This window comes from Halichoerus grypus, chromosome 6 (genome assembly GCF_964656455.1).
Source record: "Halichoerus grypus chromosome 6, mHalGry1.hap1.1, whole genome shotgun sequence".
NCBI classification, from domain to species: Eukaryota; Metazoa; Chordata; class Mammalia; order Carnivora; family Phocidae; genus Halichoerus; species Halichoerus grypus.
The window spans coordinates 166,664,305-166,726,284 of NC_135717.1; the positions used below are offsets into that span (position 1 = coordinate 166,664,305).

At 44.8% G+C, this 61,980-nt stretch overlaps 1 protein-coding gene across 4 annotated transcripts; it reads left to right on the forward strand.

Moving 5' to 3' along the window:
- The first annotated feature begins 29,770 nt into the window (after window positions 1–29,770).
- On the forward strand, window positions 29,771–60,744 carry HMGXB4 (HMG-box containing 4). Of its 4 annotated transcripts, XM_036100207.2 has the most exons (12): window positions 34,398–34,496; window positions 34,849–34,953; window positions 35,149–35,297; window positions 35,543–35,621; window positions 35,729–35,843; window positions 36,393–37,348; window positions 49,681–49,762; window positions 50,747–50,811; window positions 51,807–51,912; window positions 52,570–52,739; window positions 57,987–58,109; window positions 58,598–60,744. In XM_036100207.2, the coding sequence occupies exons 6-12, from the start codon at window positions 36,461–36,463 to the stop codon at window positions 58,640–58,642; spliced, it is 1,479 nt and encodes a 492-aa protein (XP_035956100.1). In that variant the 5' UTR covers window positions 34,398–34,496; window positions 34,849–34,953; window positions 35,149–35,297; window positions 35,543–35,621; window positions 35,729–35,843; window positions 36,393–36,460; the 3' UTR covers window positions 58,643–60,744. The 4 variants fall into 4 exon arrangements, with proteins under 4 accessions (XP_035956101.1, XP_035956102.1, XP_035956099.1 ...); XM_036100208.2 differs by lacking the exons at window positions 34,398–34,496; window positions 34,849–34,953 and adding an exon at window positions 29,771–29,876; XM_036100206.2 differs by lacking the exons at window positions 34,849–34,953; window positions 35,729–35,843 and adding an exon at window positions 29,782–29,876.
- The last annotated feature ends 1,236 nt before the right edge of the window (window positions 60,745–61,980 follow it).

Genomic DNA, 61,980 nt, shown 5'->3' on the forward strand with positions numbered 1-61,980 from the left:
TTTTTTAGGATACAGCTTATGGTTGCCCATGCTCCTAGCCTAACTCTTCCCATGTGCTTCACTTCTGAAATTAGAGTGTGCCTTGCCTCCAAGAGAGATTCCTAACTACATTCCACTTATGACAACGGTATCCCTTGTTACTAGCATTGTTCCCTGTAACTGTTTTGGGAAGGGATCCCTGCCTACCGACCCCAGGCTCTCCACTGAGAGCCCCAGTCTAAAATTTTGCAGTCTTGTCAGAAGAGAAAGTATGATCCTGTATGCCTGTAGATCACAGATAAATTTTGGAATTAGAAAGGCATGGGTTTGAATCCTGAATCTACTATTTAACTTAAAGTAAACTGCAAACTCTCTAAGTCCTACCTGTAAGATGAAAGCAAGAAACCTCCAATGCAGGATTTTTAGGAGTATTTCATAGATCACAGAATAAAAAGCCATTGGCCCAAGATAGGTGTTCAATAAATGTTAGTTCTACTTCCATGCCCCTCCATAGATGGCTGTGTCAAATCTGCAGACAAACCTCCATGATCCTGATATCATCAGTCAGTGATCACTTCCCTAAATTTGTTAGGATGCTCCAACCTACAGGTAATAAAAGCCCTGACTGAAAGTGGCTTAGATGATAAGGAATTTATTATCTCCCATAACAAGAAATCCAAAAAAGTCCAAGAATGGTCAATTCAATGGTTCAATACCACCTTCAAGACCCCAGGTGCTTTGCTTGCTTTCTATTCTGCTTTCTTTAGCATGCCTTATAGGCCCAAGAAGGCTGCAGCACTTCCAGGAATCACACAACACATTCAGAGAAAAAAGGAGTTTCCTACCATGGTTTTTTGTCTGTTTTTTTTGTTTTTAGCTTTCCAGAACAACAAATAACCAACTTGCTCTCAGTCCCCTGGGCCAAGATTGGACCATACACCCATGACTGAGCTGTTCACTGGTCAGGCCAATCATGATCCCCTCCCTGGGGCTGAGAAACGGCCCAGCATCTAAAAAAGCACATAGTTTCTCTGAGCAAGGAAACAAGGTAGGGGAAATTTTGGCTGATCAATCAGCAGTGTCTTCCACACATCTGCTTCCCAGGGTGGGCCTTCACACCACAGCCTAACTAAAGCACCACCCAAACCAATGGCCACATTCTCAATATCCACCTGTAGCACTCGTTCTCAAATTCACGTGCATCTTGGGATTGCTTGGTGAAATTTTTTTAAATACTGATGCCCACTCTCCATCCTAGAGATTCTGAACCTGGGGATTATTTAAATCTCCTGAGATGAGTTGATGTCTGGGAACCATTTATCTATACCAGCAGTTCTCAACCTTTAAGGTATATCAGAACTATCCCCAGAGTTTCTGATTCAGGACATCTGGGGCGGGGCCTGAGGGTTTGCATTTCTAACAAGTTCGCAGGGGATGCTGATGGTGCTGATCCGGGAACCACAGTTGGAAACCACTGGTCTAGATGAGTGCTTTTTAAACTTCAATGTACATATGACTCACTTGGAGAATCTCGTTAAAATGTAGATGCAGATCCAGGGGCCCAGGAGTTGTATTTCCAAAAAGATCCCAGATGAGGCTTATAGCCCAAACTACACAGCACAGTCTAGAGCAGAGCTTAGCAAACCAGGGCCTGTAGGCCAAATCCAGGCCACTGCAGGTGTGTTTTTGTAAATAAAGTTTTATTAGAACATCACCTCACTCATTTATTTACACATAGTCTATGGCTGTTTTTGCAGCATCAGAGTTGAGTGGTTGCAATAGAGACCACATGCCTGCAAACCCAAAATATTTACTATCTGGCACTTTACCAAAAAAGTTTGGAGACTCTGGCTTAGAATGACCACTGGTTTTCAAATTTGGCTATACGTTGGGATCATCTGGAGTCTTAAAAGCTGCTGATTCTACTCCTAGAGATTTTAATGTAACTGGTATGGGGTTCAGCCTGGGCATGCAGATTTTTCTAAACTTGCCAAATGGTTCCACTGGGCATTTGAGAATTGCTGGTCTCCTGGACATCCTCCCAGCCCCTGCAGCTGCGCCAGACCTTCCATCCAGCACACCCTCTACTTTAGCAGGGCTCTGCTTCCAGGCTTCTGGTTTATCAGCTGCTCTAGTTAAACAAGACAGTCCAGGAGGTCCTGAGCCCTGCCCCTCCCCAGGGGAGCATTCTGGAGGAGTTTCCACTCATTTGGATATGTAAGGTTTGATGCCCTCATTCACAATACATAAATGGACATTCCCATCCCTTCCCAGCTAAACCTCATCCAGACTGAACTTGCTAAAAAGTCCATCCTGCCCCCCATCCCATTGAGAGAGTCACCACTGTCTCTGAACCATGGCATGAAGCCACATACCAGATGAGCTCCTGAAAAACTGTGAATTGTCCTTCTTGGAAAGAAGGAAAAGAATTACTGGCAACAGGAAGAGGGTTGTCAGGCCTCTGCTTCCAAGTGCAGTGCATAGGCCCTTGGCAACGGACCCCAATTAAAGTCCCCAGGAGTCCCCAGGTAAAACACTTGCAGAGTCCTTTAGAAAACCTCAAACCCTGGCTTCAGAAGAATTTTTATTTATTTATTTATTTTATTTAAATTCCATTAGCCAACATATAGGACATCATCAGTTTCAGATGTAGTGTTCAATAATTTATCAGGTGTGTATAACACCTAGTGCTTAAAAAGTCATATAGGTGCTGCTGGCAAATCAAAAATTAAAAACAGTTCCTTCATGTCAGTACACATTTGTCCAGATCCATCAAACACCAGGAGTGAACCCTAATGTAAACTATGAACTTTGGGTGGGTATGGTGTGTCAGGGTCGGTGCATCCGTTGTCACAAATGTACCTCCCTGGTCGGGGGGATGCTGATAATGGGGGAGGTTGAGTGGGGGGCAGGGGATGTATGGGAAATTTCTCCGTTCTGGGACCAGCATCTCCCGAGGGCATGCTCTTCTCAGGGCAGTGATGGAGCACAGGAAGCCAAGCCACAGTGTGCAAGCACATTTGAAGTCTCTGCCCACTTCACGTCTCCTACCTCCTACCTCCTACCTCCTACCTTCCCCTAAAACTACTCTCATAAATAAATAGTCCCACCACTTCTGCACTTATTCTTGAGCTTGGGGACTTGAAGAGGTATTGGGTGGATTTATACTATTTTATCTCAAGAACCCCATTCCCCTTACTCTGGAGTCATAACCACCTTCAGGAGGATGTTTCAACTCTACCAACCATGGGAGTTGCCACCTTCCTCAGCCTCTGCACTCCTGGCCACCGGTGATGGGCTCAGGAAGAAGCCCTGATTCCATTTGGGCCAGTTCCCTGGGAATCGGGGCAGAGAAAATGAACCTCAGTCCCTCTCTTGTGGGGAATGTGAGCTATGTGAGGAGAGGAGTGTCAGCACATTTCCCAGTATGGGGACAAAGCCAGCCTGAAAGAATGAAGCCAACATCCAAATAAAGCAAAGGTGGGATGGGGAGAGAGTCTTTGCAACATTCGAGACCCCATTCCTATTGTCCCTGAAACATAGCTGTGCCCCTCTTCATGATCATTTGAGCCAAAACATCCCCTTTTGCTTGAAGTTGTTGTTGTTGTTTAAGATTTCATTTATTTCTTTGAGAGAGAGAGAGAGCAAGGGACAGTGAGCAGGAGCAGGGTGAGGGGGAGAGGAAGAGGGAGAAACAGGCTCTCCCTGATCAGAGAGCCTGATGTGGGGCTCGATCCTGGGACTCCAGGATCATGACCTGAGCCGAAGGCAGACACTTAACCCACTGAGCCACCCAGGTGCCCCTGAAGTCGTTTGAATTTGGTTTCTATTACATGCAACTGGTTACTGTAAGGAAACCCCACCAGGCAAAGCATCTTGGTGAGGGGCTGCAGTGAACTGGGGTCCCTCAGGTGGACCCAAGGTGCAGCACCCCTTGGATGGGGCTCCGAGCAAAGAAAATAAGGGGTGCAAAGTCCTCTTGATACCATAGGAAGGAGGAAAGGACATGTATTAGCTATGTTTCTACAGCCATAAAGCTGCATAATTAACTCCAATACTCAGAATCTTAAAACAAGCACTTAGTCTTTGTATTCCAGGCATTCTCCCGAGGTGGGTTGGATTATTCTCCATTCTTCACTCCCTTTCTGTAATAGAAATGCATGCCCTTTGCCATGTGATTCTCCAGCACCTCCCAGTAGATTTCTTAGATTTCCCCACTCCATTGATGTTGGGCTTGATCACATGACTTGCCTTAGCCAGAGGGACCGGAGGAGACATGAAGTGAGCAGAGACTTCAAATGTGCTTGCACAGTGTGGCTTGGCTTCCTGTGCTCCATCACTGCCCTGGGAAGAGCATGCCCTCAGGAGATGCTGGTCCCAGAACGGAGTTATGTGGAGCAGCCCTGAACCCGGAGCCAAGCCTGGCCAAGAAGCCCAGCAGAACCACAGCTCTCACAGGACCAAACGCTTGGTGCTGCATGCCTGCGAGCCTGGAGATACTTGTTACCCAGCATCATTTCAGCAGACACCTGACGGGCAGATGGAGTAACCGAGGTAGGACGTACTTTCTACAGTACAAGCCTTCTGCTAGGCACTTAGCATTACTCCTCGCAACCCAATGAGGTAGACATGATTATCTCCATTTTATAGACTGGGCAATGGAAGCTCACAGAACTTATTTTCCTAATTTAACAGTACAGATAATGACAGCAGTTTGACAGAGTCTGACATGTATTGACTCAGTAGATTGTGATGCTCGGTTCTCAACAATGCATGGGCATTTTTTTTCACTTGAGTTCGGAAAACAAACAGATATGTGCTCCAAAGGGGCCCAGCCCTGATGGTTGGATTCCTATGATCATCAGATCCATCAGGATACAAGAGACGGGAGCCCAGTGATGGCTGGTGCTGTCAGCCAAAGGAGAGAAAGTTCCGTCTAGCTCCTGCCAGGCTGAGGGAAGAGGCCCGGTGTGCAGGTTCAATGTGTGGAAAGGTCATACATGCCCCCCACTGGTGTGCGGTGTTGCTCTGGCCTGTCCAGGTGTTGTTCCTTCCTTCTCCCCTGTGAGTAAAACATCAATTTTTTTTTCAGGTGACAAAGTACCCAGCTCAAGAGAGGAACCATAACTGATAGGTCCAAACTAGTCATGCAGTCTTATTTCCCTTTGCCAGGCACTAAGTCCCTGTATGGGCAATCAACCCAGTTCTGGAAATTAGGATGTTGGGGAGGGTCTACCAGGTGCTTCTAGGAAAGCTATGTCTCCTTAATAAGTGAGGGACACCCTCTCCCTTACTACCTGATCAGTGGCAGGCAGGATGGGATGCTCAAAGCTGGTGCAACCATAATTCAGTCATGATAGGGGACATTGCCCAACACACTGAGAATGACAGAGCAGGAAGACAGAAAGATCTGGGTCCATGACCACAGCAGTGAGTTGTTGAAACAGCCCTGTAACTCCCTAATTTCGTGTTACACAAACAATTAATCTCCTTATACTTTCAGCCACCGGTAGTTCGGCTTTCTATTATTAGCAACCGATGCATCTGTGTTAGTTATCTATTGCTGCATAAAATTAGCACAAACTTAACCATTTAAAACAAGACACATTTATTATCTCAGTTTCTGGAGGCCAGGAACCCAGGCACAGCACAGCTGGGTCTTCTGCTTCAGGATCTCTTGAGAGGCTGTGGTCAAGGTATCTACTGGGCCTGGGGTCTTGTCTGAAAGGACTCTGGTTGTGACACATTTGGAGTCCTTGCTGGCTATTGGCTGTAAGCTGCCCTCAGTTCCCTGCCAATGGGGCTGCTCCATGGGACAGCTCAGAGCCCAGCAGCTGCTGTATCAAAACCAGTGAGAGGGAGTCCTTCAGCACAATGGAAGTCAGAATCTTCCAGAATGTATTCCCAAAGGTGATGTCCCTTCACCTTTACCTATTCCATTGGTTAGATGCAGTCACAGGTCCCACCCACTCACATGGAAGGAATTATACATGGGCATGTGTGCCAGGAGGTGGGGATTATTACAGCAAGCCCAATAGCCTACCCACCAACGCCCTTATTGATAATATCTATCGAGCAAATTCTTCACATTAAAATCCTCCTACCCACTTTGCCTGGATCCTGGATCAAATAACCCACCTCCTAAAAAATACTTTCGAGGCACTTGGAAAGTTTTTAACATAAACCATATATTAGATGAAATGATGAAAATCATGTTAATTTTGTTAAGTGTGCTAATGGCATTGTGATTGTATAAGAAAAAGACTGTTTTTTAGAAATACATAATACAGTATAGTATGTTGGGATGAAATGCCATGATGTCTGAAGTTTGCTTTCAAACATTTCGGCCAGGAAAAAAGGAAAAAAAGATAGAGCAAACATGCAAAAACATGGTAATTGTTGAATCTGAGTGATGAATATATGAGAATTCATTGCAGTATATCTCAACTTTCAAGCATGTTCAAATTTTTTAATGATTTTTTAAAATCTGGCTAGCCTTTTATGATCTCCTTAAAACCAAGAACTACAAGAAACATAGAGGATTGAGTGAAAGTGTGTTCAGACATGAGTGGCTCCAAGCTGATGATGGGGTTGTCCTCAAAGGTCCCTGCCTCCTTCTCCAGTGTGCTGCTCTCCTACCCACACGCCCTAGCCCTGCCATCCAAAACCATGCCTGGCTCCCCAAACACATGGTGCTACTCTGCCCCCTCCAAGTGTTTGCATTGTCTGCACCTTTACCTGGAGATTTCTTCCAACACCTTCCTCAATGCCATCTATCTGGTCCACCTCCAAAACTCAGCTCAAGTGTCAGTTCTTCAAGGAGGAGTTTCCTGACCCCATCTGCTAAGTAGAATGGACCCTCCATCTCTGGAGCTCCCATTGTGCCTTATACAGATGATTATTATAGAATGTATCATAATATATTATAATTATTTATCTTCAGGTCTGATTCCCCCACCAGACTGAGCTTCTTGAGAAAGAGGTTTCTCATTCTTCCCAGATTCCATAGTGATTAACACAGGGCTTGGCACATGGTAAGTGCTAAATAAATGTTTGTTGAATAAATAAATGAATGGTTGAATGAATAGATAAATAAGTGAAAATATCTAGCACATAGCAACAATATCTAGACACCCAATTTCAACGTATTGATCAGATAGTGATGAGTCCCATAAAAGCTTCAGCTTAGTGATTTCCACAACCCAGACAAGCCCTCCCCAGACAGCTGAGTCTCCTTTGGTCTAAATATGGGGAGTGCTGCAAATCCCAATACAGAAAAGACTCTAGGACACTGATATTAAGACAAAGCACCAAGCGCAATTCCCTTGTGTGGCTCAGCAACAAGCACCAAGAAACACTTCCTAAAGAGATGCTGCAGAAATTGTCTTAGACTTGGTCTGAGGGTAGCTTTGTTGACAACTGCCATTCTGTGCAGGCAGAACTCAGAGCCTTCATGATAGGAAGGCAGATTTGGGCTCAATATCAAGAATTTTCTTTAAAAGTTAGAGTTGTCCAGTAGTGGGAAAGCCTGCTTCACAGACTCAGGAGTTCCCCATTCACCCAAAAGTCAACAATTATTTATCGAGCACCAACTGTTCCAGGTGGTTGGGTTGCTACAGTAAACAATATAGAAAGGTAACCATCTCTTTGACACAATATGCTGGATAAGCCAAGGTAAAACCAGGTGATTCCAAAAGTACTACAGAAGGGGATCCCCCCAACCTAGACCCCTAGACATTGGACCAGATGATCTCTAAAGTCCCTTCCAAATATAAGATCTGTTTTTCTTGTCCTAATGATCCTTTAGAAGTTATCAATTTCATGTAGGACACGTGGTTTCTAGGAATCTTCTAGGGAGGGCACAGATGATCCTAGATGTCCATGATCAAAGAATGTAAACTTAATCATATCTCAACAAAGCAGACAGGGAAAGGAATGCAAATTTGAGGAAGCAAGATCCGTGGGTGTCTGGTCTGCTGTTGTATTCAGATAGCTTGGCACATACGGGACTCAATACAAATTTGAATAAATGAGTAATTGAAGTGGATGGCAGGGGACAAAAACAAGAGGGATGTTGCAGCTGGGTGGATGGGGGAGAGGGATGCTGTGTATGTGAGGGACATGAAGAGTACAAAAAATAAGGGTAAAGGAGTTCCAGAAAGTCTCGCTGCGCCTTTTAATGTCCATTCCCTTTGTCATTTTCACAGGGGGATTGCAATAAAAAAGTAATCACCTTTTCAGTTATTTTGGATTCTGGACTTATAATTCTTTGCATGAGATTCATGTTGAGACTAGACACAAGGTGGCCTATGAGTTATACAAGTTGTGATTTTTTTTAACATTGTAGGAGACCCTAACTTTAGTCCATTGGCAATGACACACCAATCTTGCCAAGATGATTATTCCATAGAATTAGCTTGCCATATTGCAAACCTGAGCTGCTGAAGGGCATTCCTGAGGTTCATTGATCTACAATCAGTGTGTTGTCTGGTCCTTTTAGCTTGTCCAATGTGTGCTTCATTCATGCCACTGCTGAGGAAGGAGGCCAGATGCACTGACAAGAAAGGACCAATGAGAAGGTCTGTTGCGTAGTTTTGATTGGTCAATGACAGGTGCAGCATCTCACAATGCCAAAGTCCCTGTCACTCTTGCGGTGTGGGTTGTCCGAAGCAGCAGGAGTGGATGTCTCAGACAGATGTGCCACCAGAGTTAGAACCACTGCACACACCTGAGCACTGACTTCTCCTGTGGGTCAATGAGCCAGTGGATTGGACGACCTCTCTACTGGTGGGCACCAAAACGTTCTTGCCTTTTCCTTGCCTCTCCCTGCTGTCATGAGCCGTATCCTGCTCCATCACTGCACTAAATACCATAGTTTTCAATACTTTCTGTCTCTCCAACACAGAGTATTACCTGAATTAATCCATATAAAAGTCCCCAGAGTTAGACAAATATTATTGACCAAATATTACCGATCCCATGGTCACACAGCTAGTAAGTAGGGAAACAGGAGCCTTAGATCGTATTCCGATCACTCTGTTATGGACTGGTTGCTTGTGTCCCTCCAAAATTCATATGTTGAAGCCTTAAATCCCAATGTGACTATATTTGGAGATGGGGCCTTGGGGGAGGTAATTAAGATTAAATGAGGTCATAAGGGTAGGGCCTTCATCCAGTAGGACTAGTGTCCTTGTAAGAGGAAGAGACACAAGAGATCTCTGTCTCTGTCTCTCTCTCTGCACCCACACAAAGAAAAGGCCATGTGAGGACACAGAGAGGAAGTGGCCATCTGCAGGCCAGGAAGAGAGCTCTCACCAGCAACCGAATCAGCCGGAATCCTGGTCATGGACTTCTAGCTTCCAGAACTGTGAGAAAATAAATGTCTGTTGGTGAAGCCACCAGTCTGTGGTACTTTGTTCTGGAAGCCTGAGCAGACTCATACAAACCCCAGCACCTTCCCCTCACTCAGTCCCTTCCCTGGCTTACATGTGCCAGCAACATCAAATCTCTGGAGATGTATCACCTCCTCCATCAAAACCTTCCTGACCCGGGGCACTTGGGTGGCTCAGTTGGTTAAGTGTCTGTCTTTGGCTCAGGTCATGATCTGAGGGTCCTGGGATCGAGCCCCAGTCTGCTTCTCCCTCTGCCTCTGCCCCTCCCCCCCACTCATGCACGCTCTCTCTTTCTCTCTCTCTCAAATAAATAAATAAATCTTAAAAAAAAAAAAAAACTTCCCGACCTTCCTTCCGTGGAGCCCTGTACAGATAGATGTCAGTAACCATGATAGCAACAACCATTTACTGAGCATATCCTACAATCAGGTACCATGCTATGCATCTATCACTTACTCCTCCCATCCACTCTTAGGGAGGCAAGATTTCTAGCTCCATCTTACAGATGAAGAACCTGACATCGGGCATCTTGCCCGAGTAAGTGGCAGGGCCCAGATTCAAATCTTTGCAGTCTGACTCCAGAGCCCTCGACTTTGCCCATTCTCACAGCAGCTAATATTTTACCACCTAACCTGTCTGTCCCTCTGTCTCCCCCCAGCTCTGTCTCTGCGTCTCTTCACCTCCAATGCCTGGTGCACCTTGGGTCTCACAAAGTCTTGGGGAATGAATGAACAAACGAATGAATGAATGAATACCTCTACATCACACTGGTAGCCGCCTGTCAATGATGGGAAAATCTGCAGTCCCCTGGACTGTGCTTATTAACAACGCATCTCAGTGTGGGATAATGAAAGGGACAGCGTGTGCCGTCTGTCCACACAGCCTCCCTGTTTGTATGCATGCACGTCTGAGTGAACAGATAACTCACACTGAGATTTACTTAAAAGGCATTTAACTCAGCTCACACGTCTGCCGACCAAGCCTATTACTTGCAGAAATCTATTCCATGCATTACCATTTTGATTTCCAGCGCACAAAGACAGTGGTGGGTTGGTAGGATATTTTTTTTCCTCTTGCCAGTTGAGTTACTGTCTGCTTTTGTGGAATAAATTGCTATAAATTGAGTTACCAGCACTCTAAAATGGGGAAATATATTCTCAATGCTATATGGGCAGCTGACAACATTATGGAAATACACAAAGAGTGTGTCCAAGTTTACCCGAATGGTGGCGAGCTGTGATGGATGGTGGGAGGATGGCGGGATGATGGGGTGGCCTCAGGCACAGACACTCTGCTGCCTGCCATCCCTCCCCAGGCAAGTGGAGCAGCCTCTCAAAGGGGAGTTTTATCGATGAGACTCCAGGAAGATTAAAGCCACAAGGATAAACAAGGGGGCCGATCGCAAGAAAAACAGGCTTGGGAAACAAAATAAAACCAGCCAGGAAGGATGGTACTGGGGACACTGTCAGTGCCCCACCCACCCACATTCCCTCGGAGGCTCTTCCCAGTCCTGTGCGCACCTCGCAGCTTCTCAGTGCTTTGCTTCTAAAGGCTGCACCTGCAAACTCTCTTTGGAAGCCTGCCTTTTTTTTAACTTTTTTAATTTTATTATGTTATGTTAGTCACCATAAAATACATCATTAGTTCTTGATGTGGTGATCCACGATCCACTGTTTTCGTATAACACCCAGTGCTCCATGCAGTACGTGCCCTCCTTAATACCCATCACTGGGCTAACCAATCCCCCCTCCCCCTTCCCCTCTAAAACCCTGTTTGTTTCTGAGTCCATAGTCTCTCATGGTTCATCTCTCCCTCCGATTTCCCCCACCTTCATTTTTCCCTTCCTTCTCCTAACGTCCTCCATGCTATTCCTTATGTTCCACAAATAAGTGAAACCATAGGATAATTGACTTTCTCTGCTTAACTTATTTCACTTAGCATAATCTCCTCCATTCCCATCCATGTTGTTGTAAAAGTTGGGTATTCATCCTTTCTGATGGCTGAGTAATACTCCATTGTAAAAATGGCTACTGGAGCGGCTTTGCAGCTTTGCAGCCCCCTGGGGGCAGCTCCTAGCCAGTGACGGTCTAGCATGAGACTATGAAAGCCCAGCGACCTTGCTCAGAGTGGGGACAGGCTCTGAGGTCTAACACACATTCCCGAGCATCCCACGAGGAGTCAGGCTGACGCTGGAGCCTCACCTAAAGTCGAGAGTTTGCTTGGCTTCTTTCCCGTCCTTGTCCTCCTCCCCCAATTCGCTTACAGGTGTTTCCTGGGAGCACCAACTTAATAAAGCATTTGGACACGAATGTTCATCTCAGGGTCCGCCTCCGGGAAGGACACAGGGTTTACCATCAGGAGACCTCCACCAACTGAGACGGTCTGTGTGAGTGGGCTGTGGGAAGTCCAGGAGCCGACCAGACAGCAAGTATCCAGGGAAATAGGATGGGAGCTGAGGACAGCAGGAGGGTCTCCAGAAGATCCACGCAGTGTCCGGCAGAGCAAGTCAGCTCCGATCTGCCAGACCCAAGTTGAGGAAGCCGTATGATGACAATACCAGACAAATAAGAACTTTCCTGACCCCTTTTCCTCTTTCCCCTCACATCCTCCTTACCCAGCGTTCCACATCCCCAGAAGGATCAGAAATAGCAGCTCTCAGTGGAAAAGAGAGGACTATCCCCCTTCTCAAAGCCAGCGCCCTGTCTGCATTGGCCCCCGCTGGAGAGGGGAGGGAGGCAGACTAGTTGGCAAGACACCAAAATCCCGACTAATAGATTGGACATTCCGATTTCCGAACCTAGGTTCTGTTTTGCCCCTTAAAGTGACCATAGAACTTTCTCTTCCCTCAGCTGACCAGTAGAACCACGGGGACCACCTGAGTTTCCATCCAGGGCCAGGGAGGAGACAGCTCTCCTCGAGCCAGGATTAGAGGGGTGGGGGGTGGGGGAGGGATGGAGACCACAAAAAAGTGGCTTTGGGGATTATACCTCACAAGTCCTGGGTGTTCAACAGACAAGTTACACACCTAATACAATCTGCCATTAGCACTGCTTGCCCCTGCCAGCCTCTACTTCGAGGCTGGAAAGTGAAACGCTCACCTGCCCAGCCTCCCTTGTGAAATCATGTGACACTGTCCTGGCCAAAGAGAGGCAGACCCTATAGAGGCCTTCTTCCCCACTAAAAAGACAAAGGTTCTCAACTGGGAGTGATGGCCCGGAACGTGGAAACGATGCTCAGAGAATGGCAGCTATTTTGTGACCATGAGGTCTGAGGATGGTGGAGCTAGAGTCCCTGCTCTGTCCCACCTCTGGCCCCTTGCCCTTTTAAGCCACCGCAGCACAGCTGTCTGGTCCTCGTTCTTGCCAATACGGATGAGGAGGGCTGACCTAGAGAGGCTGTGGAGGGACAGGGGAGAATGTGGGGACACTTAGGAGGTAGAACTGATAAGACTTGGTGTCTGATTAGATATGAAAGGAGGGAATCAGGGATGAAGAGTGTCTTTCCCAAAATAAGGAATAGTGGAGTCGGAACTGGGGCCCCTGGGGGGCTCAGTCGGTTGAGCATCTGACTCTTGGTTTCAGCTCAGGTCATGATCCCCGGGGTGGTGGGATCAAGCCCCGAGTCAGGCTCTGTGCTCAATGCAGAGTCTGCTTAAGATTCTCTCTCTCTCCTTCTCCCTCTGCCCCTTCCCCCCACCTTGCCCCAGCCAACTGCAGGAAAGCCTCTGACAAAGATCAGGGCTCTGTCTCAGCTTGGGTTCCCCCAGAAAGAGCCTTTAAGGCAAGGATTCAAGGACGAGAGGTGTATTTGTGAGATAACCCCAGAAAATAGCAGCAGGGGTGTTAAAAGTGAAAGGAGGGAGGCAGGGACTAGGGTGTGGTCATTGGGCAAGTGGCCCCATGAGCAGCGGGAGGTCCGCCCTGCTGTGGGGTGCTGGGAGCCAGCAGGAACGGCAGCCCCAGAGCCACCCCCTGAAGGGGCAAGGGAACCACCAACACTCATCAGTCATGAGATAGCGGCTGCTGCTGGGGGCTGATTCTCCCCACTTCCTGCAGCCATGCCTGCTGAGGGGCCCCTGGAAAGCTCCGGGGCAAAGAGAGCCAGGGGCTGCCCGAGAAGGCAGCTGGTGAGCACTTTAGCAGAGTCAAGAAATGCAGGGCACCCCAGCCTCTACTCTCAGCTGCCTGAGAGGATGGAAACCGAGTCTGTGTCAAAGCCACAGACTTTTCGACCTCCCCTCTAGGTCTAACCAAGGAGGGAAAAGCCGAAGTGGAGAGAGCGTGGAGGGGCAAGATGCTGGGAGCCCCACAGCCAGCAAAGGGGGTGAGGGTGGTCAGAGGACAACGAGCACATCTGAGTGGGGTCCTCTGAGGAACCCGCACGGGGGCCCCTTTGCTCTCAACCTTCCCCACCCCCCTCCCAGAGCAGGTCCCTGGGGCGGCAGATCCGGCTGAACTGGACAGAGAGGAGAGCATTAAGTGGCACATGGAACTGAGGTTCTCAGCAGCAAATAATCAAAGAGCTTTAGGACCTGCCTGTGGTGCTATCAGGGGAAGGGGGTGGGTCACATTATGTCCCCACCTGGTTGACAAGGTCGGTACATCCATATGACGACGAGTGACTGAGGACCAGACACAGAGCCAGGGGCTTCTCACAGGTAAGCTCATGTACTCCTCCTTGCCACCTTTCAAGGAAGATATCACTGTCCCCACAGCACAGCCGAGAGCCGTGAGGCCTAGAGAAGTAACACAGTTGGCTCGGGGTCATATAGCTAATATGTGGCAGGGTCTAAACTCAAACCCAGGCGGCTCTGTCCGACTTGCAGATTAATTTTGGATGCCTTGGTCATCGACTGGTAGGTGGATAGACAAATTATGGTACACACATACAAGGGAATACTACTCAACAATAAAAATACATATACTGATATATCAGAACACGGGTGAATCTCAAAAACATGGTAAGTGAAAATAAACCACTCACAAAAGACTACATTCTATCGAATTCCATTTACACACACTCTATAAAAGGCAAAACACGGTGATAGAGAGCAGATCCATGGTGGCCAGGGCCCCAGAGATGAGGGAGGCAAGAGGGCACGAGGAAATTGGGGGGGAGGGGGGATGATAGAAGTGTTCTGTATCATTACTGAATGCATTTGTCCAAACTTAAAATTGCCCACTTGAAATAGTCAAACACATTGTATATAAATTATACCCCGATAAAGCTGATAAAATGTTGGACCACCTTGAGTTGAATGCAGTGGAATATGATGGTGAAGATGGGTCTGGAGCCCAGAGGAAGCACCTGGGCTGCAGAGAGATGTGGGGGTCATCAGGATGTCCATGATAGACACCCAGAGAGTGGAGGAGGTTACCTAGGAAGAGTGGACAGGGTGAGGAGGGCCATAGAGGGAGGGTGCAACCCTGCAGAGCCTCAAGAGGTAGGGACAAGCTCAAGAAGGAGATTGAGAAGAACTATCAGAGCAGGGGAAGGGAAATCAGGAATGGTGTCCAAGAAGTGAGCAGACAGCCATTGTATAAGTCTTGACTTCTCCCTGGCTGCGGTGGCCCTGGCAGCCAGGGTTGCAGACTAGAAGGAAGAAAAAGCCAGTGGAGGAAGCGAGGAGGATCAGGTAGGGAGGGAGCAGAGTCCTCCCTGGTGTTTCATAGTAGAGGAAAGTTCGACTCACCTCCTCCCTCTCCCCCTGCCCACTGTGTTCACCCAGTGTTATCCCTGATTCCTCAGACACAGAAACCCAGAACACTCCACCCCATGAGGACTCAAGACCTCCCCCGAAGCTGTTAGCAGAACCAAGGAGACTCTGGCCATGCTAAGGCATGGGCTGGAAGGGAGGGCAGAAACAGAAGGGGGAAATCAAAGGAAAGGTGGCAGAGCGGCAGGAGAAGAGAGGACACAGAGAGAATCTAGAGTAAATATCTGGCTAGAAGGAGTCTTAGAGGTGAATTCTATCCAACATCGCCCTACCTGTAAACCTGAGCAACTGAGACCATGCAGATCTGTCCGTGCAGCTCAAGAGCATCAAGCGTCCAGCCTCCCAACCCTGAGCTACTAAAGTATTTGCATGAACCAGGAGAACACAGATTTAGAGAACCTGAAGCTTATTCAGAGAGCCCTCTCATGGAAACACGGCCCGTTGTGAATGCAAAATTGGGTGCAAAAGTAGAAGGGGTCTGTGCAGGGGAGGGACCCTGAAGCTTCAGCTTTACTGGCTTGTAGAGCAATTCCTCCTCTGACCACAGCGAAGGTCCAGGGGAAAGCATTTCTAAACTGGGCCAGCAGCACCCTCTGGTGGACACATGGAGGAAAGCCTCAAGGAGCCCAGAACCTGTCTGACACCGCACCTGCCCAGCACAAAGCCAGGCGGGTCAATTTGGCCGTCAGCTTCCTCCACGTTGCTCATCAGCCTGTAGCCCCCCCTCTAACCCCAGAGCTGTGTCATCATCCTCAGAGGCTCAGAGATCAGCATCTGGATATACACTTACTTGTACTTCGATTTGAAGCAAGGAACTACCCTTCTGAGCTTCGGTTTCTTTTCCCATAACTAAGATGTATCTAAATAAGATTGTCGGGGCGCCTGGGCGGCTCAGTCGTTAAGCATCTGCCTTCGGCTCAGGTCATGGTCCCAGGGTCCTGAGATCAAGCCCCGCATCAGGCTCCCTGCTCCGCGGGGAGCCTGCTTCTCCCTCCCCCACTCCCCCTGCTTGTGTTCCCTCTCTCGCTGTGTCTCTCTCTGTCAAATAAATAAATAAAATCTAAATAAATAAGTAAATAAATAAATAAATAAGATTGTCTACTTCGGAGGGTGGTTCTAAGAATTCAATAAGATGATTCACATGTAAGTGCTGCCTGATACAAAGGGCATTTTGATCTGTAAATTATGTTTTAAGGAAAATGTACTGACATGGGCATACTTTTCTGCCTCTCAACCAACACTTCTGAAGAAATCGCCTGTACTATGCACCCAAGAAAACCCACCCAAGGCCCCAGTGACACTGCACAGGGTAGAGAGGGTGTGTGTCCACCTCATGCATCACTCTGCAGACCCCAGAAGGGGGGGTGACTCTTCTCCAGAGGTCCCCCGCCCCCCAGCATGTCCCTGTCTCCCAGGCCATCACAAGCTTTAGAAAAAACCCACCACGTGGGGCACCTGGGTGGCTCAGTCGGTTAAGCAGTTAAGCGGCCTGCCTTCAGCTCGGGTCATGATCCCGGGGTCCGGGATCGAGCCCCGTGTCAGGCTCCCTGCTCAGGGGGGAGCCTGATTCTCCTTCCCCTCCGCCGCTCCCCACTGCTTGTGCTCTCTCTCTCTCTCTCTCTATGTCAAATAAATAAAATCCTTATTTAAAAAAAAAAAAGCACCACGTGAACAGAAGCCTGGAAGTCCCCTACACAATGCAAGATGGATGGGGCTAAGGGAGCATTTTCTTTTTTGACAAATTTTGACATAATTTCAGATGGAGAAAAAAAGTTGCAAGAATGTAGCACAAAGAATTCTCACGTGCTCTTCCCTCAAATTCCCTACACGTGCACTTGTATCACACAGTCCTTCTCCGTCTCTCCGTCCCTCCCTCTTGATAGATGGGTGTCTGTGCTGTCTCCAAACCATCTGGAGAAAGTTGCAGGCGTCATACTCCTTTGCCCCCAAGTCTTCAGGGCGTGTTTCTCAGCAAGGACATTCTCTTACACAACCACAGCCCAATTGTCAAAATCAGGCAATTAACATAAAAGCAATACTATCATCTACTGCAGGAACCTCATTCAGAAGTCACCCACTGTCCCAATAATGTCACTCATGCAAAAGAAAATCCAGGATCATGATTGTGCTCAGTTGTTACGTCTTTTTAGTCTGTTAACCTACAACAGTTCTTCAGTGTGTGTGTGTGTGTGTGTGTGTGTGTGTGTGTGTATGCACATATCCATACGTGCATGCTTCATGACATTTTTTAAGTATTTTCTAAAGCAGATTTAGGTTTACAACAAAACTGAGAAGGAGGTTTCCCTCATAACCCCTGGCACGGACATTTTTTAACAATACAGGCCAGTCATATTGTGGAATGTCCTTCGTTTTGAGTTTGTCTGATGTTTGCTCACAATTAGATTCGGGTTAAGCATCTTCGGTAAGAACATCAAAAATTTATCGTGCCATCAATTTATCATGTGACCTTGGATATATCACTTAACCTTTCCAAATGTCACTCTCCTCATCTGAGAAACCAACAGGATGAGACCAGCAGCCAGGTACCAAAAGGAGTTCTTATGGGAATAAGATGTGTATCTCGAACTACCAAGTGGACTAACTGGTATCTATGAACGTGATCTTCAGTTTCCTGGTTAGCGGGGGAATGGGCAGATACGTACACCATGCTGATTTCTCTTATGCTGGACTTGACCAGGAAATTGCAGCTTTGAGAATGTTTTGGAAGACTGAAATTCAAGAGGTATTTAAGGTTATTTCAGGTCTGGGTGAGAGGGGCAACATTGTTTCTATCACCTAGGATCAACCTTGATCGGCCGTCTCATGGATAAGAGGAATGGAGCAGAGGGAGAGAGATGGAAGCCCCCAAATCAGGCAGAACAGACCTCAGGAAGCCAAGGGTAGGAAAAATACAGAAATCCACTCAACCACTTTGGAAAGCAACTTGACAATCTCTGGCAAAGGTAAATATATGTCCTAGGATATAGCATTTCCATTCCCGGGAGTCTCCTCAAGGAAATTCTCACACAATTGCACAAGGGACTTGAACAAGATTATTGTGCTACTGCTTCTAATAATCATTTAAATGGATACGATGTAAATGCCAATAGTAACAACAATGAATCAATCAAATCTGGCACACTGCAAAAACAGAATAGTATACAGCTGCAAAAATTAATTACCTGGACGTACCTGCACCAACGTAGACTGAGAGCAAAGATAATTGTGTGTGTGTGCGTTTTATAGCTTGATCTCTGATCGAGGTATTTTATGCCTTCTTTTCTTTTTCCTGATCATTCCAACTAGGGATTCATCAACTGTATTGGTCTTCTCAAAGGACAACCTGTTTAAAATAAGCCCTTTGTTAATTTTATTTTTTATTAACATATAATGTATTATTTGTTTCAGGGGTACAGGTCTGTGATTCGTCAGTCTTACACAATTCACACCGCTCACCATAGCACATACCCTCCCCAGTGTCCATCACCCAGCCACCCCATCCCTCCCACCCCCCACCACTCCAGCAACCCTCAGTTTGTTTCCTGAGATTAAGAGTCTCTTATGGTTTGTCTCCTCTCTGGTTTCATCTTGTTTCATTTTTCCCTCCCTTCCCCTCTGATCCTCTGCCTTGTTTCTCAAATTCCACATATCAGTGAGATCATATGATAATTGTCTTTCTCTGATTGACTTATTTCACCTAGCATAATACCCTCTAGTTCCATCCATGTATTGCAAATGACAAGATTTCATTTTTTATGGTTGCATAATATTCCTGTGTGTGTGTGTGTGTGTGTGTGTGTGTGTGTGTATACACATATATATATGTATATGTATATATATATACCACATCTTCTTTATCCATTCATCTGTTGATGGACATCTAGTTTCTTTCCATAGTTTGGCTATTGTAGACATTGTTGCTATAAACATTGGGGTGCACATTCCCCTTCGGATCACTACATTTATATCTTTGGGGTAAATACCCAGTAGTGAATTGCTGGGTCATAGGGTAGCTCTATTTTCAACTCTTTGAGGAACCTCCATACTGTTTTCCAGAGTGGCTGCACCAGCTTGCATTCCCACCAACAGGGTAGGAGGGTTCCCCTTTCTCTGCATCCTCGCCAACACCTGTCGTTTCCTGACTTGTTAATTTTAGCCATTCTGACTGGTGTGAGGCGGTATCTCATTGAGGTTTTGATTTGTATTTCCCTGATGCCGAGTGATGTTGAGTACTTTTTCATATGTCTGTTGACCATTTGGGTGTCTTCTTTGCAGAAATGTCTGTTCATGTCTTCTGCCCATAAAATAAGCCTTTTATTTGGAATAATTTTTGACTTAGACAACTTGCACAGACAGAAGCAAAAGTTCTCATACACCACTCACATTGTTTTGGTTTTCCCTAATGTTATTATTTCACATGACTGTTGTAAATCCGTGAAGTCCAAGAAACCCATGTTGGTACGTTACTGTGAACTAAACTGTAGACTTTGGGATTTACCAATTTTCTATCACTGACCTTTTCTGTTCCAAGGTCCAGGCCAGGATGCCACTTTGCATTGAGTTGTATTAATCTCCTCTGATCTGTGACAGTTTATCAGTCTTCTTGTTTCTCATGACCTTGACAATCTTGAGGAGCATGTCCCTCAATTTAGGGTATATCTGTGTATTTTCTCATGATTAGGCCAAGATTGTGGGTTTGGGGAAGAATGCCACAAAGGTGAAATGTCCTTCTTAGCTCATGGTATTTGAGAAGCCTCCTGCCCCCAACTCCCCCCAACTCCCCACCCCACCCGACCCCCCAACCAAATGCCAAGTTCCCAGACATCAGCCAAGGGCCAAACTCATTCGTAGACTTTTCTAGGGATAGTAGCCTTGGGCCCACAGAGGTAAGCCCTGTGTGCACATAATGTTTTTTTTCCTATGGATGCTTTTTTTTTAAGATTTTATTTATTTATTTGAGAGAGGGAGACAGCATGAGCGGGAAGAGTGACAGAGGCAGAGGGAGAAGCAGGCTCCCCGCTGAGCAGGGAGCCCGATACAGGACTTGATCCCAGGACCCTGAGATCATGATCTGAGCCACAGTCAGACGCTTAACCAACTGAGCTACCCAGGTGCCCCTCTATGGATGCTTTTAAGGTTTTTCCTCTATCCCTGGTTTTAAGCAAGTAGATTATGATGTGCACTGGTGTCATTTTCTTTATGTTTGTGAGTTTGGAAATTCAGAAAATTTTCTCTCATTATTTTTTCTAATATATATATATAATAAAATACATATTTTTTTAATCCACTCTCTCCTCTTTCAGAGACTCAAATCGCACTTCTATTAAGCTTACAGTTTTCCCACAGTTCACTGATACTCTTCGTTTTGGGGCGTCTTTTTTCTCCGTGCTTCATTTTGGATTGTTCATCTCATTCTATCTTCAAAGTTCATTCACCTTCCCTTCTTGAGTGTCTAATTGGTCATCAACCCCATCTCTCACGTTTTTCATCCCAGATGTTATAGATTTCACTTCTAGAAATTCTGAGTCTTTTTTTTTTTTTTTTACATTTTTGACACCTTTATGTCAGTATAACTGACATGTTTTAAACTGCACACATTTAAAGTGTGATATTTGGGGCACCCTCTCCCACTCCCCCTGCTTGTGTTTCTTCTCTCGCTATCTCACTCTCTGTCAAATAAATAAATAAAAATCTTTAAAAAAATAAAATAAAATAAAGTGTGATATTTGATGGTGTTTTGACATAGGTAAACACCAGTGAAACAATCACCACCGTCGAGAGAATGAAATACTACCCATTGTGTTGGTGGACCACAGTGGAATCAAACTAGAAATCAAGAACAGAAAGATAACAGAAGAATGTCCACATGCTTGAAAACTCAGCAACACACTTCTAAAGAATCCTTTAGTTAAAGAGGAAGTTTCAAAGAAATGCACAAAAGCACTGAACTGAATGCAAATACGATATACCAAAATTCACAGGACAGCAGCTAAGCAGGGCTAAGAAGGACACTGACAGCAGTAAATGTATACATCAGAAAGAAAGATATGTCTAAAATCGGTCCTTGAAGCTTCCGCCTCAAGGACCTAGAAAAAGAAGAGAAATTCAAACCCAAAGGCAGCAGAAAGAAGGAAACGATAAAGAGCAGAAATCAGTGAAATTGAAAACAGAAAAACAATGGAGGAAATCAGTGAAACAAAGATCAATAAAACTGACACAGGGAGAGAGAAAACACAAATTGCCAGGATCAGGAATGAAACGGGGTATCACTACAGACCCTGCAGACACCAAAAGAAGGAGAAAATATTAAGAACAACTCTACATACGTTTGCAAGTTTGACTCTTTCTTTTATTTGACAGATTAAAAAATTACATATATTTAAGGTATACAACATGATGTTTTGATATATGTATACATTGTGAAACAATGAACACAATCAAACTAATTAACATCCATCACCTCCCATAGTCATTGTGTATGTGTGTCTGTGTGTGTTCCTATACTTGAGATCTACTCTCTCAGCAAATTTCAAGTACACCATACACTGTTACTAACTACGTCATCATTCCTTACACTAGGTCTCCAGAACTTAGCCATCTTTTAACTGGAGATTTGTACCCTTTGATCAATATCCCTCCTTTTTCCTTGCCCCACCTCTAGCCTCTGCGAACCACACTCTACTATTACTATAAGTTTGAGGAGTTTGGGTTTGGGGGAGAGAGGACTGGTTTTTTGGTTTAGTGGGGTTTTTTTTTTTTTTTTTGGTTCCACATATAAATCTTTCTGGCTTATTTCACTTCACATAATGTCCTGATATATATATCTATATACACGTTTCGTTTATCTATTCATCTGTCAACAGACACTACGGTTGTTTCCATATCTTGGCTATAGTGAATAATACTGCAGTGGACATGAAAATGCATGTATCTCTTTGAGATGGTGACTGTGACTTGATTTCTTTTGGGTATATACCCAGAAGTGGGATTTCTGGATCATATGGTAGTTCTATTTTTAATTTTTTGAGGAACCTCCACATTGTTTTCCACAGTGGCTGTACCAGTTTATATTCGCACCAACAGTGCACAGGGGTTTCTTCTCCACATCCTCCCAACACTGGTTATCTTTTGACTTTCTGATGATAGCCATCTCTAACGGGTGTAAGGTGATCTCTCGTGGTTTTGATTCGCATTTCCCTGGTAATTAGTGACACCGCACATGTTTTCATGCTTCTGTTGGCCATCCGTGGGTCTTCTTTGGAAAAACATCTATCGAGGTCCTTTGCCCATTTTTTTTATAATTTTTTTTTAAAGATTTTTTATTTATTTATTTGAGAGAATGAGATAGAGAGAGCATGAGATGGGGGAGGGTCAGAGGGAGAAGCAGACTCCCTGCTGAGCAGGGAGCCCGATGTGGGACTCGATCCCAGGACTCCAGGATCATGACCTGAGCCGAAGGCAGTCGCTTAACCAACTGAGCCACCCAGGCGCCCCCCTTTGCCCATTTTTTAATTGGGTTATCTGTTCTTATGCTATTGACCTGAATGAATTCTTTATATATTTCAGACATTAAACCCTTACCCAATATATGATTTGCAGGGGTACCTGGGTGGCTCAGTCAGTTAAGTGTCAGACTCTTGATTTCGGCACAGGTCATGATCTTAGGGTTGTGAGCCCAGACCCCACATTGGGCTCTGTGCTGGGTGTGGAGCCTGTTTAAGATTCTTTTCCTCATCCTCTGCCCTTCACCCCCCAAAATATATATGTGTGTGTTTATGATTTCTGATTATTTTCTCCCATTCCATAGGGTACCTTTCCATTTTGTTAACTGTTTGCTCTGCTGTGCAGAAACTTTTTAGTTTGGAGTCCTACTTGTTTATTTTTGCTTTTGTTGCCTTTGCTTGTAGTGTCATATACCCAAAAATCCTTGCCAAGACCAATGTCAAGGAGCTCTCCCCCTGTATTTTCCTCTGGCAGTTTTATAGCTTCAAGTCTTCCAGTTAAGACTTTAATGTATTTTGAGTTGATTTTTGTATAAGATAAAGGAAGGATACGTTGTTTAGGTCCTGAAATCTACATTCTTCTCCCCACCTTTCAGTGTCTTCTTAATTTGTTTGTTTTGTTTTGTTTTGCTTTAAGATTTTATTTATTCATTTGAGAGGGAGACAGAGAGAGCAGGAGCAGGGGGAGGGGCAGAGGGAAAGGGAGAAGCAGACCCCCAGCTGAGCACAGAGCCTGACCGCAGGGCTTGATCCCAGGACCCCAAGATCATGACCTGAACCAAAGGCAGATACCCAACCTATTGAGCCACCCAGGTGCCCCTGTTTTGGGGAATTTTATTTACTTAGTGGGAGGATCTGCCCAGAACCTGGTGACTTCCTGGACCCCTTTTATACCTTTCATGTCTCTGCTTAACATGCTTAATCTTTGTTCTCTCCTCTTGAACATATGGAATATAGTTATAATTACTGTTTTAATGTCCTTGTCTACTAATTCTATCATTTGTGTCTCTTATGGGTCTGTTTATATTGATTGATTTTTCTCCTTGTTATGGGTCATAGTTCATTGCTTGTTTGCATGCCTGGTGATTTTTACTGACTGCCGGAGATTGTGAATTTTAGCGTGGCATGCACTGGATATTTTGTATTCCTATAGATAGTCCCGGGGTTTGCTCTGTAATACAATTAAGTTACTTGAAAACAGTTTGATCCTCCTAAGGTTTGTTTTTAAGTTTTGTTAGGTGGGATCAGAGCAGCCTTTATTCTGGGCTACCTTTCCCCCACAACTGAGTGCTCTGCAAGACATCCCATGAATTACAACGTTTTTCCACTCTGGTTGATGAGAACCTGAACCATTCCCAGCCCTGCATGAACTATAGGAATCGCTCTCTCTAATCCTTTTGAGTTCTTTCCCTGGCTTTAGGTAGTTTCTTCACATACATGCACTGATGCGTCCTCAGCAGAAGACTCAAGGGGGGCTCCCTATGGTGCTCCGGAGCTCTTTCTGGACCGGGCTCTCCTCATTCATACTCCGCCCGAGAATCCGTCACCCTGACCTCTCCAAACTCCCAGTTCCATCTCCACAACTCAGGGAGACCACAGGTGCCATCTGGGTTACCCTTCCCTACGCTGAAGTCTGGACACTTCAGGCGGTAAACCGAGGCAATCATAGGACTCACTTTGTTTGTCCCCCCACATCTCAGGGACTGCTGTCCCGCGCTGCCTGATATTCAAGGTCTGAAAACCCTTGTCTCTTATATTTTGGTCTGAATCTTTTTGTCGATTGTTTCGGGCAGCAAGAGAAATTTGGTCCCTGTCATTCCAATTTGGCTAGAAGCAAAGTCTCCCAAATGTGGTATGTTGAGTGAAAAACACAAATTGCTACCCAGATGGTTCTATACCACTTAGCTTTGTGAAACAATGATGGTATAGTGCGATACAACGTAACACCATATATTATTCGTGCATAACAGTAACTAACACATACAGCACCTTCCAGGTACCAGGCACTGCTGTGTAAGGGCTTCACTTTCCTTATTTCCATTTTGAGAAGATAGACATTAGGGCCCAGAGCTCTCTAGAACTTGCTCAAGATCACACAGCTAGAAAGTAACGGGGTTAGACTTTAACCTAATAAGTCTGGCTCCTGAATTAATGCCCTGAACCATTAATTAGGCTACTCTCACTTCCCATGCATATACGTGATCAGAACATGGACAAGAAGGACACACACCAATTTCAATTCTTCTGAGAAAAGAGGGAAAGGAGTGAGCTATTGGTACTGGAGGCGGAGATGCGATTCAAACTGTATTCATGTTTTCTTTCCTAAAAAATTTTTAAATTAAATAAAATTTAGAACAAGCCAATATAAGTAGAATAGGGGCACCTGGATGGTGGTCGGTTAAGCATCTGCCTTCCACTCAAGTCATGGTCTCGGGGTCCTGGGATCGAGCCCCATGGTGTGAATCCCTGCTCAGTGGGGAGTCTGCTTCTCCCTCCCCCTTGCTCTTTCGCTCTGGCTCTCTCTCTCTCAAATAAATAAATAAAATCTTTAAAAATTTATATATATATATATATATATATATAATGTTAACATTTGTTTCATCCAGGAGGTGCATACATGAATATTTGTACTTTGAACTTATAAGTTTAAAATTATTTTCCTGCGGGGGTTGGGGGGGGGAGGAAAGAAGAAACAGAGGGTCACTGCCATCAGCTAGAAATGTGCAGTGGGGGAGAGAGACAGCCAGGTGGGGTGCTGGTCCTTGCCCTTTCAGATGAAGTACAAACTCTCTGGGTGGCCCCAACCTCCCTCAGCATTCCCACTGCTGACCCCACTGCTTGTCATTCTGAGGATATGATACGGCCCTGAGCCTCCCTGCCTCCTTTTACCCGGTTTCTTCCACCAGGAATGCCTTCCCACCCTATCCCACCAACCATACCCCACAGACACGGACCAGCTCAAGGGGTCCCTCTTTCTTGAAGCCTAGGGACTAGGGAGCCCAGAGGGGCTCCAAAGGACAGGGAAGCCCCCAGCCAGCACACACCAAGGGGGAGGGGGGAATCCCTGGTTCGCACAGTAAAGCATGGAAGGGGCAGGAGACAGCCTGATCTAGCCCCAGGAAAGCTCAAGCTGTGGATTATGATTACCAGGCTGGAGTCACATGGCCATCCCTGAGGTCTGCACACTGACGTCTGGGGCAGAAGATGAGCGAGGGTGTGGGCAAACCAAACCCAATGCTGCCATACCTTCTGTAAGTCTCCCAAGCAGCTTTCACCTCTCTTGCCCAGAGTCCCAGGAAAAATGGTCTGTCCCACTCTTCACTCAACAACATTTAATCAAAAGGATTCACTGAACACCTACCATGTGGTTGGAGGGACAAAGATCCTACACTTGAGGAACAGGGAAAGGACGTATGTCAAAGGATGACCGCAGTGCAGGGTGGGAAGTGCATGTAATCAGGTGCGTGGGAACACAGAGCATGATTGGAGAGGGGGCATCCAGGCTATGTCTTGAAGAATACATAGGAGCTTTCTGGGCGCCGAGATGGCAAAAGCAGTGGAGTGGGGGAGACACATTACACATAAGGACATGTGTGCACAATGGCATGGGTGCACGACAGGGCACCACATGCTTAGGGAATCGGGAGAAGGTCAGTGTGGCTGGGGCAGGTATCAAGGGATGAGCCGAATCAAGGCTGCACACAAGATCGGGGCTACTCAGAAGCAGGAACAGAGCATCATTGCCTCATCACAGAGGATTTTTTTTCAAGGTTTTATTTATTTATTTGACAGAGAGAGAGAGCATGAGCAGAGGCAGTGGCAGGCAGAGGGAGAGGGAGAAGCAGGCTCCCCACTGAGCAGGGAGCAAGACGCGGGACTCGATCCCAGGACCCTGGGATCATGACCTGAGCTGAAGGCAGACGCCTAACAACTGAGCCACCCAGGTGTCCCTCATCACAGAGGATTTACTATTTGTTGTCCCAGAAGAGATTCCTGTATCCTTTTGTGGATCAACTCTCACCCGGTTCCAACTTAATGGTTCTGCTGGGAATGGTCCATCACAACACGGAATGACCAGTGACCCCAAGCCAACCAGTCGTTCCTCCCTGAGATTCCTTCCCATGGAGCAGGTGTGGGGAAGCCCTCTTCCCTCTCTGGTCAGGAGATTGTAAGCACAGAAGCCTGGGCTACCTGCGGCCATGACTCCAGGCCCATGAGGACGGCCAACTTAAGAGAACAGAGCTAGGAGGGAGGGATCCGAATCCCTGGACCCGGAGGCCTAGACAGCCAGCTTCTCTCCGACTCTTAATGTTTTTTCACATGAGCCATAAACTTCCTGTTGCTTATGGTAGTTTTAATTCGGTCCCACCACTCCCAGCCAAAAGGGCCTTGTCACGTGCATATCCATTGGGCCTGACACAACAAAGCTGCTCCAAACACAGGGGCAGAGGGCAAAGCACAGGAGAACAATCCGAAGAAGAAAACGTCCAAATCAAGCACAACTTGATGGCCACCTGTTACTACCATGTGCTGGGCAGCTTACTGGGGTCCAGCGGGCCAGAGACCAGCCCCAGGCCCAGGGAGCACCCAATCTTCACACATCTCAGATGCCATCACAGGACAAGATGTTCTTACTCACAAAGCCCACCGTGACCAGGCCCCTCCCCACCTGGGGCTACCAAGCCATCCTCCTTTCTCCCTTTGCAAGTTGCAGAAACAAAAGAACCAGGGCAGGATACTCAGTCGAGAATATTTTTCCATCAAGGCTCAGAAGAAGGCCTTGCATCCATTCCAGAAGGCTTTGGCCTCCCAGCCCCCGCCACCAGCCCACTTCTGACTGAGCCACCAGCCTCAGCCTCCGGTGTGCACCCCATCAGAGGAGCCTCCCTGATCACATTTTAATAAAAATCCCCACCTCCACTCCCTCCTGGTATCACTTACCCTACCTGGCATTTTTCTCCACCTTTGATCACCACCTAACATGGTCCTTATTTATTTATTTTCTGCTCCCCACCCCAATTAGAATGTAAGCTCGGGGGCGGGGGGGAGTGATGTCAAAGACTCTCAGTTTTGTTCATTGTTCTCTTCTGAACAGCCAGGACAGTGTCTGACCCATGTCATGTTTCCAATCAGTATTTGTTAAATGAATGGACATACACACAGTGATACAAGACTGGAGGAAGGGAACAGACTAAGGAGCAATGTACTTCAGGTCTTCAGGAGGTTAAGATGGGCAATAACTTGATATGCCCAACCTCAGGTGGGATAAAGGAAGGGACTGGACAAACAGGACCCTGAGGCAGGCAGGTCCACGCTAGTGGTAGAGCTGGGTGGACACCTTCCCTACCTAACACTCCTTTACGCATCTGACAATAACCCCTGATCTTCCTTGAGTTTATCCTGCTTTGGGGGGTGAGCCTGTGACCTGATTTAGCCCATCAGCATGCCCCACACCTTTGCTCATACTGATTGCTGATCCAATTCAGGCAATGAGAGTCTCCCAAAACAAATGGGTAAAAGAAACTTCCTATCCAGGGACACTGGTAGTTGGAAGGATGGTCAAGCCGGGAGGTGGAATCATCACCTGGAACCCGAGAATAAAGCCAACTCAGAGGAAAGCACCTCTGTTGAGAGATTTGAGTCCCTCCCTGGATCCGGCCATGCCCACAGGAACATTTCAGTAATGTCAGCCAATAAATTCTCCTTTTCCAGTGAGCTATTTTGAATTGGGATTATGTCATCCCCAACTGAAAACATCCTGACCAATACTGAAGAACAGGGGGGAAATACGTTCTCACGGCTCTTCAATACCTCGCAGGGAAGCCTAATGTCAGGCAAGGTGTCCCAGAAGAGCAATCCCATACCTTTTGGTGAAACTTATTGACTATATTTCTGGTGAGCAGGATGGGACCATGGTGGTCATTTTATTTACTATTCGCAGTTACATTTTGGGAATAAATTCAACAACTTTGAATGTTTCTTTTAGCATCTCAGCATCTCACAACTATAAAAGCAGATTAAACAGAATCCAATATTCCACTCAGCGCAGAGGGAGAGAAAGAGCACTCAATCTTGGTGAAAAGAGCACTGAGTCAAGAGTCCAATAATCTGGTTTCTAATCCTTATCCAATCACTATCTAGCAGTGTGTTCTGAGTCAAATCATCTGCTTCTCTTGGTCGCAATTTCTAAGTCTGCAAAATGAGCAGCGTTACTACATCCCCTTAAAGCACCCATCCAATTCTGGACTGGAAAGCCCTCTAAAATAGGGATTCCTAATCTTTGATAGGATCTAAACCCCAGAAAAACACACAGTTGCACAAAAGCATAATTTTGCACAGAGTTTCATGGGGTTCACAATGCTAGAAACCAATCTAGATCTCCAACCTCTCCATTCTACAGTAACGAAGGCACTAGCTTCTTCTTGAATTCCTTTGGTAATGGGGAGCTCACTACCTTACAAGGTAGCCAAACACGACTGAACTGCTCTAGAAAAATGAGTTTGTCTTCATATGGAACCAAGAGCTTCAAACAGTAATTTCTACTTATGAGTCCAAATTCTCCAGAGCAAATCAGAAAAACCCCTCTTTCTCCTGTGTGTGGCATCCCTTCGTTTGTCTGAGGACTGTTTCCAACTTTTAAATGCAAATAATTTGTGAGGAGAAATGCAGAGGATTCACCATGCAAATTATGTTATAGTGCATTGTTAGAAGAATATGTCCTTCCACCTCATCCGAAATATGCCAACCACCCAAACATAGACGCCAAATTCCAAATAAGCACCGATGCTATTAATCTGCATGATCTAGGTTTCGCAGAAAGAGCATTTATGTACAAAAATATCTCGAAGGAAATGGCACAGTCTTGAGGAAAGAGCACTTCATTAAGAATCAGAAGACTTGGAGTAGTATCTGCCTTCTCCTCCAACTACCTGTGTACGGTTGTGCAAGTCACCTAACCTCTCTGAGCCTGTTTCTCATCTGTAAAATGTGATCAAACCTACCTCACAGGGATGCAGTGAGGATTAAATGATATAATGTTCATAAAGCTTCCAGCCCAAGCCTGGCCCCACCGCAAATTCTCAATCAACTCGGGTTCCCGGGCTCAGCAAGCAGCGCGCTTCTTTCGATGCGCTCGGCGCTCTGTCAGGAGCGGGATTCCCCTTCCCCGAGCCGGAGCCTGCGCTCTGGGCTCGACTGAGGCTCCCTGGCCGCTCGCGCTTTTCTCTCCTTCTCCAAGATGGCGGCGGTCGGCGGCGCTGAGGCGGGATCCGGGCGAGCCGAGTGAAGGTAGCGGCGAGCGGAGCCCCCACGAGGCCGGCCTGGGCCCCCTCCCCGAGGCGGCAGCGGCCCCGCCCCGCCGCCACCCGCCGCTTGGGCCCGCGACACCGCCGCGGGGGCGCGTCAGGCCCGGTGCGGCCTAGCCCAGAGGCCGAGCCGGGGACTGGAGTAGCGGCCGCAGTCCGCCCCCGGGAAGGGGCTGGAGCGGGCCGCCGAAGGAAGGCGGGCGGGAGCTGTTCAAATGGGGAAGGCGGGAAAGCTGCGGGGCCGGGAGGGGGCGTGCGGCCGCCCCGGGGGCCTGCGGGCCGGGGCCGCCCCTCCCCCTGCCGGGGCCGTCTCCGCCCTCGGGGGCGCCGGGAGGCCGCCGGGGACGCGGGGACCGGGTCGGGGCCGCGCTGCGGCTCGGGACCCGGGGTGCGGGGTCTCCGGGCTGTCAAGGCGAAAGGGCCCCGGGGTCGGGGCGGCGGGAGGGCAGGGCCCTCGGCCGGCGGGAGAGGATGCGAGGAGCTTTCTTCTTTTCCTCTTCACAGAGCTTTGTTGAACTAGCTGTTGCTGCAAAACGGCCGGGAGAATCCCATTGGTTTGCGTGGGGACCGCAAAAACGGTGGTCCTGGGGGCTCTCTGTGTAAATAACCCGGTGTTGTGTGTCCTTTTTGCGGGCGACCCAGTTGGAACGTGCCTTCGTAGTGCGATCTTCTCCGTGCAGGCCCGTTTCCCCCCACAGCTATTACTTGTAGATTCACTTTATATCATGCACCATCTCCCCCTCTCTCTGCCGGTTAAGCAGGTGGCTGATTATATTCCCTTATAGCAGAACAAATAAAAAACTCAAAGGAAAGCTTGTTGATTGGACAAAGCTTGTCAAAATTTGTATTGGTGGTTTTTTGGAAATGTGTGTTGTCAGCCGATCTGTGCGGTGGTCGTGGTTCCGTTTAGCTGCCATGCAGTGATAGGATTCAATCCCCATCCCAGGCTGCCGGGATCTCTGCAGTTTCCAGAGCTGGCAGGGGCTGTGAGTGCTGCTTAGGTAGGTTCCTGGAGAAGGGAGTGGCAGGAATTCGGAGTATCTGTGTTCTGAGATTGGAGGAGATCTCTACAAAAATGACAAGACAGCACCTGCGCTATCCCAGAAGTAAACAACAACAGCAACAATTTAAAAACTGCCAACAGCTGGATGTGCACCTTCCTTCCTTTTCCTCCACGGAGAGGCGATTTCAGTTCGTGGAGGGAGTGCTGGAAGAGAACGCGGACTCTTGAACAAGGCTCTCATCCCGGACTAGACCCGGAATTCAGGATTTTGCTTACTGCTCGGATCAGGGGGATTAATTTGTTCTTTTTCAACACTCATTTACATTCTGGAATGAAGAAGCTTGTTAACGATTGCTGGGGCTCAGATTACCTCAAACAAATCACCTTCTGAAACTTTTTTTTTTCCCCAATAATTATCATTTGGACCTGCAACATAAGAAAGTACTATACCTGATGATTTTTGCTTTTTCATTCATCACTTTGGTAATCCCGAAAGCTGTGCTGAACAAAATGTGGACACTTCTCTACACGTGGAACAGCAGCTCCACCTCCCCTTTTTCATATCCTGAAGAGTCCCAGAAGAGCCATTTAACATTTTGCACATTGCAGAAGTACGCATTTTTTGTGATGGCATGTATCTGGCCTCCGTACGCAACATTAAATAATGAACTTTCACTTATGTTGTCATTTCTTAGCACACTGAGAGGAACATAATTGTAAAACTATCCCTGCCTCTTGAAGTTGACAACATTGAATTCGATGGAATTCAGGAGAATGGGATTTAACACCTGTTTTACTATTGCCAACATTTAATATAATTATGGCCTCTGCTTTCTAATGTGAAAATCAAACCTAATATTTTTTTTACTTTCGTTAATCCTACAATCTGCTGCCTAACCCTGAACTCTGAGTTTATCATGGATAATATGCAAGACCTGGAAGGAATATCAATGGGTCATCTGATCCTATATAAATGTTGTCCTAACTCTGCCTTTCTTCCACACTGTTGCTTGAGACTTCTTTATCTGGTTTCATCTTTCCTTTATGAGTCAGCAACCAAAACTAACCCCTGAGCTGCAATAATATCTTGATTTTTAAAGAACCTAAAAATTCAAGGTCCATCAGTCTGCCCAGGCTGTGAGTGGCATAGTCCATTGTGTTTAATTTTATTTTTTAAACTCTTGACTGTTCAGTTCTTTAGCGAATGGGCCTTGCCTTCAGGCCCCACTCAGTTTTTTTCTCTACAGGTTATTTAATCCTGTAATTTATAAAACGCTTTTCAGTGTTTTTATGAAAATTTAAACAGCAGCAGGCCTAATTTCAATACATAGTGCTCACACCAGCACGTGTTTTCTGTGTTGCCTGTGCCTCTGAAGATCAACTGATTTCCTGTTCCCTTTCACAACTTTTTAAATCCACTGGTTGTTTTTCAAAGCAGTCAGTTACGAGACCATGAACATTTTTTTCATAGTTCAGAAGTCACATCATGGTTTTCTTTCTCTTACTGTCTCTGGAGGTGCTTATTCCCACTCTGTTAGATTGTTCAACTCTGTTTTATGTTAGTTTTGATGTTACTAAAAAGAAGGCTGGCCTGTAAGTCTCAGGGCCTGCCTTTGCTTCATTTAGAAGTGAATTTTGTTATTGACAACAGATTGATGGCCATATTTATGACAATGAATGTTTAAGATTGTTTCCTTGTCAAACATTCTTAGCCAAAATTCATTTGGCATGAAAACATTTAACTTGAGGTCTCAAGTTGTCGTATTTCTTGGCATTACCAGCCTATGAAAACTAACGGGACCTATATATTTTTTCTAATGAAGTCAGTATATTGTAGTGCTAGTGAGAGGGCATACAATTTTCAAATGAATGGACGTGATTCCCTATGACATTCCCCCTTCCTTCACTACTTTTGGAGTCAGCGCCACTTGTGTGGAAAGGGGAGGACAGTAATTTCTATTTGAGAAAGTTGAGAATGCTGGAGCATGAAAAACTGGCTACATGATGTACATTACTTCGTATTTCTACATGAGCTCTGACCTTATATCCCCTTCATTTCCTGTGAAAGCCCTGGGAGCAAGCAGTTCTTTGGTTTATCACTAAAATAATTGAATCCATTTGGTTTCTTTACTTCACTCTAGATTCTCGTAACTTTGGCCAAGTCCATTCTTCCTTCTCCTCCTCAGGGAAGTGGAGAAATGCTTTTTTATGTTACTTTTCTTTACGTTCCTTGTAAATCATTCTTGGTAATGCTTTTTCTCTTTGTTCAACTTAGGCATGTCTGCGCATTGTATTTTATCTGACTTGTGCAGTTAGGTCTTTTTTCCTTTCATTTATTTTAAATGTAACTCTTAGGAGAGTTTCCCTTGTTAATCAAATTTTCTTTGACAAGAATTACATACTTCAGTATTACCCATACCCACCTGAAGGGACTGGCAATGTCTCACTGAAGAGCCCTTCAGCATTTCTAAATCCCCATATAGTGATGAAGGTAAAATAAAATGTAAATAAATAACCAATCCAGTCACCTTGTAAGCATTTCACTAACCGAATGAGAACATTTTCAATATATTTAGAATGTCATTCTTAAATTTCCTGCAAAGAATTCCTACAGGATTTGTGACACTGCCTGTCCTTAAAGTATTTGAAGAACTTTACCTTAGAGTACAGTCTGTGGCTTGTCATTGTCAAAGTCAGTGACATAAACTTGGATGTCCAAAAAAAATTTTTTAACGAATACAAAATAATATTTAGAACATTTAAATTACAGTAATTCTTCAAATCAGTGAAAATCTTAATAATCATAAAAACTCACCACCAATGGACAAATGATAATTCTTCCTTATTTTCACCTAGTCTTTAAGAAAGGCCTGATAGCCTTGAAAGCTGTCATGTGACCAATATAAGAAGTGTCCTTGCTTTTACACTTCTGTGGTTTTGAGCAAATTCATATAAACAAAATGCATACCAAAAAATTACACTCTAAATCTCTTTAATATCCCTTTAATCTTATCATTTCTGTTTAAACTGCAATACAATAGATTTTAGCCTGTCACCGATCCACATGGTAGGATTTTATGGTCTGGAATGTTTGCTGTAATCTGTCTTCCTCTGCATCCTGCTTTATCTGTGCATTTTGTAACTGTGATTGAACTTATCCCTCTGACTTAATGTCAGTATTTACCATCTCAGTGTTGTCAGTCCTGTTGGCATTTCAGAAATTCTCATTAATTTTGAGATATTTTTTATTATATGGGGGTATTTTATATACTTCACCAAACCACAATTCTAACTCATAAATCAAATCAAATTAAGCCCAGTACACTTCCTGCAGTTTCAACCCCAGTATATTTACAAACAGAATGAGGAGGTGACAAGACACTCCTTTATTTCTTGCTGCCCTTCCAGTCTGCCCTTGGATCACTACGCATTTCCATCTGGAAGGTTGCTTCTCCACAGTGATTTCGCATTACAGGAGGGTTTTCCTTCTTTGTTTCTCAGACCTGGTCCTGTAGACGGGAAGGAGCCTGGACACAGTGACACATTCACAAAGGCCCTGCAGGACCGCCATGGCTTATGATGACTCCATGAAGAAAGAAGGTATGACCCCTTAATCTGAGAAGCATTCTAAAGGGGGTTTCCTCTTCAGTCCTTGCAGCCCATGGACATAGAGACCAGGACTGGCCATCACAGCCTGGACTCCCAAGTGATGGCCTAGAGCAGTATTATGACACTCAGCCTCCACATCATCCCCAGACTGGGCCCATGGAAGCGAAAACCAGGACAGGGTTCCAACATGAGAGTCTGAAATATAAGTCTTTGTAGTCTATTGGGGTGATCCCCTGCAGCACTCGTGGTCCTTGCCAGCTCCAGTGTGCAGGAGTCTGGGGATAGGAATCACATTTTGGACTCCCACAGAGCAGCACAGCACGTGAATCCTTATTCTTTTCAGCCTTACCTCTGCAAGTCTGTGTCCACCTGCCAAATCACAACTAAGAAACCATGTCTGAGGATGCACACTGGGCCTTTGCATAGCGTGGAAGCATTGTTTCTTCAGGTTTGGTTCTTGTATTTGCAGCCAGGTCATCAAGAAATACTCTTGTCCCCCTGGATCTAGCCCTATATTCCAATGGACTTGTTGAAACATTATATTAACTTGGAAATGGAGGGACTGTTGCATTACATATGTGGTGATTTGGTTGTCACTTACTTGCCTTTCTCCTTCCCTTTCCCAAACGAACCTGGCTTTCAGATTGCTTTGATGGTGATCACAGCTCTGAGGATACAGGACTAGCCGCTGGCCGAAGCCAACGAGAAAAGAAACGTTCTTACAAAGATTTTTTAAGGGAAGAGGAAGAAATCGCTGCTCAGGTCAGAAACTCTTCCAAGAAGAAGTTAAAGGTAAATTCTAAACATGTGAATTAGGAGAGTTTTTAACTATCTCACGTCCTGTTTCCTAGTACTTGAAGAAAGAAGCGTATTTTTAAAACTTTAAAAAAATAAACATCGTTTGCTGTCTATTTTTAATATTTCCCGTGTTTTACTTTGTTTTCCAAAGTCAGAAATCAGAGAACAAAATTGGTTCCAAACTGCTTTTGCCTCATCATCTTATTCAGTGGTCAATTCTTCTTCCTCTTCAATTCCAGGATAGTGAGCTTTATTTCTTGGGGACGGACACGCACAAGAAGAAGAGGAAGCACTCCTCTGATGATTACTACTATGGAGGTAAGGAGGGGAAGGGGCAGCAGGTGGGATGAACACATCACTGGTTCTTGGAGTCGGGGTAGGGGAAAGGGATCCAGATGTTGCTGACTCAGTGGCCTATTTAACAGGACAGTGGTTCTTGTTCTGAGTGCCGATAAACCAGTGTGAAGGAGGAGAGAGGTGGAGGGCTGGTATTTTGGAGGATTCAGCATAGAAGAACAGTCTTCATTTGTGATACACCAGGTACCAGGTTCCTTCTCCCCCCAATCATCCACTTATCTTCTGCCCATTGTTACCTAGCATCCCTTTTGCCATATGTAGTCCTGGGCCCTCTGGCCTGCACCTGTGGGTTACTTCTCAGTCCAGTGCATAGCCACTCACAAGACCAGTTTTTCTTAGCTTTCTTATGCGCATAGCTGATGAGACTAACCCTTTACTAGAATGGGCTTGTCCTGAACACAGAAGCAAATGACACTCTGTCTACAGCGTAACCTAAATTGTAACTGCTCGTAATCCCACAACTTAGTCCGTTCTTCTGGGTCTACCCTCTCTGGTTACTGTGAAGACTCCGTGAAGAGAAGCAACTTTAGTGGCAAGAACTGTGTCCAGGGTCAGGCAGCATTTACCGAGCCAAGAAGCACACGGGCGTCATCAGGAATCAGTGGAAGGGCCTCCCCTCAAATCATTTCTCTTAGCCTCTTCCTCATGTTAGTTGAGTGTTTTTTGGTGAGAGAGGAAACTTGTTGGAAGTTGGTTTGTCGTGTGGACATTACTTCTTTCGATTATTTCCAGACCTTTCGTCTTTGGAATCGTCACAGAAGAAAAAGAAAAAGTCCAGCCCGCAGTCTACCGATACAGCCATGGACCTGTTGAAAGCCATCACTTCCCCGCTGGCAACAGGCTCCAAGCCTTCCAAAAAGATGGGGGAGAAATCCTCTAGTTCTTCAAGTCATTCAGAGAGTAAAAAGGAACACCACAGGAAGAAAGTAAGCGGAAGCAGTGGGGAGCTGTCCCTGGAGGATGGTGGTTCCCACAAATCAAAAAAAATGAAACCGCTCTATGTGAACACAGAGACACTGACCCTCCGCGAACCCGATGGCTTAAAGATGAAACTGATTCTCTCACCAAAGGAGAAGGGAAGCAGCTCAGTTGATGAGGAGCCTTTTCAGTACCCCTCTCAGCAAGCGACTGTGAAAAAATCCTCTAAGAAATCAGCTCGGGATGAGCAAGGTGCTTTATTCCTAGGACACGAGTTACAGAGCTTTCTGAAAACAGCCCGGAAGAAGCACAAGTCCTCCTCAGACCCACATTCCTCTCCCGGCCCCGAAGCCTGTGGGGCGGATGGCTCCCAGTTCCCAGAATCCCACAGTGCTAACCTTGATCTTTCAGGACTTGAACCTATTCTAGTAGAATCGGACTCGTCCTCTGGTGGGGAGCTAGAGGCTGGGGAGTTAGTCATCGACGACTCTTACCGGGAAATCAAGAAGAAAAAGAAGTCCAAGAAGAGCAAAAAGAAGAAGGACAAGGAGAAGCATAAAGAGAAGCGGCACTCCAAGTCCAAGAGAAGTTCAAGCCTTGCAGCTACCGCCGTGGGAGAGGTCGCGGTAGCACCTGGCCCTCCTCCCAGCGTCCCCCACACTGGAGCCGCTGCCCCTCCCCAGCCACTGCCTGGCCTCCACACAGACGGGCATAGTGAGAAAAAAAAGAAAAAAGAGGAGAAAGATAGAGAAAGAGACAGAGGAGAAAAGGTAAACCATTTTTTTAAAGTGTGGTGGTAAGAGATGATAATAGTAAGCAGATTTGGAATTAGGCAGCCGAGGTGAACGGCGGGGAGCGTGGTGAGGCCAATCTGATGGGATGACAGGAGGTAAAATATGGCCAGTGGCCAAGTCTCTCTGGTGCAAAAACAGGAGCAATCTTAATTTTTCCTGGGTTTTCTTAATAGAGTTGTTCTCCCATCGTGCCAAGCGTAGGCTTAGGGATACTGTTGAACTTGGAATTCACAGGATCCAAACCTGGTTTCTTTCACTGAGCAGCACTGTCTGCCTGGGGCAATTGAGAGAGATGAAGAGGTATTCTCTGAGTTCCTTCTGAGAAACAGATCTTCAAAATTAGGAAAATAATGACCAAGTTCATGGGATAAGCTAATGGCTTTCCACTACCCTTCGTGGGCCACTTTCTGGTATTTTTAGTGTTAAATGTGTGTTCTTTCACTATGTGAGTGCTTACTGTTTGCTGGGTCCTGTGCTCCAGTGGGTGGAGAGAGGTGCAGAGCTGAGGAGGACATAGCTCCTGACCTTAGGGAGCATGCTGATTGCTGAGGAGGTAGGAGGGAGAAATCAGCCACCTTGGTTTAACTTCTTTTCCTGCAACTTGAGAAATCTTCTAGCAGTTTGTACTTTAGGGGCTGACGACTATGTCATTAAAGGTTTTCTGTAAAAAATAAGCTTTTTTTCCCCCCTGCTATCAAAGTAATATATTAATTTTATAGAAATTTAGAAATTCAGAGTCATGGAAAGAAAAAGGTCAAAAAGGTTAGTTTCACCACCTAAGGACAACCATTTTCTTCCCATGTTTAGAGTTCTGCAAAAGGAAATGTCAGATAAAGTCTGAAAGAGGCGCTACTAAGAAGGAGAAAGTCAAGTGTATTAAGAATTTGGGAATGGCGGTTTCACGTCAGTCTGTAATTGAGGTTCAAGTCATGTTTCCCACTACAAAGAGTGCCTTTTTTTTTTTTAAGATTTATTTATTTGAGAGAGAGCGGGCACGTACGTGTGTGCCTGTGCACACACGGGGTAGAGGGAGGAGGAGAGAGAAACTCTAAGCAGGCTCTGGTGCTCTGTCTGACTGACGAGGGGCTCGATTTCAACAACCCTGATATCATGACCTAAGCCAAGACCAAGAGGCGGACACTTCACTGACTGAGCCCCCCAGGCACCCCAAAGAGTGCCCTTTAAGTATGTATACCTCAGAAATTAAAAACAAAACTATACCTTCTGAGCCGAGAATGAGTGTGAGCATAAAGAACTGGATAGTCAAATACTAGGTCAGGTTTTATTCATTTATTTATTTGAAAACTGCTTCATGAAATCATATATATTCTGTGTAAGATTCTGTTTATCCAGAGAACTTCCATTCTATTAATGTATGATAATGCCATGAACTAATCTTACGGTGTTGAATGCAGGAGGACCAGGGTAGTCAGGGAAAGCTTACAGAAGAAAAAGGATTTCACTGGAAGGGAATACAAGAAGGCAGAAAGATGTTTAGGAAGTAGCACAGCAGAACAAATGAACTCTAGTCCTGCATTTCTAACTGCCTGATAAATATTTCCACCTTAATTCCTTGGATTCCTCAGACCCATGTGTCAGTGATTAATAAGCTCATCATCCAGCCTCCCAAACCTGCATCTCCTCCTCCATCTGCTTCTGTGTCCCCCGTGTCCTTCCAGTCAACCCAAACTCAAAACTGTATGCTTATAAATCATTTTTCTCAACACTTCATTATGAAATTTTTCAAACAAAAAGCTTTGAAATCGTACAGTGAACACCATATGCCACCCAATGAGATTCTATCGTTACTGTTTTGCTGTTTGCTTTATCACACATCTGTCCGTCCATCAATCCATCTTTTATAATGTATTTTGAAGTGAATTATAGATATCATACACTTCACCCCCAAACACTTCAGCTTACATATCATTAACTTAAGTTCAGTATTTGTTTTCAGGGTTTGTTTTTTGTTTTTTTGTGGGTTTTTTTGGTAGAATTTACTTATGCACAAGTGTACACATGTTTACCATTTGTGTGAGTTTTGACAGTTGCACATACCTGTGTGACCAAACCTCTGTCAGGATATAGACATCACCATCATCCAAAATAGCATTCTCATACCCCTTCCCAGTCAGTCCTCACTGTTCTGATTTTTTCCCAGTCTTACAGCTCATTTTTACATCTCCCTCTTCCCTGCTTGCCCTCTCCTCTATGTCCACTCAAGGGTTGAGCCTGATATTCTTCCTCCTTCATAACTTCCACGCCTTTATGTCCTCCATTACCACTCCCCCACCTTGGGCCTCATCCCTCCCTGTACTTAATGTAATAAATGGCCTCCTTTCTGTTTCTTCCCTAATGTAATTAGTATACATTGATGCCAGAATGTTCTTAAGTACGACTTTGTTGTGGACAGTCCTCTGGTTCAGCATCTTCAGTGGATCCTTACCTCCTTCACGTTAGAGCGTAAGCTCGGAGAAGACCAGAATCATGTCTGTCATGCTCTCCACTTCATCCCTAGCACTGAACCCGCAGTCTGGCCTGTCATAGTTAGTCCATAAATACTTGTTGAATGAATAAATATCAAAGTCCAAACCCTTCGTCAAGCATTCATAATTGTCTGGGATTTAGCCCTAAACCTCCCTTCTCAGCTCTACCTCTTAGTCTGCGTTACACACACTGTATGGAAACCAAACTTAGCCCTTACAGTCTTACCTCTTCCTTTGCTTGTTTTTTATAGTGATCTTCTTTGTTCTCCTTCATCTACTGAAGCTCTGCCTTCCCTTCAAGACCTAATCAAATGCCGCCTCTTCCAAGGCATCCTGATCCTCCAGTCAGAATTAACTTCTGACTTCCCATAACACCTTGCTATGGGAAGTCACTGCACTTATTGTCCCTTATGTTGGGAGTTTTCTTTGTGCATATTCCATTTCCTCTATTAAAGACTATAAGCTCCTTAGGGACTGTTTTAGTCACCTTACTATTATCTTCAACTCCTCAATGTCCTTGGTTGGCATTTTGTCATAGATGTCAAATGAATGAATATATGGATGCAAACATAAGTATTGAAAAGGTAGGTCAGGTGCAAATTGCAAAGAATCTTGAATTAAGGCTTTGGCAGCAGGCACTCTGGGCTTATGAGCAGGACTTAGTAGATGTGCTTTCAGTGATCGTTTAAGAATAAAATGATAGCACTGCAGCGGATGGGTGAGACTGAGGAGAGATTGTAACAGACCACCCAGGAGCTTATTACAGTCTGAGGTTTTGAATACTATAAAAGCCTCATGGAAACAGCTGAAAAGACATTCAGGAGAGGCTCTGAAGGAAAAACTGACAAGATCTGGCAGTAGGGCTTAGGTCTGGGAAAGCAGAAGCATAAATGAGTATAAAAATGGCCCTTAAAGGGGCACCTGGGTGGCTCATCGGTTGAGCGTCTGCCTTCAGCTCAGGTTGTGATCCCCGGATGGGATCGAGCCCCGCGTCGGGCTCCCTGCTCAGCAAGGAACCTGCTTCTCCTTCTCCCTCTGCCACTCCTCCCCGCTTGTATGCTCTCTCTCTCTCTGTCTCAAATAAATAAATAAAATCTTTTAAAAAATGGCTTAAGGTTTTGAACCTGGGCGCCTTGGAAAATAAAATTATAATCTCCTCCAGTGTAGGACTTATTTATAATTCCCCCATGTAGCTAGCAATTGCTAATAAAAAAAAAAGATACTTTGATTTATAGCAAAAATTTTACTAGGAATCAGTATTTGATCATGACTGTCCAAACCTGAGGTAGTCATACTAGGAATGTAATCATTTATTTATCCAGCAAGTATTTATGGAACATATACCATGTTTTTTAAAACCTGACCTATACATAAAAATTTCCTGTGGAGTTTGTTTTTTGGTTTTTGGGTTTTTTTAGAGAGGGCTCAAACGTATATGCGCAAGCAGGGGTTGGGGGTTGGTGCAGAGTGAGAGCAAGAATCTGAAGCAGGCTTCATGCCCAGCGCGGAGCCCAATGCAGGGCTCAATCTCATGACCCCGAGATCATGACCTGAGCCAAAATCAAGAGTCGAACACTTAACCAACTGAGCCACCTAGGTGCCCCATCCTGTGGAGTTTAAAAAAAAAAAAATCCTTCCCTTGGTTTTGTTTCAGTAAAAAAGAACTATCTAAAAGTCCACCAAAAGATAGAAGGGAAGGCTTCAGGAATAGCGTTCCTCCAACTACAGTGAGCAGAGATGGGAAAGCCAACTGGTAGGAATGCTGAAAGCCTCTGTGTGCCCTTTCTACTTTGGGTCCTATGACCAGGACTGGAACAAAAAAGACAAGCAAGAAGGATGGCTGGTTTCGGAGAAGATAAGTCAGGTTAGATTTTAAGATATACATGTCAGGAGATTCAGCATCTCTCAGGTTAAGTGTGTGGGCTGGGGAGCCAAACCACTTGAGTTCATTTCTTTTTTTGTTTTTTTTTAAAGATTTTATTTATTTATTCATGAGAGAGAGAGGCAGAGGGAGAAGCAGGCTCCCCGCAGAGCAGGGAGCCCGATGCGGGACTCGATCCCAGGACCCTGGGATCATGACCTGAGCCGAAGGCAGACGCTTAACCGACTGAGCCACCCAGGCGTCCCAAACCACTTGAGTTCAAATCCTGGCTGTGCCAGTCACAAACCATGTGCTGTTGGGCAGGTTGCTTAAGTTCTCCATCTAGAAAGTATGGATGATGACAGGCCTACCTGATGGGGTTGTTAAGGGTTAAATGAGGTGATAATAGATGTAAAAGGGTTTATTTAGGGCCACAGCGTGCCAAGGCCCTCTGCGGCCACAGCCAACTCACAGGGGCACCACTGGATATTTTAAATATATTAAGTTTTCAAGAGAAACAGCGGTATGTGGCATCGGTCGGACACCTTAGGAACCACTAGCTCAAGGTAATTCATGGTTGCAACATCTTATCCTGTTCCACTTCTTTCAATAATGCCATGTCTTTTCAATGCTGTCTGCCGTAATGGCTGTGGTGAAAAGCCAGTACCACATGAAAACCCACATGGGCACCCAGCTGAGTTCAGGAACTCTGGCTTTGCACATTCGTGAGCATCCGGTAAAAGTTAGTTGTTAAAATCATCATCGCGGGAGAAGTTCCAGAGAGCGATGGAAATGCAAGACCTGGAACTCAGTAGAGCGGTTGGAACTGGGGTGAGAGCTGGAGTGTTCCTGTGCACCAGATGAAATCCGTGAGCGGGGACAGGGAGGAGAGCCCAGAGCAGAATCTTGTAGGGCGCGCAGCTTGGGGCACCGGAGAAGGAAGGGGGGTGCAGTGGTGTGGGAGAAGAAACCAGAGAGCGGCCAGTGTCACAGAAGTGAGGGAGCAGATGGTTCGAGAACAGACTGGACTCCAGTAGAGAGGATGAGGAGCTCCAGTGCAGCAGGGAGAATGGGAACCACCCTGGCCGAGTCCATGCAGGAGTGAGAAGTGGAGGCAGCAGGGGCGGAAGTTCTCACTGGAGACTCTTTATACAGACGAGGGGACTGGGCTCTGTCTCTGGGGAAAAGTAATGCTCTCAGTGCTGAGTTTTGTTTGGGGAGGGGCTTTTTGTGTTTTTATTTGTTTGCTTGTGTGTTGGTTCGTTGTTGAATCCTGCTTTCTGAGAAGGAGTAGAGCAATCAGCTGGTAATACCTTGATGATGTCCCCTTTAAGATCATCCCAGTGGCGTGGGAGTCTTTGTATTGGAGGAGCAGGATCCAGTAACATTGCAAAGATACCTTACTTTGGGTTTTACTAAATCAATAAAAGCCCATTCACTACTATTCAAAATAGTATCCGTGATGTTGCCACTTCAGAGGCATGCCTCCAATTATCTGTATGTTTCCAGAACGTTCATGTTTCCTCTAAGCAAGCTGAGGCCAGCCAGGTGGCCTGGTATCTGGCACACTCAGACATTGTTGTTGATCAAGTGATACCCTGAAGTCTCAGCTATAGCTAGACTTGTGATGGTATTACACACATTCTCCCTCTGGTAAAACCAAAGTTGAGTGACAATAGCGATAAATGGTAAAAGTTAGTAGCTGCCATCTAATGTGTGCCTGCTCTGTGTCTAAGGCATATGACATCCTAGGCATTTGGCATCTCTAACGGTCTTCACTGATAGGTATCAGTAGCCCCATTTGACAGAGGAAGAAGCTGAGAAGAAAAGACACAGAGCTGGAATTTTAAATAGAGGTTTCTTGAACCCCACTCCCATAGTCTTTCAGCTATACCACATGGCCTTCTAAAACTTCGAGAGATGGTCGTCCAGTGCCGTGTGTCTTCGTCAAAGCTAAAAGTAGGTTCTGGGTCAAAGGAAACCGACGCCATGTGCTAGTGTCTGAGATCCGTCCCACTGAGACATACAGACATTGTTTCTAAGTCGAAGAGGCAGAGTATGATGAAGTGCAGACAGCTTGGGCTCAAGTACCACCAACTCGGTCCTTGTTCTAGTCTGCTGCTACCAGCTTTGTTCTTTGGTGATGCTTCCTCACAGCTCACTTGTAAAGCACAGTTGTTTTAGATTAATAGCAGATACACAGAACACGCTCCACACAGGGCCTGGCCCCATAAATAGCCGTGGTTACAATTACTGTTTTTTATCCCAAGTTCTTCAAAAGCATAAATATGCTTGAAAACATCTTTTTAAAGCCTTTTTCTCATCTGGTCATTTCGCATATTAGACCAAGCAAGGAGACTATGCTTTTATGGTTTTGTTTTTGTTTTGTCTTGCTTTATAATATAATACCTACCTTGTAGGAAGCAGACTCTGCAGTTATCTCACCTGTTTGGACAACCGTGAAGATCTAGAAAGAAAACAGGGTCTGCAAGGAGCAAAAACAAGTTTCCTGCAGCTCTTATGAGCGCTTCCTGGGCGCTGGGGAAAGGAATGCTGGCCAGAGATGAGTCACGTGACCTCCCTGCCCCTGTTCTGTTCTTCGTAGAAGAGCGAACTAGCACCCAGCCTATGGATTCACACTCTGCCCTTTTCACACACAATTCTGAGACTTTGTTATCCATCTAGTGCATATTTCTTCTGCACTTAAGTTGTGCCGGGCACTGGCCAGGTGCTGTGGATTAAAGATGAGTAAGATGCCATGCCAGCCAGCATCCTGTCAACTCAAAGAGCACTCTGGGTGTAGGAAGAGAGGTCAGAAAGTATTTCAGTGAGTCGAGCCTCAGCGCAGGCATGTGCGGAGTGCCGAGGGAGTACAAGGGAAGCCTGGGTTGTCAGAGGTTTCCTCAGGCGGGCCATATCATCTGAACCGAATCTTAGGGCCAAATAGGAACTATCGGGTAGAAATGAAGAGTAGGTATTTCATTTGAGGAATGAAAGGTGTGTGTGAAGGTACTGAGATGCCAGAAGGCAAAGGATGTTCAGGGAACCACAGGAAGTCCAAGCGACTGAAGTAAAGCCGGCAGAAGGTTAGAGTGAGCACGTAAAGGCGGGAAGAGTTGCTGCCGGCCTGCCTTCTGGGAAAGGGTTGTGGAGCTGAGTCACAATTAGTACATTACGACAAGAACGGCTATATCTATGGTTTGCAGTATGTTCTAAGTGCTGCCCTAAGTGTTTTATCAGTGAATTTTCATAGGAACCCAATGAGGTGAAGACAGTATCATCTCCATTTCACAGAAATAAGCTCGAAGAAGTGAAAGAACCTGCCCAGGGCACCCTCCTGTTTCAGGGGCAGAGCAGGAATCTGAACCCAGGTTTTTGTGATTGCACAATCTGTGCACTTTCCACTGTACAGAAAGGTTGTTTAAATTATATTCAGTGGTGTATTATGAGAGATAACAGAAGTATAGAGTATGTTTCAGAAAGATTTCCATTCAGAATGGTTCAAATAAAAGCTTTGGTGTGAAAACCTTACTTCTCTGGTACCCTTTCCTTTAGCCAGATCAGATTTAGGGATCTCAGTCAAGTTAGTTCAGAAGAACATCAGATGGTATCATGGTTACAGGTACGGGCTCTGAAGCCAGACCGCCTGCATTCAGATGCTAGCCCTGCCACTCCTAATACATACGACTCTGGAGCTCAGTTTCCTCATCTTTAAAATGGCAGTAATGGGGCGCCTGACTGGCTCAGTCAGTAGAGCATACAATTCTTGATCTCTGGGTTGTGAGTTTGAGCCCCATGTTGGGCAGAAAGGTTACTTTAAAAGATTTCTAAGTTTGAGGGGCGCCTGGGTGGCTCAGTCGTTAAGCGTCTGCCTTCGGCTCAGGTCATGGTCCCAGGGTCCTGGGATTGAGCCCCGCATCGGGCTCCCTGCTCCGTGGGAAGTCTGCTTCTCCCTCTCCCACTCCCCCTGCTTGTGTTCCCTCTCTCACTGTGTCTCTCTCTGTCAAATAAATAAACAAAATCTTTAAAAAAAAAAAATTTCTAAGTTTGAAAGATAAAATGGCAGTACTAATGGAATTTACCTCATAGGGTTATGATAAGGTTTAAATGAATTTCTACAGATAATGCTTTTATACAGCATCTCCTACATAGTATTAATATCAATGAGGCAATTGGATTCTTGTCATCAGCAGAAGAAAGCCAGTTTTTTGTGGGGTTTTTTTGTTTTCTTTTTGTTTTATTGGGGGGGTGTGCAGAGGGAGAGGAAGAATCTTAAGCAGGCTCCACACCAGCTGTGGAGCCCTATGCGTGGCTCAGTCTTATGACCCTCTGAGTTCATGACCTGAGCTGAAATCAAGAATTGGATGCTTAACCAACTGAGCCACCCAGGAACCCCTTGTTTTTGTTTTTGTTTTAAGGTTTTATTTATTTATTTATTTTAGAGCAAGAGACAGCTTGTGGGTGTGGCCATGAGGTGGGGGAGGGGCAGAGGGGGAGGGAGAGAGAATCTTGAGCAGACTCTGCACTGAGCATGGAGCCCAACACAGGGCTCAGTATCACGACCCTGAGATCATAACCTGAGCCAAAACCAAGAGTCTTAACCAACTGAGCCAGCCACCCAGATGCCCCAAGCCAAGTTTTATTTTTAAGATTTACGGGTTATGTTTTGCCTTAGGCTCCAGATGTTTTTTATCCTTTAAAAAATGTTCTTAGACTAGAGTTTTGAGTGGGCTTGAAGAGGGATTTTCATCAGATTGTCAAAGAGTTCTATTGTCCAAGACTTGAGCATGACTGCTTTATAAAGAGCATTATTAAGAAGTTACTCTTTGAACGGTCTTGATATTGTGGTATATGTCATCAAACACTTAAAAGGAGCTTCTGGCTGCACAATTACAACATTGTGAGTCACACTTAGTAAGTGGATTTGTTGGCAGTCATTTGCTACTAATAATAAAGTATCCAAGTTTTTGAAATATTACCTTTGTATTAAGGGGAGTCCTGTTACTCCAGATGTAACCACTGTGATTCACTTGCAATACTGTGTGTTTTCTTGCATTAGAAAGTCTAGAGTGGAATTACGGGCCTTGTCTTTGGAATCATGTAGAAATGTTTTATATGCAAAGAGATCATCCATTATTTGTATATTTCTAACTACTAAACTACATTTAGAAAAATCACTGTACCCTGGAGAAAGTTGAACCCTTCAGTTTGAATTCCCAACTTTCAGTCCACAGAGGGGAGTTGCATTTTGCACAGTGGTTAGGTTCTAAGATCAGCACATAAGGTGAGGATTTTAAGTAGTCCAAGTTTCCCTGAAAATCCCTTAGGAAGGCCGGCTTCACAACGAAGGCTGACAGACTCTGAGTCCGACAGAATGTCAGCCCAGTGCAGCTGGTTTCTTCTTAGCACCAGGTGAAGTCATTGGCGTAGGTTCAGGCGCCATAAAAATTATTTTTTTTAATTATGTTAACTACAAATATCAGAATCACATTTGAGTAGTGAGTTGCACACACTAAGAGGGACCTATAGGAACTATCTAGGGAAAGCAGATTTATGCTGTTTGTCACACTACCTCCAAAAAATAGGTTCGTGGAATCACCCAGACTAATCAGTCCATCCCTCTCTCTCGCAAATGGCCAAATGTAGAACTTACATGAACTCCCGTCTGTGCAGCGCCACTCCATTGTATCTGGGGCCCAATAAAGGGGATTTGAAATAATCAAACCTTAGTTAGAACCCTTAGAACATTTGTGGATATGCGGCTGCTCCTAAATTAATAACAAAGATGCAGCACCCAGAACTCACTTCTGTAGCATCTCAAAACAGGACTGGCTTCACCAGAACACCAAAAATAGGACCTTCACTATTCAGATGAAATGGTTAAAGTAAAGGCCTTGCTGCCGTTTTCTTTATCTGGTTGAGGTCAAATGATTTTACCCTATATCCTTCACCAACATTCCTTATTTAAATTAAAAAAAAAAAAAAGGCTTGTATTGGCTTTTTGGAGGGAATAGAAAAGAACTCACAGTAGTTTTCCATTGTAGCCTAACAAATTAGCACAAATTTGGTAGTTCAGAACAACATCCATTATTATCTCACGGCTCTGTAGATCAGAAGTCCAGGCAGGGCTCCACTGGGTTCTCTGGACTCTTACAAGGCTGTACCAAGGTGTTGGCCGGAGTAGGGTTCTCTTGTGAGGCGAGAGGTCTTCCTCAGGCCGTCAGCAGCATTCGGTTCCTTGCAGTTGTAGAACTCTTGGCAACTGTTTTCCTCAAGTTCAAGGCCAGCAGGAGGGCGTCTGCTGTTGTGTCTCATCTCTTTCAGGGGCTCATCTGACTTACCAGGATAAGTCAGGCTTACTCAGGATGCTCTCGCTTTTGATTAACTCACATTCAACTCTCTGGGGACGTGGGGCGCCTGGGTGGCCCAGTCGGTTAAGCATCCAACTCTTGATTTTGGCTCAGGTCATGATCTCAGGGTCGTGAGATGGAGCCCCACATCAGGCTCTGCACTCAGTACGGAGTCTGCTTAAGATTCTCCCTCCCTCTCCCTCTCCCTTCCCCCGCCCACTCGCATGCATGCTCTCTCTCTCTCAAATTAATTAACTAATTAATTAATTAATTAAATCTTAAAAAAAGAAAAAAGGTCAACTCACTGGGGACCTTAACTACAGCTGCAAAGTCCCTTTTGCCATATAACAACAATCACGGGAGTGATATCCCACCATATTCACCAGTCCTGCCCACACTCACCGGGAGGGCATTATGCAGGGTGTGTACACCAGGGGGCGGAAATCTTGGGAGCCATCTTGGAATTCTGCCCCTCAGAGAAATAATACTGTAATAATGTTACCAAGTACCTACTGAAGTGCCAGATACTGTTTGATTAATTCCCACCTCTGGGTTAAATGGTATTATCCACGTTTCACTTACCAGGAAACTAAAGCTCAGGGAAATGAAGCAGTTTGTGTTGCTAATAAGTAGTGTGGTCAGGATTCTAACCTAGATCTTGTGGCATCCAAAGCCCAGGCTCTTTCCATTTTGCTATATTGCCTTGCTAAATCCTGTCACTCTTCCCTTCCTGCTTGTGGAGGTGTCATAATACAGTGAAGAATAAACATGCTTCAGGTAGCAAAGCAGTTTGTTGAAGTGAGAGAGGATCATCTTACACTGACTACCAAAGAATTGTCTTCAGTTAGTTATTTACTTCTCACATTGGACCACAAGAATGTGAGTAATAAAATAATGATAAACTACAAGTAATAGGAAAAGCAAGATCAGGAAACTTAGAAGACTAGAAATCAAAACCAGAGGAACAAAACAAACCATAGATTTGGCTCTTGGCTTTCTGGTCCCAAAGTAAAGGGAAATTGGGGCGCCTGGGTGGCTCAGTTGGTTAAGCGACTGCCTTCAGCTCAGGTCATGATCCTGGACTCCCAGGATCGAGTCCCACATTGGGCTCCCTGCTCAGCAGGGAGTCTGCTTCTCCCTCTGACCCTCTCTCTTCTCGTGCTCTCTCTCTCACTCTCTCTCTCTTAAATAAATAAAAATCTTAAAAAAAAAAAAAAATACAAAGTAAAGGGAAATTACATGGTTCTTCTTTTCAAAGACAAGAAAAATAACCCAGGAGAGGGTATAAGGTTTTCTCAGCATGTAGTTCTCAAAGAAACATGTAACATGGGATTGTATGTAGGAAGAATGAATGGCTTTCCAAGTAATTATCAAGTAGTTGCAGCAACTTGAAAAATCTAAAAATCATTTAGCATGTGATTTTATTAAATAAATATAATTACAAATGAAATATAATTAAAAATTATCCTGTTTAAGAAGCTGGTTAGGGGTTTAGAACTCTTCCCTTGATGAAAAAGTATAGGTCTCTTTTCTGTTTTGTAACCATGGATTCAGGGTTACCCGACTTGTGTTCTAATGAAGTCTTACCCTGTTCTATTTTTGTCACACTAGCCAAAAAAGAAGAACATGTCAGCCTACCAGGTGTTCTGTAAAGAGTATCGCGTAACCATCGTGGCTGACCATCCAGGTATAGGTAAGAACATTTCCGATCTTCAGTTTTGTTACTTTCCATTTGTATCTCTGCAGCAGTGCAGTTAATTCAGCCAATCAGCAGGCAACTTCTTCCTATCTTTATAACACACATCTCATTTTTCCCCTCGGTTCTGAAGTCACTTTAGATTTTGTCTTCATCCACCCCATCCATAAAAGAGATAAGCTTTCTGTTTATATCTCTTAAACTGATAAAATGGGAAACTGAGTAAGATTAAATGTTCTGAAGCGTAGTACATAAATCCTCGGTTGTTTGTTTCCAAGATCCTACAGCTGACCTTTTCCTTAATCTGGCCCTTGGGTGTGAGTTACAGCAAGAGGACTTACATTGCTCATATTTGTCTCTGTGTCAGAAGTTAGTGAGGTGAGAAAAACACTCCGCCACAGACCTTGACAAGTCACTTCACCTCTACAAATCTCATTTGCCTAATGCGTACGATAACTTCCCAACCTGCACATCAAGGTTGTTGTGAGGCACCAGGAAGTACCATAAAAGATCTGAGTGCTTTATAAAGCATGACCTTGCCGTACAAATGGAAGGGCAACATTGCGCATCTAGAGGACTGCTCGAGGGAAATTCTTTGGTTCTGTGCTCTCAAAACTCGGTAAAAATCTGACAGCTTTTATCAAATTTTACAGAACATGTTTTCTTTAACCTAAGTTGATAAGCTCTGTAAAATGAGATCAAATTAAAAGACACCAGAAAGATGTTTAAGGGATAATAAATCCCTAGAGAATAGATGTGTGAGAATTTGAGCCTGTCTCATGACCACTAAAATAGCCCCTTCACTCCCTAGATAAAAGAATCAAGAAAAGTGATGGGGTTTTAGTTTGGTTTTCTGAAAGAACCTTGTGCTATTTAAATCTGAGTGGAAAATCCTTTTTCTAGTTTTTGCTCTTATCAGTCTTCTGTTTGGTTTATAGTCAAGCCTTTACTGTGTTATGTTTTTTTACTCTTTTATGCCAGATTTTGGGGAACTTAGTAAAAAACTGGCTGAGGTGTGGAAGCAATTGCCAGAAAAGGACAAACTGGTGAGTACACTTCCTTACGAACACTGTTTTCATTGCTTTATGCCTTCCAAAATGTGTCATTCTCCTATAGCCCATCCAGCCAACAGTGAAAACAGCGGGGGAAAAAAAAAAAATCACAAATCAATAGAAAATGGTTTTGCAGAGGGCGTTAACACTGGCTGGTGCCAGTTTACTCTAGTGAGGATTCAGCTACAGGAAGGCTATCTTTTCTAGCCTCATCTAGTTATTTTCCACAACCTTACATTTGAGCCAAAAGACGACCTAACTTGGGCAGTGATTAAGGGTGAAAAGAGAATCTAAAATCAGCCCTTTCCTGCAAACAGCAACTGGTGAGACCAGATCTGAGAATGAAGAAAGGTCACCTGCCTCCTGATTACTGCCAACCGTAAAAGTACGGGCTGTGCTCACTAGGTGAGCTGGTTGCAGGTCATCATCCTCACCGGCTGTTATCAAATAATGTACCCCACTATCAACAAACCAGGAAGGCAATGGTAACTAATCCTATCGGAATCATTCCCAGTCACTCTCCAGTCAGGTGATGTGAAGGTGGTCTGGGAATTCATCTGGGTGAAACGAAAATATTTGTCACCCAGGTTAGGTTATTTTTTGTTCCCATTTCCGTGTCATTGTCATCCTGCAATTGGCGTTGCCAACCAGCAGGTCGAAAGAACTGTTTGAACCCCATGGACAGCGTACTGAGCCACTTGTTTACCCCATGATTTTACATTTCGACCTTCGAGTGATCTCAAAATCCATGCCGAGACCTGCCTGTTAGCACAGAGGAACGTTTAGAGTCTCCACTAAGATATCACGGTAGTCAGCATCTGAGGCCTGCCTGTTCAGTAAGCTTCAGCTTCTAAGTTGCTGTCCAGCCCCTGCCCTCCCCCCTCCAGGCTTCCCTTTTTTTCCTTCACTCTCCTCTCCCATAACTGCTTTCCCTTTTATGTCTTGTTGTTTCATTTATCATAATTTGTTTGGTCCTGATCTGACTGCAGATTTGGAAGCAAAAAGCTCAGTATCTGCAACACAAACAGAACAAAGCAGAAGCTACAACTGTGAAAAGAAAAGCATCCTGCTCAGAAGTTCCCGTGAAAGTGAAAGGTAGTGACTGCGACCCTCTCTTCCCTAGAGCATTGTGAATCTTGTTCCTTACTAGGAATCGGGAGAACAGTCTGTTCAGAAGTGGATCTTGATACCCAGATGTTATTACCGAATATTACAGGTTGCAAAAAAAATTTAGAAAATGTGAATCAGAAGTCAGCAAACTTTCTGTAAAGGGCCAGAGTAAATACTTTAGGTCTTGTGGTCCATACCGCACTCTGCTTTATTTTTTTTTTTACAACCATTTAAAAATATAAAGCCAGGGGTGCCTGGGTGGCTCAGTTGGTTAAGCGTCTGCCTTCGGCTCAGGTCATGATCCCAGGGTCCTGGGGTCGAGTCCCGCATCGGGCTCCCTGCTCAGTGGAGAGCCTGCTTCTCCCTCTCTCTCTCTGCCTGCCTCTCTGCCTGCTTGTGCTCTCTCTCTCTCTATCAAATAAATGAATGAAATCTTTAAAAAAGAAAAATAAAAAATAAAAATGTAAAACCATTCTTAGCTCACGGGCTATACAAAAACAAGCCATGGGCCAGATATGGCCCACAGTCCATAGTTTTGCTAATGCCTGATACAGCTCATAAAAGGGGAAAAAGCGGGAAGAACATTTTTGTGGTGTTCCAGGCCATAGGCAAGCTTTATCTCTCTATTTCATCTGTTCTCAGCTTCCTCTGCAGGAGTACTGTCACCCCAAAAAAAATCCCCGCCCACTACCGTGCTGTTGCCGTCCTCTCCAGCCAAAGCCCCTGAGACAGAGCCCATTGATGTCGCTGCTCATCTACAGCTGCTGGGAGAGTCCCTAAGCCTCATTGGACACCGCCTGCAGGAAACTGAGGTGAGTATGACTGTCAGCGTAGCTTATTTCTGATAGGATGTGAGTCCGTTTACTCCTTCCACGTGCATCCATTGAGCAACTACTGCTGTGTGCTAGAATATGCCAGGTGCTCAGGAGACAGTCACAAAGAAGATATATGCTAGTAAAAACATCTAGAGATTTGGAATCTTCCTACTGGCTCTCAAAGTTTACGCTTACACCATCCTATTGAACAATGGCACAAAAAGGAGTTAGAATCTCCTATAACTTTTTTTCCCGGTTTTTACTGAGATAGAGTCGACATATGATCCTGAAACTCATTTTGATTTTTTTTTTAAATGACATGGGAAAAATGAATACAAATCCCTTGGAAGTTTCAATCACTTGTACTTCTAAGATGGTTTGAATTTTTCTGCACATTTCCAGTAAGGTCTCGGAGAGACAGAGTAAACTGTATAGGGGATTAAGGGTGCCTCTACTACTTTGAAAATAGGTAGCAAGGGGCACCTGGGTAGCACAGTTGGTTAAGCGTCTGACTCTTGGTTTCGGCTGAGGTTGTGATCTCAGGGTCTGAAATCGAGCCCCACATCGGACTCCGCGCTGAATGCAGATTCTGCTTAAAACTTTCTCTCCTTCTCCCTCTGCCCCTTCCCCCGCCCCCCCGGCCCACATGCTGTCTCTCATGCTCTCTAAAATAAATAAATAAATCTTTAAAAAAAAAAAAGAAGAAGAAGAAGAAAGAAAAGAAAAGAAAATAGGTAGCAAATAGGGAAATTGAGGTTCTCAAGCTCTTCATTACTCCCCGTTGAATTATACAGCACTGTGTGCCCTAGGGAGATCTTTGTCCTTTTAAGCTTCAGTTTCAAAATCACTTAACCTGCAAAGCTGTCATGTTCCATTTCTATTACCATATTCAGTTTCTAATCATATTGCCCCCCTGGCTAACACAATAGTGTAGTATTTCAGTTTTCCACTGGGTCCTAATAGGACATTCCAGCAAGGAAATCAGTCTCAGCTGCTAAAGCCATTTCTAAGCTGAGAAATCAGTGTAGGAATATAAAACTATTCACTTGCTTCTCTGTGGAAGTCAAATTATTATTCAACAAATAAAATGGCAAAAGCCGCAAAAGATGAAGGTTATCCAGGTTTTTTGACTAATTTCAATAACTTAGCAGATTTCAAAACAACTAGGGTATTTTCATATAGACTCAGATATTTAAATAAATATAGATATTTCCAGAGTAAAATATTCTGGGATCCTTATTTATTTTTCATATTTAGTGATTCTTAGTTTCCTAAAAAGTTAGAAGTTAAAATGATTTGTTTTATGCCCCTTCCATATTCCACACTTCCCCTGATATTTCCATTTAGTTTAGCAAATATTTGTTGAGTACCTAGATATTATTCCAAAACTTGGGGGAGTAGAAAATCTGATGCTCTTCCTGATGGTTTCCTGATGATATCATTAGGAAACTTAGAGTCTCATTGGAAAGGTAGAGCATATACATAATCTGCAATTAAAACAAGCCAGCCTCGGGGCGCCTGGGTGGCTCAGTCGTTAAGCGTCTGCCTTTGGCTCGGGTCATGATCCCAGGGTTCTGGGATCGAGCCCCACATCCGGCTCCCTGCTTGGCGGGAAGCCTGCTTCTCCCTCTCCCACTCCTCCTGCTTGTGTTTCCTCTCTCACTGTCTTTCTCTGTCAAATAAATAAATAAAATCTTTAAAAAAAAACAAAACAAACAAAAAAAAACAAGCCAGCCTCTATGAGCAGCTGCTTGGAGAGAGTTACACATACATGTGACCAGAAGAGGGAAAGACTTGCATAGGTTTTCCAGCCACTTTATTTTATGTAACAAATGGTCTTACCGAGATCTAATTCACACACTGTAAAGTTCACCTTTTCAAACTCTAGGATTTAGTGGTTTTCAGTATATTCACAGAATCATGGCCCCATCACTACCTAATTCCAGAACATTTTTGTTACTCCCAAAAGAAACTCTGTACCCATTAGCATAATTCCCCATCCCCCTCCAGGCCGCTTTTTCCCAGACTTCAGTCACTTGCGTATATCCTCACGATTTTGCAATTTCCTTGCACCACTCACACTGTTATTTACCTTATATTTTTATTTGAATAAATCTATCCATGCTTTCACAATGATATCCTTGATGTCACAAGTCTGAGATTCTAATATTTTTCTAATATAGTACATCCCAATGGGTATGTCAGAATAATTAATGTACACCTATATGCCACCTGAAATTGCATACTATGCTTTAAGGAACATTGATTTCTACAAGTCACTCATTTATAGATTGGATACCAGGAGCCTACTAAAATTAAGTGACTATTACAAGTTGACACACTGTGGCAGAGCCCAGCATGCGTTGCTCCTAACCCTGTCTCCCTCTTTGCTCTATGCTCACTGATGCAGTGAGAGCAGCTAGAGAACAAAGAGAGTTAGGGGGAGTCAGGAGAGGTTTTGTCAAAGGGAGGTACTCTTCTAACAGGGCCTGAAAGGATCTGGAGGGTTTTGTCTCATGGAGACTTTGGAGAGAGACCTTCCAAAACCAGAAAATGGTGCACATCTCTGTTTCTCGACCTTGCGGTCTTCTGCAGAGATGGATGAAAGGAGCCCCACTGGGGCCGTAGACCCCACTCCCACTTTAACCAGATCTTCCAGCTGTTTTATATATTGGATTCCATATCAGGGTTTCTTTTAAGTTTTTTTTTTTTTTTAATTCCAGTTAGTTGGGACGCCTGGGTGGCTCAGTTGGTTAAGCGTCTGCCTTCGGCTCAGGTCATGACCCGGGGTCCTGGGATCAAGCCCTGCATCGGGCTCCTTGCTCAGCAGGGAGCCTGCTTCTCCCTGTGCCTGTCGCTCCCCCTGCTTATGCTCGCTCTCTCTCTCTCTCTGACAAATAAATAAAACCTTTTAAAACAATTAAAATTTTTAAAAAATAAATTCCAGTTAGTTACCATACAGTGTAATAGAAGTTTCAGGTGTACCATATAGTGATTCAACACTTCATACATCACTTGGTGCTCATCACAACAAATGCACTCCTGAATCCCCATCACCTATTTCACCCATCCCCCTGCCCACCTCCCTTTTGGTGACCATCAGTTCTCTATAGTTAAGAGTCTGTTTCTTGGTTTGCGTCTCTCTCTCTCTCTTTTTTTTTTTAAGGATTTCATTTATTTGAGAGAGCACGAGCGAGAGGGGCTGAGGGAGAGGGAGAGAGAATCTCAAGCAGACTCCACACTGAGTGTGGTGCCCCGACATGGGGCTCGACCTCAGGACCCTGAGATCTCAACCTGAGCCGAAACCAAGAGTTGGATATTCAACCAACTGAGCCACCAGGCGCCCCATCTCTCTCTTTTTGTTTTCCCATTGCTCGTTTGTTTTGTTTCTTCAACATCAGGCTTTATTTGAAAAAAGGGTTTTACTACTAAAATGATGAAAATCTAGAACATCCAACGTGTAAGGTGGAAGAAGGCTGAAAATTAAGGCCGTAGCCCAAATTACAGAAGGCCTTGGATGCTCTCAAATGTTTATACTCTGTTATGGAGGAACTACAGGGATTTTTTTTTTTTTTTTTTTTTTGAGTAGGGAGGGATGTGATCAGAGCTTGCATTTGGTTTTCTCTGGAAATATCTTCTATTTCAGATTGGGAGTGAAAAGAGACCAGAACTGGGGAGACGTTATGTAACAGTAATGCAGTCCAGAAATGACAAAGATTTGAATTAATTCAACAAATATTTATTGAGGGCTTACTGTGTGCAGAACACTAGTAGTTCTTGAGAGGATATAAAAAGGAATAGGACATGATTCCTGCCCTCAAGTTGTTTATAATTCATTAGGAGAGTCAAATATAAAATATTAGCTATAATTAACTATAGGGCAAAAGTAATGGAATAATACTATTAATTGCTAACTGGTTGACTACTTCCTCAGCCAGCTTTGGTTCAGGTGCCTCATGTGGATTCTTTCATGTAATTCATACCGCAGCTTCATGGGGCAGAATTTGTGTTCCCCCTCTTCTACAGAAGAAAAAAACAGACTTAGAGAGACTAAGTAACTTGCTCTGGAGTTCAGCCCCAAGTGCTAAAACAGAGGCTTGAATTTGGTGGCACGACCTTGAGGTCCAGGCTAATCTTAACCCCTTGCTGCACAACCTCCCTTGGGAGGAGGAGAGGGAAGCCTCCTTAGGACAGGGGGAAAAAAGAGTCAGTAATGGCAAGGCCTTGAGACTGGATAGTCGTGTGAGTGGTGGTGACTTTAGCAGAGAAGGGATTCTAGGAGGAGAGGAGGTGATTTCTCTTTACAGCATGTTGAGATCTGGAAACACAGTGAGAGACCTAGCAGGCAGACAGAAATGCAGTTTGGGAGACGAAGATTTTGGTAATAATAATAAGAACTACTGATACTTTTTGAGCATTTACCATGTAACTGGGACCATCCCAAATACCTTATACCTTTTATTTCCCTTAATCCCCTCTGCATAGGCTCGTTGACAGCATAGGAAGCATCTTGCCCCAGGACAGAAGCAGTGAGTTGGGGACCCAGCAGTCCTGAGCCCAGAGCTCATTCTCTGAAGGACTGTGCTGTGCTGCCTCCCTAGATGCCATAGTACGCCAGTGCTTCTGGATAAAGCAGATGATACCAGAGCTGGGCAGGCACACTGGCAGCAAGCAGTCTTATTTCTTACCTATTTGAATCACAGAGAGAGACATTATGAATTGTGCAAGATGTTAAAATTTGACATGAACTCAATTCACTTCTTTCTGAGAGTTAACAGTTCAACCCAGAAAAGTGGTATCGTCAGCTATTAAAAAGCCACGTAGGTGGAGAAGTACACGTATGTGTGTGTCACATGTTAGTTGGGTAGGGCTGTAGAACTCTCATAGTTATCACATTTGAGCTATGCTCGTGGAGTTCATAAGAAAAGTACTTTTGCACACATGACCTCCACAAATCTTCCCAGGAGCTCTCCGGAGTAGGTTAGTCTAAGTGACTGACCTTAGGTCGCACAGAGGGTAAGGGGGTTGGGAATATAGAAAAGGAACCTGGGAACGTACTGTAAAAGTTTTCTTTTTAAACAACTTACAGAGTTTTCAAAGCAGATACCTTCCCATTTCTGCTGCAAGTTGCAGAGAAGTGGCAAGACTTCAAGAACAATGTGAGGAAAGCGGCCAGAACATGGAGGGCGTGTCAGGAGTGGGACTCAAGTTACAACCCGCTCTCCCTTACTGCTCTCCTTTCAGGGTATGGTGGCTGTGTCCGGCAGCTTGTCAGTGCTTCTGGATTCCATTATCTGTGCGCTTGGCCCCTTAGCCTGTCTGACCACACAACTACCTGAACTGAACGGCTGTCCCAAGCAGGTCTTGGTGAGTTTTCCTTGGATTTTTTCAACCAGACCCCTCGGGAGCCACAGAGGTCCTGCCTTAATGAGCTCTGTCGGGCACAGGCTCATAGGCTTCCTGGCAGATGGTGCTCCCTCTGTCTCTTGGCCCACAAACACGGTACCGTATTGCTGAGCGCAGACCATGCCTTCAGGGCAGCTAGAAATCCTGCCATTTCCCTAAACAGTCCTTTGGAGGGAAGCCTTCTTGCCCTCGAGGGGCTGCAACGCCTCTGTGGCCTAGTTGCTCTTCTACACACAAAGAAAGTACCAGGAGTCTTCTGCCTTTTCTCCGAGGATCAATGGGAAGAGCCAGCAGAGAGGCTCCTAGCAGAGCAGACAGCAGGGTGCAGCTCCCGCTGCTTTCTCGAACGCTCGGTTTCCTTTCTCATCTCTTGCCTCTGAACAAAGAAATAGGTCTCGGGGAACTAGGGTAAAGTACTCTTCAGCTGAACCTTTTCCCTTGTTTTGCAGTCAAACACACTAGACAACATTGCTTACATCATGCCTGGACTGTGACAGCAAGGAGTCCCGGGACAGAGACCTTATCCTCCCCCATTGCTGGTTTGTGTATATATGACTGTTCCAGATCCCTTCACTGGCCTCCAGGTGTAGGTTTTAAATTTTTATATATATACATATATATATATATATATATATATAATGTACAATATATACATAGGACTGCAACTACTTTGCTTTTAATAATTTTATGAAATGGCAAAGGTTTAGCCAAGAAGAAACCTTGGCATGAATATGGGCTTGGGATTCTTTTTTCTCCTGTGGTGGATAAATCTGCCTTAAAAATCAGTGTAACTTGGGGGCTGGGGGCTTGTTCTGGGTGCCAAGGGCATCTCTTTATGGACAGCTAAAATGTGATTTTTTCCAAACTCAGTTGTACCTCCAGACCCATCACTGACCATTTGCCTTACCTGTCTTACAGTCGGAAATGTAATAGGAAAGATTATGGGAAGATGCCAGTTGACTGAACGTACAAAGCCTTTCAACTTAAGTGACCTAGATAGGAAGTGATGAAATCGTTCCCATCTTACAGTTACTACAGTGGCTTAGGTGAACTTCGTAGGGGGTTCATTCCCATTCCTGCTCTACAGGTGTCCGTGTCTCAAAATTTCTTGTAATCATTGGTACCATTAGCAGCCTCAGTAGGGGCTAAGGAGTTACATGAGCCCCAGCAGCATAAAACACCTTGGAGAGGGTAAAGCTGTTATTGCACAAGTTGAATTGCATATATTGTGAGCTGACCCAGAATATTCCATCTACAGAACTAACTGCTGATATCTTCCATCGGCAGCATTAGCTCAGTCACTGAGTCCTCAAAGGTTTTGCTGCTTAGTTGCTTGATGGTTGGGGAAGATGAACTTTGCCCAGCATGATTCTTGGGTTCATCCTGTTGGCTCCCCTGGTGGGCAGATAGATACCCAGTGTTCTGCATTCCACACATAACTGAATTGCGAAAGAAAGTACTCGATTCTCATGTAGGTTTATTTATGTGCGCGTGTGAATGTGTTTTAATTATGTGTATTTAACTCTTTAAAATCTCTTAGATTTTAATTTATCCTGTAAATTTCTGTATATATAATTTAATAACAAAAGCCTCCACCAGCAACAGCATGTGGAAGATACAGATTTGTCATTTCTTCCCTCCTTCTTTTCCTCTGGTCTCCTCTGAGAACTTCAAATCATCTACATTTTAAGGTATCGTGCCTCAAAAAGGAATCATTATGTCAGGATTCTAATTCTTTATAATTCAATAATGTCAAGAAAGCAAAATTAAAAGGAATGTTACCATTCCCAGCTGCCCACTTTTCCAAAGAACCAGACTTTTGCTTCCCAGTTCCAAAGAAGACAGTTGAGCACTTCAGGGTTGTTATTCAATCTGGTGTGAGATTCCCTGCCAAAACCAAGCTCCGGGGTAACTGTGCTTTCTTCCCCTGGCCTAGACGGAGCACTACAGCATCAGAGTAGATCTTTGAGGACCGTGCAGCCAGCCTGCATCTGACTTAATCCCTTCCCTTCTCCCCACCAGTGTGGTCACAGGGCTTTGTTTCCTGATGGTACTCTGGCTGCTGATCAGCCCTCAGCTCAGAGCAGTTGTGAAGTTTAATTGGGGAAACAGAAGGAAACGGGTATGTTTGGGAACCAAAATCAAGAAGAGCCGAAATCTGGGTTTGATTTCGTGTGTTAGACCCTGTGCCACGCCTCATCCGTACCCATGGAAGTTTCCTGTTTGACACAGGGTATATCAACAAGGGGCCTTGAAGACACAGATTAGTACGGAAGAAGTCAATCCTACCCTTGTCATTTGTGCACATTAATGAAATCCTGATGAGGACCTGCTTTTTGTTTGTTTGTTTTCCTTTAAAACCCAACCCTATTGTATTTGTATTTAAATTTGTATACATTTGTATAATAATCTGTACCTTGTGGTATTTGGTACTACTAGAGGAAAAACTTTGGATTCAGACCTTCTTGCAGTTTTTATATCATTGTTTTATTTTGTTTTTTAAATAAATTCTAGCGGTTTGATCCAAATCCCATTACAGTTGTATAAAGAAATAAAATTTTGTACTTATATTATTAAAAATCACATTTTTAATATTTGTAGTCCGGTCTCTGGTATCTTTTCCCTGTTCCTGGCCAAGTTGCTATGAAATTCTAAAACCTGTCATTTTCCACCTATATCCCACCATGATTTTCTTAAAAAGAAAAATCTGTCCGGACTAGAGGCCAAGTTTCTGATCTTAGCCATTTTCCTAACATACATCTTGCTCTGTCTCTATTAACTTTTACATTGTAGAGTTTCGTGTTCTCTCTCTTGCAAACTAAAAACCAGTGACTCTGATAAGAGAAGCTGTATTCACTGATAAATGAAATTGTATGTACACCACAGTGTTGGCCTAACACAAGAAAATAGCAGTCGTGTATTAAGGGTCACATCTGAACCATGTGCTTAGACATGACATATTTCATGCCATTTCAGTCCTCTCCTGACTAAATGAGTGATGTTGGATAGGTCACTTAGTCCTTATGGGCATCTGAAGTCCCACCAGTAAAATAGTGTTCAGGTCACTCCCACCCCCAAGCCTGCGGCCAGCCAGCCTGACATGAGTGTCTAGTAACACTGTGAACATTTAATATATGGAGACCTGACCTCTCAAGGTAAAAATTTCAATGCAAACCCAAGGTGTTACTAGTCAGAAATAGTGGAATATTCAATCAATGGGAAGGCTGACCTCTTACGGAGAGGCTACAAGAAGGAGACCAAGACTGCTGAGTGACTAGGAAAGAGCGATTTGCATGTTTTCTCTCTCTTAATCCTCGCACAAGCCTTATGAGTGTTACCCCCTTTACAAATGAGACAGATGCAGAAAAGTGCTCCTCCTTGGGTCGCACAGCTAGTGAATGGCAAAGCCGGAAGCAGCACACTGGCACAGCTGACCCAGGGCCTAGGCTCTCTTCTGCCCCAAACCACATTCACAGTCAGATCATGTATGGAATCCATCAGAATCCTTCTCTGTTATCAACAGTCCTGAGCAAATGAGATCATAGGAAGACTACCCAAGACTTTTCCATTGTTCAAATGTCTGCTTGTCCTGGCTGGCTTTTGCTAGACAGGCCTCACTTTTGTCATACTATTGTCTTTCAACTTTGGAGGTAGAGGATCTTGATTTTTGTCTAAAAGGACTTGAAGGATATAACAGATTACATCCCATTTATGCAATATGTCAGTCTTAGGGACATATTTGCCCTCAAGAAGGCATTTTATATCAATATTACTAAAATACTTAAAAAATTAAAACACTGTTTACTAAATGAGTTTATTCCTTGTTAGCAAA

Excerpts from the sequence above, each read along its gene's own strand:
- HMGXB4 (XM_036100206.2), top strand. The coding sequence starts at position 34,466 with ATGGCTTATGATGACTCCATGAAGAAAGAAG. Across the intron at positions 49,763-50,746 it reads GGCTGACCATCCAGGTATAG|ATTTTGGGGAACTTAGTAAA; the intron begins GTAAGAACATTT and ends CTTTTATGCCAG. Across the intron at positions 58,110-58,597 it reads GCTGTCCCAAGCAGGTCTTG|TCAAACACACTAGACAACAT; the intron begins GTGAGTTTTCCT and ends CTTGTTTTGCAG.